The sequence below is a fragment of the Alexandromys fortis genome, unplaced genomic scaffold (genome assembly GCF_014885135.2).
Source record: "Alexandromys fortis isolate MF-2015 unplaced genomic scaffold, M_Fortis_MF-2015_v1.1 scaffold_8_9099976_23576923, whole genome shotgun sequence".
Lineage (NCBI taxonomy): Eukaryota > Metazoa > Chordata > Mammalia > Rodentia > Cricetidae > Alexandromys > Alexandromys fortis.
The window spans coordinates 2,704,075-2,774,492 of record NW_026067899.1 but is presented as its reverse complement, the minus strand read 5'-3'; the positions used below and the strand labels follow the sequence as shown (position 1 = coordinate 2,774,492).

Sequence of the window (70,418 nt, the reverse complement as noted above, 5' to 3'; positions counted from 1 at the left end):
GCCTCTGTGACCTCATGGCTCAACAACTGGGCTTTCAGTCCCCTTTCAATGACTGCCCCCACCAAACTTTAACAAAGAAGTCATCTGTCCATGTCACAGATCTGGAGAGCTCGTCTCCTCTCTGGCAGAGAAACAACTGTGTGTGTGTGTGTGTGTGTGTGTGTGTGTGTGTGTGTGTGTGTGTGTGTAAAACAAAAGAGGCCATGATTTTAAGAGGGAACAAGGCAGGTGTGGTAGTTTGAATGTTACTGGACCCCATGATCTCATAGGGGGTGGCACTACTAGGAGGCGTGGCTTTGTTGGAGTGGGTGTGGCCTTGTTGGAAGAAGTGTGTTGCTGTGGGGGTGGGTTTTGAGGCTTCCTATGCTCAGGATACCTCCAAAGGTCTCAGGTGAATTCCTGCTGCCTGCAAGATGTAGGACTCTCAGCTGCTCCCCCAGCACCACCTCTGCCTGCACGCCGCCATGCTCCCTGCCACGGTGATAATGGACTGAGCCTCTGAGATGTGATCAAACCACCCCAATTAGATTTGTTTTTCCTTCTTATGAGTTGCCATGGGTCATGGTGTCTTTCCACAGCAATAGCAACCCTAACGAAGGCAGCAGAGCACATGGGGGTGGGGATTGTAGGGAGGAATGGGAAGAGGGAAAGTGAGTTGGTGATTATATTTTAATTTTAAAATTGTTCTAAATTTAAAATATATTTTACATTTTTTAATGGAGGTTGGAGAGAGGGCTTAGTAATCAAGAGCCATGGATGCTCTTCCGGAGCTTACAATTATAGCTTCAGCCTCCTGTGATCTGTGCTGGCTACTCTGATGTCAACTTGACACAAGCTGTAGTCATCTAGAGGAATGAAACCTCAATTGGAAAGTTGCCTACTTAAGACCAAGCTGTAGGCAGGCTTTTAGGGCATTTTTTTCGTTAGTCATGTGGGATGGCCCTGGGCTTGTGGTCCCAGGCACTAGAGGCTGAGCAAGCCATAGCAAGCCAAGTAGCTGCATTTCTTGGTGGCCTCTGCATCAGCTCCTACCTCCAGCCGACTGTTCTTCGATTATGGACTGTGATATGGACATGTAAGCAAAATAAACCCTTTCCTCTCTAAGTTGCCTTTGGTTATGGTGTTTCATCACAATAGTAACCCTGACAAATATGGGATCTGACTTCTTCAGACACCAGGCACCATGTGGTAGGTGCATATATGCATAGATGCATGTATGCGGGCAAAATACTCATAAAATAAATATTTAAAGATTAAAAAAACTCACAGGGTATTAGCTGGCATTGCGGTACATACCCACAATCCCAGTTCTAAGGAGGTAAAGGCAGGAGGATGAGGAGTTTGAGGGCATGAGACCCTGTCAAAAAAATAAGACACTTTGAAATGAACATAGCTAAGGAAGTAAAAGACCTCCGCAATGAAAACTGAATAAATATACACACAGGCACGTATGTATACACACATATGCACACACACATCACACACTGACACCACACAAACATAAAAGTTAACTGTGTGTGAACGTGCGCGCGTGCCAAAGTTTCAGTCTGTAGCCCAGGCTGGTCTTGAACTTACATTAATCCTCCTCCTCCTGAGTACTGGACTTAAAGGCAGGAGCCACCACACCCAGCTGAAATACATATTTTAATTGCTAGCTCTCCTGTGCTCCTTACTGTGACCCCTTTAGCATTTCAGCTACTCTGTAACAAGGTTTTGGGCCTCAGGTCCCTCAGTGCCTCTTTGTAATAAAAATTATTCTAAGCCAGCCAGGTCTGCAAAGCCATAAACCACACAGGAACACAGATGAGGCTGGAGAGAGGGCTCAACTGGCTGCTCTTCCAGAAGCCCAGGTTCAGTTCCCAACACCCGCATGGTGGCTTATGACTGCCTGTAACTCCAGTTCCGAGAGATCAAATGCCTTCTGACCCCTGCGGGCATCAGGCATGCATTTGATACACATACATACATGTAGTCAAAATATTCATACAGATTAAAATAAATCTTTTTAAAACTAAAATAAACACATACAACTCTATAAGATCTATCACTTGGAATATATCACTGCTTTTTCTCTCAGTCATGCTGATAGAGAAAGAAAGATTGATGAACAGAGAGACAGAAACAGATCTCTAAATGCCCTCCTCTAAACACTCACCCCCATTAGACTAACGCTAAGCAGTCCTGGGACTCTTATTACCAATCAGCCGAGGGATCTTTTGCTCTGTTCTGATGGAAGGTACAAAGAGCAACTCTCCTTCCTTGTCATGTCTCTAAACTGCTGGTGTTGGGATCTAGAATTCTTTGGCTCTGGGCTTGAAATGCCCAAGGCTCAGCGCCACCCAGCGGCTGGTGTGACATCTCCGTATTGGGCCCCACTGTTCACAGTGCTGTGTAGCGCCTTACAGATAGTCTGGAACCCGGTCCTGTAGACTTGGCTCCTCCCAGCGTTTCGTCATCTGCAGCTGCCGCTCTCGCTTCTTTTCAACAGCGCGCGACCCTTTTGTCAGCTGCCGTCCTGACTTTTCCTGGTATCAGCCCTCCGCAGTCTCTGCTGTGGACCACCCTCTGGCTCCCGTCTGCTACACCGTGCCTGGAACTCTGCTGGGGGAGGGGATGTCCGAGAGCTGTTTGTTCAGTCCTCCAGTTACCAGCGCCAACCTGGTAGTTTGAGGGTAATTAGCCCCCATAAGTTCAGAGGAAATGGTACTATTAGGAGGTGTGGCCTTGTTGGAGGACAGGTGCTGCAGTGGAGGCAGGTGTTGAGGTCTCCTAGGCTCGAGCTACATCCAGTGACACAGATCACTTCCTGTTGCCTGCACAGACCAAGATGTAGGACCCTCGGCTCCTTCTCCAGCATCATGTCTACAAGCACGCCACCATGTCACACCAGGATGATGATGGACTAAACCTCTGGAAAATTATGCCAACCTAAATGTTTCCCCTTAAAAGAGTTGCCGTGGTCACCGTGTCTCTTCACAGCAATAGAAACCCTAGACTCTGACCCTCCTAAGATAAAGACTATAGACAGTAAAGAATACCAAGAAGGGGTGCAGTGTTTTGGGATCTAGGCTACACAAGGTGAATAATGAACCGCAATGAGGGCCTCACACCCTCCACCCACCCAGAGAAGGATGAGAAGAGAGCTACTTATACCATCCAGTCTGGAGCAGAGATTCACAACCCACCCCCACCAGGTGTCGCAGGTGGCGAGGTGTCCCTCCCTAACCAGACTGATGACCTCACGGGGATGCCCCATTGTAACTGTGGGCAGCATGGCCTGAGGATCATCAGAAGTTGCTGTACAAATGGAGGCTGCTGGAGCGGTTTCAGGGTACCCGAAACTGCTGCAGCCGGAGCAGAGACCCCCAAAGTTTAGCAGGATCCATGAAGTCTTTGGTCTCTCGGATTGTTTGCTGCTGCTTTGACAGCATTCCTCAGTCATTCAGAATCATCTGTGGGGCTGGGGGCTGGGCATCTGTTTCTCTGCTCAGGCTTGCGAGGCGTGAGCAGCGGTGGGGGCATCACCACGATAATTTGGAGACTCTCCCTAGTGGCTCCTCCCCCTACGTAAAAGCTGGCTAAGGCTAAGGTTGCTGTTCCCTGTCCTCCAAGGACAGCGGCTACAAAATCCTTCACAGCCCTGCTGGACTTGGGAACTACGGAGTCAACAGGAGGTTCCATCCAACCCCCTTAGACATGGCTTCTGCTCTAGCTGCCCTCTGATGGAGAGGGGCGGGTCCAACAGCTCTTGATGGGCAGCCTCACTGCTCCTGCCTGGCAGCTTCAGCCACTGTGATTAGTTTTAAAATTACACACGTGAATAGATTGCACTTTGATGAAGTCAGCCTGCCCATTCTCTTCCCTCCAACTCCCCCATCACCCTCAAGAATCCATTTTTCTTCCTGTCCTCCTGGACCCTTTTAAATCAACTGAACCCATTTAATGCACCCATAGGTGCCTGGGTGTAGGGCCATCCACTGGAACATGGATTTAGTTATTTTAAAATGCAAAAATGTTAAGATGTTTTGACAAAGATCTGTCAGGAAATTAACATTTTCTTCCAGGAATGTCAATCATGATTAACCTCTAGCTTACACTCTCAGGGTTGCTCGAGTCCCTTCCTGTCTCAACCAATGCCCAAAGTTCCTGACGTCCACCTTGGCTTCCCTTAACCTTCTTGGTGTAATAGACTATGGCAATCTGTGAGAGCCACAATACTGATGTACAGCACATCACCCCAAAACTCACGAGTTTGAAGAGCAGTTTCATACCAATGTTCAAACCAAACCACACGGCCAAACTCAGCACGGAGCAGAGGGCAGAGAGGTGAGCAACTCTGAAGAATCCTCCCACTCTGGGATTTGTCTATGGCTTGGTCCCTGGCTTTAGAGTTGAAATAAGTCTATGACTCCAGTAAAAAGATAACGATTCCCCATTTAATCCTTACATTTGCGCTGTGTTTCCGGGCCCTTCTCCTCAGGAATTGTAATCTATCGCCCCCTGCTGGTCACTGTGTTCGCGCTCGGGGTGGCCAGGACTGGGCGTCTCTAGATTCACACAAATACAAAGCACGCTTGCTTGCTCGATTTTTGCCGGAGGGAACAGCCATATGACAATTATCTGAAGACTCCGTCTCTCCACGAGAAATCATTGCGACTTCTAGAATCGCCCAGCTAGAGCTCTGCCTCCCCACTCCCCCGCCCCAAGCCACCCTTTTAACCCTTTCACGGTCTGCCAGCAACCAGTGCAGTTTTCTGTTAGGATGGGGTGTGCGTTAGGGTCCTCCAAAGAAAGTCCAAAAAGACTCAGGGATGTACCTTTAAAGTACGGACACACAGCGAAGGGACCTGCGGTCTGACTTAAAACCGCGTTCCTAGCTCTCCTGGGAGACACGTTTAAACGCGAGCACTGCCGTTTTTTCCTTTTTCATTCTTATTCTTTTTTTTAAAACCATAATGTAAATACTTTAAATTGACCTTTATGACCCAGCTAAAATGAACCAAAAATCACGACTCTGAATAACCGTTCCTGGAAGCTAATCACGCGAAGTGCGTCAAAACCGGTTGACGTTTCGCATCTACTCACCTTGACAGAAAATATTTTAAGCAAAAGGGGGGGGGATCTCCCCGGAAGCGGGTTGGGGAACCTCTTTTCTACCTAACGCTCCTCTCACCTGATTCTTCCCCCCCCCCACACACACACCCTTTTTGGGAAAAAAAGGGGGGGGCTCCAAACGCCTTCTGAGTATCTTTAACTGTCCCGGGGAAAGGGCACTGTGGGAGGGGAATGCCAGTGTCTGTCACTGTTGACCTAGGGGAGGAACGTTGTCCTTGAAAGACAGAGAAGGTGAGCAGTCGGCCGGCCACCCCCACAGCCCAGCGGAGGGAGAAAGAACGCAGGGGAAGGTTCCCAGCCCTTTTGTGCCTTAGAGTGTTGCTTTCCCATTTCTTCAAAGCGCCAATTCTTAGATTAAAAATACGAACGAAACAGCTGGCCCGACACCACACCCTTCCTGGCCACCCCTCACCACCGGTTCAAGTCCCTGGAGAGGAAGTCTTTTTTTTTCCCACTCCCATTCTTCTAAGCATCACCCCCTGGGAGTTTGAAGATAAAAAGAGTGAAAACCACAAACAAAAATAGTTCAAATACTGTTTCTGAAAAGCCAAATGACAAGGACAGTTACCGGCCGTCCGAATTCTTGGGCAAAAAGCTCCAGGGCACAATTCCCCCCCCCCCCCACACACACACAGGCAAAATAAACGATAACTGGGTAACAAAGAAGAAGGTGGGGCCCCGCCTGGGGCAGAGGCTGGGGGGGTTGGCCCAGCACTAGCGGTGAATACCCAGGAAAGCCCTTAACGACGGACGCTGTCCTCGGTGCTGAAGCCTGTTTCTTGACTCAAAACTCGATGGGCCAGTACTGAGCGGATTTCCAGGCCTTCTGTTTTTAATATCCTGCTGAGCCCAAGAGTCTTGAGTTGGAGTAGGAGAAAAATCAGAGGTTAATTCAATCGGGAGCCCCTCAGTCTGCCTTTCTCTTGGGCTCACCGGACTACCATCCTCGGGAGTGCAAAGATAACATAAATCAAAAGGTCACTAACACTACCATTCATAAAGACAAGCAGGAGCCTTCATTTTCCTCCCCACCACTAAGGAGAGAGTAGAGAAAGGGGAAGACACCTTAAGGATGGACGCAGCCTGGGTTAACTTGTGATATCTGCTGCTGTAAAAAGAAAATAAAATCTTTTCTTTCCTACACGGCTGTTTTTGCTAACACACTAGTAATGAGCCCTTTGAAGTCTGTGGTCAAAGACATTTGTGGTTGAACATTTCTCCGTCTAGTGTGCAGGTGAAGCCAAGGCACATTCACAGGCAGTCTTGGAGGAAGGCTGAGACAGAGGAAGGCAGCAGAATTGTGGGTATTTAGGAGCAGGAAGCTTTGTTGCTTCCTCCCTTAGGGCCAGTGGGTCTTGAGTGTTTGATCAGTGGCACCCAGCTTCGTTTGAGGGGACATTTCCTTCATGAAACACACACACGCACACGCGCGCGCACGCGCACACACACACACACACACACACACACCTACCCAGGAACTGTGGCGCGATAGGACTCCAGTTATGGCTCAAACCACCCTTCGGGTGCTTTTTGTCTTTAAAAAGTGCGGGGGCTTTTTTTTGTGAGGCGGAGAGAAATCAGCAGTGTCTTCTTTGGTAGCAGGAGAAGCGCTATTATTTCAACCTCTTTTGTTGAACACAGGTTATCTTCCAGCCCTGACTCTTGGAGCTCCCTCACGGAAATTTCAGTGATTCGTGCAATTTTTTGATGTTTCCGTTGCGTGGTGACGAAAATCGATAAGATAGTCACAGAAAAGGGATAGGCCTGGGGTAAACCATCTAGGACCCAGACGTGTGCATCAATAAACCCCGTCTGCTGCACCGCAATATGAGGGGAATCACCATGAAAACGAGTAAAACGATCACGGAGTACTCCCCGTCACCCAGACAGACCCAAAGATCAAGTCTGCTTTGCCCCCAAAGAATAAGACACGGAGGGCGAGAAAAAGTGGAGTCAGGAGGTAGCTGCGGGAAGGCTTGAAAAGGCCAGCAAGTTACCGAGCTTGGCGGGCTTCTCCAGGTGTCGTCTGGGGCGCACCAGGAAAAAACGCTGTCAGCACAGGGTCTCTGGGTGTTTGGCGCCCTCTGGTGGAAAATTTCAGCTACCGACTTTTATGCTGGGGTACTTCACCCGGCTCAGTAAGGTGCTTGAATGTTGCTAAGAGAGAATCTGTAAACGCCGTGAAATTGAAAAGAAGCAAGGAGAGTGGGCCAAGACAAAGAGTGGCTGTCCTGTCTTCCCGGAGCCACCTCCACGCTCGAGTTCCCCAGGCGTGTGGAGAGGCACTCGTGCGTGTTATTAACCTTCAGACATGATCAATCACGAAGATTTCTTTTCCCATCCTCAAGGGAGGGGGCTCTGAGAAAGAGGGATGGGACTCCTTTTCTCTGATGGTACCAGGTAGCTGTGCTCGAACGAGGTGGTTTGGGGGTGCCTCTAATGATGAAGAAGCTGAGTGAGGAAACTCCACCGTCTGGGTGGTCCCTTCGTCTCTGTTTTGCCTTTACAGCAACCCTGACTCAGTAGAGCGCCCCCCACTCACCCAGAATACCACCCATAGAAAACCCTGTGGGGAGTCACGGATCCAATCACGAGAAAGGGGTTAAGGTAATGCTGGTCTCTTAATCATCGCTAATTTCTTAGTTCCAGCTGGCCAGCATCAGCACAGATGATTCTCGTCTTCTCCGAGAAACGGGAAGGGGGCACAGAAGAGAAGAAGCGCCCAGGGAGAGAGACTCCTACGTAGGAATTATCTTTCCCTGCCCTCACCCAATGTTGCCTATCTCAAAAAACCAGAGCGTGCTGAGTACGTTCTGGATTACTCATAGGACTTTGTTTTCCCCCTTCTGATCGAAAACGCGTGAGCTGGATTTATGATCGCCCTATAAAGCTCCAGAGGCGGTCAGACACCTGCAAAGGAGCCCCACCGCTCCGCGGACGAGCTGCCCCCGCGAGCAGCGGCCTCGTGATTCCCTCCGCCGAGCGGGTCCCCGCCTCCCCACTCCGCCCCCGCCTCCCCCAAGCCCAGAGGCCGCCTCTCCGGATCTCTGTCTTCTCCAGCCTCTCGCGTGCCGGACCAGGGATCAGCAAGCAAGAAACCAGCCTGGGGTGATACCCCGCACGTACGCCTGTGGCTGAGCAGAGACAAGCCGGGGACGCTTCGCAGAGGAGAGGCGGGAGGGTCCAGCTCGCGATCGCTGAACCAAGGTGGGTAAATACGAGATCGCCGGGACTTGCCAGTGCCCAGCCTTGGTTGTTCAATCCAGTCCTCTCAGCCTGCCGCTTCTTGTCAAGCCCTACCGCACCCCATCCCACCCCGCGCGCGCTCCTGTCGCCCACCTTCCACAGCCTAGTGCTTCCCGCCAGTCCAGTCGCAGCTGTCTTTTGGCGCCCTCCGCCCCCGCCCCTCCTCACTCTTGCGATCCTTGTCCAAGGTTTCTTTCCGGGGGCACATTGGAGCTGAAGTGATACCAGAGCCATTTTCCCTTGCGCTTCGGGGATCGGAGCGTGGGGCTTTCGGATACGCGCCTGGGTAGCAGCGGCAGAAGGTGCGAGGAGCGATAACCTGTTACTTCCCCAGCACCCGCGTTCCACCGCCGCCCGCCGAGCTTCGAGAGCGCGCGCGCGGGGACAGAAAACCAGCCCGAGGGACGACGCGCAAGAGGCGGCTGGTGGGCTGCGCTCTGCGGGGTCTTAGATTTACCCAGATTAGCGCGCTCTTCTCTCTCTCTCTCTCTCCCTCTCTCTCTCTCTCTCTCTCTCTCTCTCTCTCTCTCTCTCTCTCTCTCTCTCTCTCTCTCTCTCTCTCTCTCTCTCCCTCTCTCCCTCTCTCCCTCTCTCCCTCTCTCCTCTCTTTCCCCCTCTCTGTCAGCGAGCAAGCACCAAGTAGGGCTACCGAGCATTCAGCCCTAGGTCTCTAACGCGGTGGGCGCCAGTTCGCCTCCCAGGTGACGATCTCCTTTCTACCCTCCACTGCCTTCTCTGGCTCAGTGAGACGAACTCTGGGGAGTAGGTAGAGTAGAAACAGCGAATCTGGGACGCAGCCTTGCCCTAGGCTTCGGATAGCTAGAAACGAGGTGGGACAAGAAGCCGACCAACAAGCAAGGTTCCGACTCGCTGCCTTTTGGCTGTCTGGAGTGCAAGGTGACTGGTTCTTAGCGGGTCAAGTCCTAGGGAAAAAATAAAACATATATATTTTCACATATATATGAATCCCTTTCCCCTCTCATCTTGTCTCACCAAAGTCCCTGTCCCCAGCGCTGTGAGCCTTCTTCATTCCAAGGAATTAGCCAGACACAACAACGGGAACCAGACACCGAACCAGACGTACCCGCCCCGCGCGCCCTCCCCTTGTCTGCGGGTCTGCCAGGCTGCTGGGAGCCCAATGGGGCTTGTCTCGGCTTGGCTGGAATTCACTCGAAGAGTGCTCCTAACCCTGTCCCCACCCCCATCCCCCGCATCCTGAACCCGCCTCGGAAGCCCCTTAGCTCTGAGCCTCATCGGGGTCACCCGGTTGAGCCTCCAGACTTGAGAGTCGCTCTGGGCTACTGTGCCTGCGCCCCAGTCTCGGAGCGAGCGAGCGCCTCCCCACCCCCTCCCACCCACAGCGCACCGGGACCCAGCCAGCTCGCTGCCCTTGGTCTCTCTTCTGTCTCCGAGACTTCTGTGACCCGGGCCGCAGGACCCAGAAGCTCGCCCCAGCGTAGCTCTCCCTTCTGTTTGCAGCCTGTTCCTGCCCCCAACCCGCAGGGGACCCTTGAACAGTAGAGACCCCGGGACCACCGAGCTGATGGCATCTTCCACTCCTCCGTCTGCAACCTCCTCGAACGCGGGAGCAGATCCTAATACTACCAACCTGCGCCCTACAAGTAGGTCCTGCCCCAGTTTCCTATTAAATGGACTGCAGCGAGGGTGGGGGCGCTGGGACCGCGTGAGGCTGCGCTGTCGGAACGCTAAAGGAGCGAGTGGAAATGATGGAGGCTGGGAAACAAATGGGGCCCTATCCCAGGTTCCAGCTTAGAGGTCATTTGGCTGCCAGGGACACGAGGTGATTCCCAGGGCACCGAAGAGCGACGACTTCACAAGGGCCCAAGGCATAGATTCCTAGGGTCTTAGCGACGGAATGAGGCGCGCAAGGCAGGCGTTACGTTGTTTTTTGTCTGATGGGACAACAAGGGTCAGAACAGGGAAGGCGGTGTGAGGAACCCGGAGTCCCAACGAGAATAGTTATTTTGCTCTAGCTTTGAGCTCAGACCTGACCTCCTCCTCTCCTCTCCCTTCCTCTACCCCCAGCGCTGTACTCATAGTCCATAATCAGGGGAAATTTCGACGTTAATTGCAGCTTTTAGAAAACTCAGGGTCCCTAATTGCTCCAAATTTGTGTCTAGCTATTGACGAGTGAGGGCGAAGCCAGGGGCGTGAAAGGTGCACAGAACTGCATGAGATTCAATTAATTACATCTTAGAGACAAAAAGGGCGGGGTGGGGGGATATTAGGCATCTTCCGGAGTGGCACGGTGTGGGGGGCTAACGAGGAGAAGAAATGGCTTGCCAAGCCGGGAGGCAAAAGCACCCCTATGCTTTTGCCTGGTCCAGAGACCTGTCAGCAGGTGACAAGTCTCGAGAGAACAGGGAAACCAGATAAAGGGAGCATTTATGCTTCCCCACCCGATGTGTCTCTAATTCCGACTGACTTTCTGACTCCTTGAAGAGGAGCGGAGACACGGGATTTGTTTGTCTTTTTTTCCCTTTTGGGGGTGAAGTCTTTCCCCACCCCTCTCCCACAAATCTATCAGCTCCAGACAGCTATGGCCCCAGAATCTCTCCAAGGGAGGAGCTGAGGTGGATCGGTGTGGTCGAGAGTGCTCCTTGCTGCTGCGTTTTTTACGGCACCACTTATTCTAAGCTTGTGAAAACAATTGTGCTCTCCTTCGCAAGTGTCAAGAAGAAGGCAGGAAAGCCCCGTTCAATCTCTGGGACAGACTCTGGAGCTGGAGGCCCTAATTCCTCAGGCCACTTTGCAGTTCCCTTAGCAGCCCCCTCTTTCTGTAGGCAGGCAGGCTACAATTATACACACAACAAAGCGAGGCTCCGGTGGATCGGCCAGTGCTGGTGGCACGTGAGCCAGGCGCTGGCGGCGGAGGCGGCGGTGGGAGCTGGCCTGGCAGAACTCGAGGCCTGCGCCCCTTTTGTCTGTTGATTGCATAGATTTCTTTCCCAGGCCTCCTCAATCTTACTCCAGTCTTCATTCCCACAACGCACACTTTTCTCCCTCTCCTGCAGGGGTGGGTGCAACCCTTCACACTAGGCACCCCTGCATCCTACATCCAGATCGCCCCAGTCCTCAAATGTCTGGCCTCAGCAAAGGCGAGGCGATGGTCTGAGTTCACGTGTAGCGTGGTGCCCCTGGAAACCACCAAAATGGAGGGCAGAGTTCTAAGTACCCCTGCCGGGAGAATGGCCTTTTCCTAGGAACACCTACCCTTAACTGAAGAGCCCTGGAGCTCGGGCTTGGTTCACTTTCCGCCCTCCCCGAAAGACACACCCCCACCTGCCCAGTTTGCTCTGCTGGATCCGCTGGAAGGCGTTGGTTCTGCTCACGCGCGCGCACACACACACACACACACACACACACCTTATTCCAGCAGCCCGCTGGCAGGCAGGCGCTCTCCCGCAGATAGGAAAAGGTATTCTCAACTCCGGCCACAACAAAGGGGCTCTCGCCCATCTTCCTTCCTAGTCTTCCTGTTTTTATCAACGCCTAACTTGAAGGAAGAAAATAAACAAATTGAACTGTTTCTGATCGCCAATCTCAGGCTAAGTGACCTTGGGAAACTCTTAACCTCTGGGAGCTGAAATGTTTTTGTCACCTGAGTCTTAACCCACACTCCTGAGTGTTTCGGGGGCTGTTTTGTTGATTGGGTGAGACGGCGTTTAAAGAGAAAGCACAGATATTGGGAGGAAGTAGAGCTCTGTGCTCCAGGTACTATTATTAGGGTTTTGCTGTTGCAACGATTTCCTTTTTGTCAGTGGAATTCCATCTGCGACATACTGTCTCCCGACGTCAGGCCGTTTCTTCTCCCCTCTGGGGCTCTGTTGTGCCTGGGGTTTAATGGATGTCACTCTGCTTATCGCTGCCAACACTCGTGCGTCGCTGGAGGAGCGGGCCCGGGTGGGGTGGGGGGATGGGAGGCGCCTTGCTGGGAGGGATGGGGAGGGGATTTCTCTTTGGACCCACCCTACCCCTACACGAAGGAAGGCTTCTCGGGAGCGGTAGGCTGCCTCTTCGCATTCTTTGCTGGGAGTTAACACCTGAGTGCCTCCAACATGGTCTGGTTAAAAAAGGAAAGTCCTGCAGCCGGCGGTTCAGACCCGGAAGAGAGGTGTCCGCATCCGCCTGCTCCAGACCTTAGGAGTCCAACGGAAGGGTTAATGAGGGGCAGGTTGCGAAGGGGGTTAGGGGTGGGCTGAGGACGGGAAGACTGGCTCACCATTGTCTTCTCTGCTCCCCAGTCTGACTGGAGCAGTCATGCGAGTCCGATCATCTAGTCAAATACTATTTTTCACCCAATTAATTCCTGAACTCTTCCGCGACCCCATTTCATGCCAGTTTATTTTAAGCTGCCACTCGGCTGGAGACCCGCCAAGAAATTATGAGACGTTTGGGTCCCAGATGCCTCTGTGTTCCCTATATGAGCTGTTGTGTTGTCCTCTTCAAGCCCGAAGACTGAGACCCGGGGCTGGGCCCAGCGGGTAGGGTAGCTGAGCCACGCAAGCACCAAGGCCATCTTTGCGTGTGTGGTTAGCTTTTGCCCTGGTGGAGACGCTTGTGGGTGGGGTCCATAGCTGTGAGCATCCCTTCTTCAAAACACGGTTCAGTACCTGAAGTCAGCAGCAGGCAGGAAGCTTTCTGAGAGCTGGGAGCTCTGTCTGTGAACCAAAGGTGTAGGTAGTTCCTTGTTCCTTCCAGACCAGAGCTTTTCTGGAGGTGTGCGCTGGGAAGGACCTCTACAGCCCTCTCCAAAACCTTTGTGCCCTACACAGTTTCTCACCGGCCTGAACCTTGCTATTTTCTTTTTCCTGTCTTTGCCCCTAGCATATGATACTTGGTGTGGCGTCGCCCATGGATGCACCAGAAAACTGGGCCTGAAGATCTGTGGTAAGTGAACAGGTCCTCAGGGGTGGGTCTCTTCAGAGGGAAGCGATGGTTGTGCCGATGGGTTTATAGGCGTGTTAGGCATCTGGAGGAGGACCCTGGCCCTTGTACCTGGTGTTCTAACTCCTTTACAGTTCCCGCATCCAGTGGAAGCGGTCCCTATCAGGCCCTGGCTCTCCTCATTCAGCAGGAGAGGTCTTTTCCTTTGGAGACCCAGTAACCAGAAAACGCTTAGATCCGGGGGGGACTCATTTCGCCCAGTAATGCTTCGGAAGTGGGGATACAGCACCCCCAAGCGGCAGCCAAGCTGTTCTCGCCGGCGCCGGGCTGCTTGGCTAACTAGTGCTTTCTGCCCTCGAGTCTGTAAAAATCTATTAAAAATTGCGAAGTGGTCTGATTTTCGGAGCAAGCAGGCCTAAGGCGCAATATTTATCAAGGCTGCTACTGACCCTTTGTGGTTACTCACTCCATCCTCCATCCTCGATTGAAAGTGGCTTCCCCAACTTAAGGGTTTTGCACCGAATTGTCACCCTGATTCAAATTTCGTTCTTGGGGCTTCAGGGGCCCAAGAAAGGAAAAGGGTTGCCCGCAGCCCTAGGTGGCCTTTCTAGGGGAAGAGTGGGCAGCATGGACCGGACGGTTTGCCCTGCGGGTCTTCGACGGCAGCAGAAAAGAAGGAGGGGGGGCAGGTGCGGGAGGGGAACTGCAGGGAAGGAGAGAATGTTGGGGGTGGGAGGCGGTTGTCTGGAACGATTTGCCAGCAGGGAAGGAAAACAGATCGGGGAGGGGGAGGAAAAGGAACGAAGGGTCTGAAGTGAAAACGCCCCAGGGTTGTAATTTTTTTTTTTATTATTAAAAAAAAAGGAGATTTGTTCGAAGGGACACAGCTGAATGGCTCTGGCTGAACAATGAGGAGCTGCTTTCCCGACTACATTTCTAAAATTCTCTAGCCTTATCGGGCCAGAAAATACGGGTTTCCCTGGGCAGGGGATGGAGAGGCGGGGGAAGATTAACGAGGGACTTATTAAAGACCCATCCGTCAGCTGCTGGGCACGAGATAGCGGCGGAGCCCGTGCCGGCGCTTGAGCTCCGCCCCCCAGCCTAGGGAGCGCAGGGACCCGGAGGGGAGTGGGTGCTGAGGAGGCTTGACCTGCCCGCCTCTCCAACTCCCCCTCCCTCCGGTGCCCAGGTTGTAGCCGTTGAGAATCGGTGGGAAGAGTGGTTCTTTAGGGCCTTTGGAAATCGGCGTCCTTACGTGTTTGGCAGCGCACGATCCTCTTCGCATCTCTGGGACCCTGGATCCCGGAATCCACTATTAACCGGGCGCGAGACCTAGCGCGTATTCAGGAAAGCCTAGCCCTGCGGCCGTAGAACCCAGGGGTTTAGAGAGTCCCCAGCAGGCAAAACTGGTGGACCACACCAGAAGCGATCTCTACGCAGGGGCAGTCAAGAGCCCAGAGCTTTGTTCTATTAATAGCCCCTTCCCACTCCCACCCAGCCATTCCTGGCTTAATGGCCCGTTTCCCGCCTGGTCCCTCTTGGCGCTGTGGCTCCCGCCTTCTGCTGTTGTCATTGTGGTGCAACCCGGCGGCAAACAGAACAGAAAGAGCCGTAGAGTCTGCCTGGGCGACGCAAGGGGTAGGGACAGGTTCCAGGTGAAGGCCACTTTTCTTCTGCCACCTGTCTGTAGGAGCTAGGACTTGAAGGCACAGTCTCTATCCTGCCTCCTCCTGCTCTTGCAACTGGGCCTTGGAAGATGAGATTCAAATACTCCTGTTGGAGACAGACCCGATGTCTGGGGGCATGGGGGCGTGGACTGTCATCCGTAAAGAGATTCCTGTCTGTTCTCTCTCTCTCTCTCTCTCTCTCTCTCTCACACACACACACACACACACACACACTCACACACACACTTTGGGAGAAGTTGCAACCTGAGTGAGATGAAGGAAACAGAGGACAGTACTGTGGGAAAATTACACTAGCCAGAATGCTATGCCTTTGAAGGCTTGGGCTGGAGGAAGGCAAAAGCAGAGTAAGGGTTTGTTTCCCATACTTCCAGTCAGTTTTCCATTTTAAGCGAGTGGAAGTAGCGTGCACTAGTCGGCTACTGTTGCCGCTGAATCCACAGCCCACTCCAGCCCATTCCCAGACTCCTCTCATCCCAGACCTATTTGCACCTGGCGGTTTGCGCTGCCTGGACCTAACACCAACAAGACTGACTTGACGGCCAAGGATCTAATAGTCTCTTTCTTCAAATCCATCGCCCTGGATGGTCCCCTAAGCATCTGCATGCTTTGCTGAGATTCAGCTCTCACCCATTCCCTACCCCCTCCTCCTTACTCCAGGGAATGAAGCTGCAAGAATGGCCACAGAGTCCCTAGTCATTCCCTCTGCTCTAGAGGCAGAACCCCCTGGGAGAGTAATCAGATGGAAGAAACCCAAGGCTCTGCCAAGAGCTGGAGAGTGGCTGCAGGCATGGTGGCATGACCCAGATAGAGTGAGTGGCAAGCATGCCTAAGCTTCTGGCTCTGCCAGCTCTCCAGCGTGTCCTTGGTCTTCCATCACTTACCTCTGCAGAGGTCCAAAACTTGCTGCCCAGACAGACCCTCCACACATGTGTTCTAAGTTTGTAATCAATTGCCTATTCTAAAGATGGAGATACCTCAAATGCCGCTCGGTATTGCTGGTGTCTTGTGAAAAAGTGCAGATCTGTTAATATGTCCTGTGCCCACAAAAACTAAAAAAGAGCTCATGTCCCAAAGCTGCATGGTGCTGGGTTTCAGCATCCCCTGTGTCCGGTGACCCTGCGTCTTTATGCCACACCTTGCTTGGAGTTTCATTTGGAAACAACTGTGCGGAGCATGGTGCTCTGTTTCTACACAGCTCCTAGGGCCCAGGCCTTTGCTATGGGGGATGAGAATGGAGAACACCCACCGACCCAGAGGGGGAAGTCCCCTCGGGCTGCCGCTCATCCTTATTTGAGGCTGGGTGGATGACCGTCTATGACTTGAATCTACACAAGCTGCAGGCTCTCTCCTCTATGCCAGTTACTCACAGGCCAGCACTAAATCCTGGTGGCTGGGGTACAAAGCAAGAGAGAATACAGGGTGCTTCTGGGAAGTTTGAGGGACCCCCTAGTCAAACCATTGTTAAAGCATTCACCTCAATAGCATCCTCCACTTAATTTCATCCTTCATCCCCTATAATCCTCCACCTCACCATTCCTGGAGAACAAATAGCTCCTTCAGGGCCTCTCTGAGCCAAGAGTAGCTTTGATCAGATGATAGAGACTGCAGGGTAGGTCTCAGATAGACAGGATCACCCTTCATTGAGCCAAAAGGATTTGGTTTCTCCAGTCAGATCCACTCTATAGCCATTGTTCTTGACAAAGGAAAACAGTGCCGGGGCCAGGACCCTACAACCCTCTGATGGAATGGGTGCTGCCTTCTGGCTTTGGACTCTTGATTATGTCTTAAGGATCTTGGTTTCTACATAGACAGGTTTGAGAGTGGGGTACAGTGCTTGATGGGGGTGGGGGAACATGCTCCAAGCTGGCAGGCCCTCCAGCCTGTTGGGTTCAACCCTGCTTCCTGGAGTGCTGCTGTGAGGGTATTTGTACTACATGCCATGAGCAAGCGAGATTTCTTCTCCTTCTTAGGGGAAGTGATGTGGTGCTGTGAATCCCAACCTGAACTCAGAGTTCATTTCAGTATGCTTCTTGCATAGCTTCCTGTCATTACTGTGACAGAGGTGGCCAGCTGCCAGACTGAAGCTTCTAGAGGGGGAGAGATTGGTCTCACTGCCTCTGTATCATTCTCACTACATGACAAGCTGCTCTTCTTCAGGTGCTCCATGAGTACCTATAGCTGGCTAAGCCTATGTCAGGTGCTCCATAAGTACCTATAATTGGCTAAGTCTATGTCAAGGCTGGAAGATGTTGAAGCTTTCTTGCCTTTTCTCTAACACTGTATCAGTGGAGACAGGTGACTCAGGAAAAGCTGCACTGCACTGCGTTTTTGAGTCAAAAGTATTAGACCTGTGATATTTACCTGGTGCCAGAAAAAGACATCTTCCTTAACTTCCAGGACCTTATCTTTCCTCCCTCTGTTGCCCTCACCCTCCTCCCTCTGCTGTCCTGCCCTCCATGCTACTGTCCTTTCCCTTCCTCCTTCCATTGGTCTTCACCCTCCTCCCTCTGCTGTCCTCATCCCACTGGTTCCACAGCCCCAACGTTTGTCAGCATCCTCTCTGGGTCCCCTCCTTCCAGACCCCATCCTGGGGCGGGTTACTGGAGTGGAAGCTGTCCAGTCAACTTAATTCAGTTTGTTGTCACGTCGAGAGAAGATGGGGCTCACTTGCTGCTTTTCTCTCTTGCATGACTGGGTCTGTGCCACTGATGACACTGGACACAGCCCCTCCCCGCCTGAAGGCAAGCAGTTCAGAGTCACTGGAGATAAACCCGTGACACTGGGTGGCTTCTCTTCTCAGCAAAAGGAGAGCCCTGCCTGGAGGGTCAGCCTTTGGTAGCTTGGCAGTTCCCAGTCTCTCTGACCTACCTTCTTGTGCTTTAGGCTTCTTGCAAAGGACCAATAGCCTGGAAGAGAAGAGTCGCCTTGTGAGTGCCTTCAGGGAGAGGCAGTCCTCCAAGAACCTGCTTTCCTGCGAAAACAGCGGTGGCGCGGGTGCCCGCTTCCGGCGCACAGAGACCGACTTCTCCAATCTCTTTGCTCAAGGTGGCCCCTCCCCAGACCCCACCATGCCTAGCCAGTTGGTGCCTCATTTGAGGGTCTTGATTTCCCCCTGAAATTTTACTTCTTTCACTAAGAAATATCATTACTCTGTGAACCCTCATGAAACTGCTTTTCTGACCTTGGTATGGACCAGTCTCCCTCCTTCCCTACTGCCCAGGTCCCTGCTGTTTTGAAAGGTAGATGAAGGAAGTCTGTAAGTCATTCGGTTCTAAAGACACTCCTAGAGACAAATAGGGACACTTACCTTCCAAGATTACCAACCTCCAAACCCCCAACCCACTCTGTGGGAAGCTGTGTATCTGGGCCTCATGACCAAAAATCACAGATTCACTTTTCTTTTGAAGATCCTTTGCTAGCTCCTGTGGGCTCTGCAATGCAGGCTTTGGGAGGTGCCTTCCCAGGCCCTCCTCAGCAACTCAGGGGACTCTCCCCTCCCTTACCTCTGGCAGAACCACAGAAGCCACAGCTTTATTAAACCTCCGAGACAGACATGCCCTGGATGGCCACACAACCCGCACTTGGTCTATCCTGGAAACGTCACTCAGGACCCCAACAGCTCTTTTCCTGCTCACGGCTCTAAGTCTGCTCTACAGAGATGAGAGCTCAAGTCACCTTCAGATATCTAAAAAATAAGTCTAGGCCCCAAAGGATGAAGTCAACAGAAAGATAGTGGTCCCCTCTGTCACCTTCTAGAGCCCATTCCCACAGCAGCCCCACCTTCTGCTGTCCACAGATCAAACAGATCATTAACACCAAACCAGATGCACGGGGACACCTGGTCTCCGGGAGGCCAACAGAAGTACTTCACAGCGTGTCCATTCAGCAAATGGACAGCTGCCAGGGTCAGCTGCTCAAGGTTCCTCTAAGGGCTCACTCCTCCCCCATAGCCTGACTCTCTGGAAGTGTGGAAAGCCCTAGGAATGCATCCAATGTCTTTGTGTGGGCAGAAGTGCATCCTTCTGGGGATGGGGGCATCCAAATAGCAGTATAGATCCGTATCCTGGAAAGCAACGGGGCCCCTCTGAAGGCTGACCCAGGGAAATGAGGCAGGTGCTAATCACTCTTCTGCTTCCCTTCTCTGGTTAGATCTCCTTCCGGCTAAGAACGGGGAGGAGCAAACCGTGCAGTTCCTGCTGGAGGTGGTAGACATACTCCTCAACTATGTCCGCAAGACGTTTGATCGCTCCACCAAGGTGCTGGACTTCCACCACCCACACCAGTTGCTGGAGGGCATGGAGGGCTTTAATTTGGAGCTGTCTGACCACCCCGAGTCTCTGGAGCAGATCCTGGTTGACTGCAGAGACACCCTAAAGTATGGGGTTCGTACAGGTAAGCGTGAGGAGGGGTTGACCATTCATCTCACCTAGCTGATCAGGAGCATGGCCAAATCGTGTTGAAGTGGCCCTGTCCTAGTGAGGGAGGACACCAGGTCCTCAGTGACCACAAGGTCACTCTGGGCCACAGTGACTAGAGCAAAAGCTCATCATTTCTTTTAAAACTAAAAAAGGTACAGATATATGTCAATAAGTCATTTTATTGCTTGCTTGTTTGTTTTTGTTTTAGGCTATTCATAACCTAAAGAGAGCAGAGAGACCATTCCTTTGGTCTTTTCTCAGATCCACCTCCCTCGCCCTCACCTGCCATTTGCACTGGGGAACTGGCCCGTTTCTCTCTCTTCTGGGGCCCCTTTCTAAGGGTTGTCATTACAAACTCTCACAAACAATGGGGATTCGTTCTTTCACAGTTTTGGAAGCTGAGCCTTCAAAATCGAGGTGTCAGCAGGCCCAGGCTTTCTTTGAAGGTGCTCAGAAAAGATCCAACCTTGATTTTGTGGTTTTTGGTCTTCCTGGGCGTTCTCCTTGGCATTCCTCAGTTTTTAGATGCCGCACGGTGGCCTCGGCCTTCCCTCCACATGGCCTCTTCCCTGTGAATGTTTGCCATATCTTCTCTTCACATAAGGACACCCCCTTCTTTGGATTAATGGCCTTGTCTAGATTGTTTGTACCTCAAAAACCCTATTGCCAAGTAGATTCACTGTCACAGGAACAAAGGATTGGGCTTTGAATTTATCTTTTGGGGGAATACAATTCAATCCAGAACACCCAAGAGAGCCTCCCTTTCTGTCCTCCCCTTCTTCTCTTTCTCCCTCCCTCCCTCCTTCCCTCCCCTTTTCTCCCCCACTTACATCGTATTCCAAATGAGTCACCAAGTTCTATTTCCTACTCAAAGATTGTCTTTCGCCCCCTCTTCACCTTTCCCAAGTCCTCTCTAATCAGCAATCCTGGCTCAAGTGATTACTTTAAAAATCACCCCAAGTTCAAAGACATTTTAAACCTCTGTGGGAACTGTTTCTTAGCACTGAAATAAAGAAGAGTTTCTCTGCCTGGCAACTCTCTTTCCCTCCAAGCCTGGCTTTACTGGGCCCTCAGGCAAACAGATCTTCGGGAACTGGGGGTCCTGGTCACAGTTGCCATCACAGGGGGAAGCCTTGAGGTGAGGGATGGCATGGTGTTGCTTCTTTCTTTCCCTCTTTGCCTTTACGTCCCCTCATCTAAACCCCTAGAAGATAGACTGGCGATCAGGATGGGGGGGAGGGGGGCTGGTGGCAGGAAAGCTGAGTAAGACGGCTTGGGCGTCGGAAACAAACTGTCCTCATGAACTAATGAGGCTGACCAAAGACGCTGTTTAAATAGGGAATTCCGAGTAGCTTTTGAGGTCAGCCACCACCACTGGTCTGAGAATAGTCTCATTTTATAGTTACTGAATAGGCCAGACTCAGTCACATGCATGAAGTCTGCGCTGTTTGTTGAAGGAAAGCACTCAACAATCCAGCTCCACTACCATCCCCTTGGTTCTCATCCTGGGGAGGAGAAGTGCTGCCTTGCTGGCTTAGAAGAGAGTCAGGATTCCCTGTGTCAGCTTGACTTGCTTTGGCATTCTTTTTGCTTTACATACTTTCTCCATGGTAGGGTAAGACTATTTATCTGTCTGTCTGTCTGTCTGTCTGCCTGTTTATCTATTTATCTGTCCATCCATCCATTCATTCATTTACAAACTCCCAAAGAAAACACAGAATCATGCCATGACAGCATCTCACGCCTGAGGTCAGAGAAAGCCTATCCTTGGTCACTGCATATCATCTCATGTATGAATCCACTGAGATGTTTAAGTCTGTGCACTTCTGATGGGCACAGCAGCTTCCGGAGGCAGACGTTCGCATTTACAGAGTACGTAACCTTCCACACCACGTGGAGCTTCCTGCTGCCCTTCACAGGGTTGGCACCGGTTAAAGGACACCATTGCTGCTGTATCAAAAGCCAGTTCCTGATTGCTGGTCTATAATTCTGAGTATGCATTCAAACCCCTGAAGGATATTAGTGCCCAAATAATGAGTTGGGTTCTAATAATGGAGCATACTCCTCTAGGTACAGTCTAAGAGGGGATATGGTGGCATTTGACATTGCTCTATGAATTAACCAAGGCCAGCACATGATTTTCCGTGAACTGGCGCAGAGATGAGGCAGCCTTCAATCAGAGCAGCCACTTAGGGGATTGCTGGCTTGTTCTTTTTTTAACTTCTCATTACGGAAATTTTGAATTTATACTCAAGTAGAATTGTATAACGAACCCATGCGCCCAACACCTAGCTTTAACTATTAACAACTCCTGCCCACATCACTTCACCCTGACCCCTTCTCTGTACTGTGTGGAAGCAAGTCCCCAAAAAAATACTATTGCATCGACACCTATCTGCACGTTCAAGAATTTCTTTTAAAAAATCACATCAATCTTCCAACTGTAAAAAAACAATTTTCTTAATACTATGAAATATTCAGTCGCCTCATAAATATATAAGAGCTTTTGCTGAATGTTGTCTCAATTCTCTCGAATCGGGAATCCAGTTCCATTCATGCACACTGCAGTTGGCTTATACACATCCTGTTCAATTGATTTCTTCCTTCGTCTCTTTCTTCTTTGCAGTTTGTTTGTTGGGAAACCTTACTTTAAAATACTTTCTCCCCTTACTTGAAATTAAACCATGCATTATTCAGTGTCCTGTCATAATTGAAGTTAAAATCTGGGGTTGGACCTGGAGGTGTGTGGCTATAAAGCCAATACTGAGAAGGTGACGTTAAGAAGGCCCCAGTTTGAGAACAGTCTGGGCTACATGAGGAGACCTATCTACAAAATCACAGAAAAGAGAGCAAAAGATGAGACGGGAGGAGGTGAGGGGAGAAGGAATGGAATGTAAACTAGGTTGCTGCTCAGTAGAAACTGTTAGAGGATTCTGGAGGCAGACGCTGTAGCCATCTGATAACGGGTGTTGGGGAACCTTTGCATCTTATCTCAATGGACAGACTGTTTCACTTCATATCTGTCTTTGTAGTGTGTTCTTCTGCCATTCTGTGTGGCCTTGGTGCGTATCAAAAAAGTGTGATTGAGCTTATTTATAATCCAGTACTAGCTTAGGATGAAGGAACTGTTTTAAGAACTGTATATGCTTTAATGAGTATCAACAGAAGTGTTTCTTTAGAATATTTTTATTACTTAACAATTTCATAATGTATACAATGTATCTTGCTTACAACCATCCCAACTCCCCCCTCCCAGTCTCCCTGGCTCCCTTAAAAGTCCCACGCCTACCTTCATGTTGCCTTTTGATTTATTTTGTTTTATTATTATTTTTTTTTGTTTGTTTGTTTTCAAGACAGGGTTTCTCTGTGTAGTCTTGACTGGCCTGGAACTCACTCTGTAGACCAGGCTGGTCTCAAACTCATAGAAATCTGCCTGCCTCTGCCTCCCAGAGTGCTAGGATTAAAGGCGTGCACCACCACTGTCCAGCATCTTTTTGTTTTGTTTTGTTTTTGTTAATCTGCTGAGTCCAGTTAATGTGCCTGGGGTGGGTCGTCCACCTGACTGCAGACACCTACCAGCCGCCATGTTCCTGAAGAAAGATGACCCCTCCTCTCGCAGGACATTGAGGGGAGAGGGGATTCTCAGGGAGGAGACTTAGACCCGGAAACATTCAACCACTAGCTCTCTGACAGTTACTGGCAGACAAAGGCAGTTTCTGCTGGGAACAGAGTAGCCAGCAAATCTCCCCAGCACTGTCCTCTGTCACATTCTCCCTGGCTAATCTATTGCAGTGACTCTTTCATGGCAGGGATTTGAGTTTTTAATAAACATCAAGTTAGCAAAACCTTCGAACTGAGTGCAGAGCCAGTTGAGGCTGCATGGGGCTTTTGAGCCGCAGAACCTAAGTGTTTCTGTGTTCAGCAACTGATCGAGGACTGATCTGCCTACTTGTAGAGGAGATGCTGGGTCAGCTCGGCTCTTAATCTGGTTAGCTCCATTACTTTATGGGCACCTAACTCTCGATGGACAAAAAACACTGTTGCTTGACATCACATTTGTCCCAGAGACCCAGAGAGTGGTGGGTGGTCTCTGCATCAGGTCTGCCTTGAAACTGCCCAGGCTTGTTTTGATCTACAGCACTCTGAAGCCTACAGCCTCCTCTCCATTAGCCAATCTCAACCTGGCACTTAAAATCCTTGGGATAGTGAAGCAAAGGTTGCAATCGATAGGAAGAGAATAAGGACTACGGCAGCTTCAGTAGGCGGTTAAGAAAGGATCTTAGTTTGCAATCCAAGCTGGCCTTGAACTCACTATCCTCGTGCCCCGGCCCCTAAATACCAAGATCACAGGTGTGCACCACCCACCACTCAGGACATTCCCACTTTCTTTCTCGTAATTGAAGAAATAAGGGCGACAAAAGGGCTCAGCTGAAAGTCAACAACTAAGATAATGGAGGACATAGTTCATTTCATGAGTCTCAGTTCTGGGGTTTATGCTTCTTCTCTTACTAATTTGTGTATGTGTATTCTGCTCTGCACATGGTACACTGTGTGGATACCTGTGTACCAAGTGCATGCAGTGGTCACACAGGCCAGAAGAGGGCATCAGATCACCTGGGATTGGAGTTACAGATGGCTATAAACCACCATGTGGGTGCAAGGGATTGAACCCGGGTCCTCTGGAAGAGCAGCCAATGTTCTTAACCACTGAGGCATCGTCCCAAATCCAATTTTCAAATTTTTTGAGTTAAAAGCATGCTGCCTTTGAAACAGACATCCGAGGGTATCATTGGTGCCAATTCCTCCTTCTCCAGGACCCTTGGAGAACTCTGTCAGACCACAGGTTGGAGATACAACTGTATGGTCCAGCCCTTTGGCTCTGAAGATCGACTGAGAAACCTGGCTTTGCCTTAATACTTGCCTGTTGCCATTCTAGGTCATCCTCGATTTTTCAACCAGCTCTCCACGGGTTTGGATATCATTGGCTTAGCTGGCGAATGGCTGACATCAACCGCCAATACCAACATGTAAGTCTCATGTATTCTTTTCCTATAAGCATACATGATGCATATGGCTTGTTGTTAAGACGTCCAACTCCGATGGTTCTGTTCTCTTAGAGTTCTTTTTTTTCCCATAAAAACTTTTAGATTTTCACAAAGTGACAAGCTATTCTTGAATAATGTAATAAGAGTGTGCTTGTGGGAAATGATAGCTAGTGTTGAAATTTCTATGTGAACTTGCATAACAGGCTGTTTCTCTGTATGCACTTCTTCAAAGGTCATGCTTCGGGCTATGATTTCGGTTTCCTTTCCCGCCGATGCACATTGGTGCTTGCCACTTAGGCAGTATTTCCTCCATAATTAAGCTTTTATCCCCACAAATCAGTTTGATCAACCTATTAACTGAACACTCTGCAGCAGCATTCATCTACTGCAGATATAGCGTGTATTCCTTTCAAAATAACTTGGTAGGCTGTGCTGCGTCTACCGCTTCGGAAACCTCCACTTGCTCGTGCAGACAGCACTTTCATTTAGTTCTGCGATCTTTTAAAGGCATATGAAATAATAAATAAATGTATACGAAACTGCTTTCAAGATTTTAAAGGTGCAAGTACAACCTGGGTAGCCTCGGCAATCACCCCGAGATTTCCTGTGTACATGTGTGTCATCTTTGGGGATCGGAATTCAGTACAAGATATGGGGGTCGCCGCAGCTTAAGGACGACTACCTTTGCCCTCAGCACGAGTGACAGTGTTTACCCACTCTCAATGCATCCAGGCGGCGGCATAGATTCAATTAAAGTATCCAAAGGGAATTAATGAAGCAAGTTTACTGCAATAACTTAATGATAACCGCATAAGAGCAGTGTCTGCCACTGCTGCAGGGTTGAGAGGCCGTTTGTTTGTTATTTGCTAGTTATTCTATGCCACTGGGACTCAGACCCAGGCCCGTGGCACGCTAAGCCTGCGCTCTGCTGTCCTGCTCAACAATGTCAGCCCCCAACTCACTTCTTAAGTTGGTTGCAAAGTAGATTCTAAAAAAATGTGAAGTTAGGAGAATGAGTGGGGTCGCCAGCAGTGCCTCTGGACAGCGGGCAGAAGTACTCTGTTTTCCTTAAGCCATGGCCGGGCCCCAGAGCCAGCTGGGCTTCCTTAAACTACCAATTGCGCATGCGCATCCCAGGGCTACCTAAGGCTGTGACTCAAAATACTAAAAAGGGCGTTCGGAAATTCAGACAAAATTTTAAAAGTAAATAGGGCAAATGGAGCCATTTATGCTAAAAGGCATAAAAATTCAGCTGATTAGAAAAATGAAAGCGGCTTCACACTTCCTGCCCACGAGTCAGGACATCTTCACGGTGTGAACGCGGGTCAGAGATGCGATTGGCCTCCCTGTCCTCCCCAAACAGAAAAAAAGCCTCCCTTCGCCATCTTTGCTCTGCTATGGTTTGTAGAATAAAATATTTATCATCAAGTGCAAACATCATAACATACTAATTATAACCTGAAGCAAATACACAAATGCTTAATTGTAGCATTTAACGGGAGGGAACAACTTAGATTAGAGAATGCAGTCTGTTTGAACCCAGCAATTTAGCAAACAAGTGAGGAAACACAGAGGAAAGGGTAGGTGTACGTCTGGGCGGGGGTGTGGCTCAGTGGGAGATCACTTCCTAAGCATCTTCAAGGCCCTAGATTTGATCTCCCTGACCCCCACCCTCAAAAAGTTTGTGTTCAGCAAGACCCAAATATCCACAGTGACCCAGACAGTGCATTCCTCAGGCTTTACATATGTGTTCTGTAGGCCTCTGGCTGCAGCTTCTAATAGGTACAGTCAATATCAAGGTAAATAAAAGGAGCTTACCCATCGAACCATTTATAATTAAACCTTCTCTTAAAAGCTTTTTTTGAACCAGAAAACTCTCATGGATTCTTTCTTTCCCCTTTTTTCGGTCTATGTTCATAAAATCAAAACCCTTGACTCTTTCCTTAGCACACCTCAGCCATAAAACACTAAAATATGTCCCAGCCATCTGAGGTCAAGGCCAAGCCAGCTAAATGACACATAGTAATTGCTTCTCCCCTGAACAGGAGGTGTTTGTAAAATATGATTCGAATCCAACAGATCGATAGAGAAGCTTATTTAAAACAGTGACAGGGTTGCTGTCAGCTCCAGGGACAGGCATTGTGTGAGGAAGTGATAACTGTTCTCCAGACAGTCTCCTCAGCCGGGTGTCCTGGAAGGGCATGACATGCGGCTGCATCACAGGGACATGCGCGGGGACATTTGCTCCCGTGTGACAGTTCCTTCCACAGCCAGGAATGCTGTCCCAAACAAGCCTGGGAGAGACAGGCAGGAGAGCTTCATTCCGGCCATTTGTGATTTGATTACTGCTATGCTCACACCTCCCCTCCCGCCCCGCATCCGTTGAGCGTGCATAGCCCTGGTGAAAGAGCACGGTTGCTGTCTTCTGGAAAGTCCTTTCAGAGAATGCTCCGATACCCTCATTGAGAATGAAGCGTAGGGCATCTGACCGGTTAGCAAAGAAAGAACGCGCGTGTCCGTGCTGTTCTATCCTCCCCAGGCAAGGATCGATGAGCATACAACAAACACTCTGCAGGTGTGTAGCTGTTCTTGGCATGTACCGCTCTTCTCTGCCAAAGCAAGTCCACCTAGAACAGCTGGGCAGGTTGCACCCGCCACAGCACCCGGTGTGATAATGTAAGTGCGACATTTGCCGTGAGCTTGAGGGTCTGGCTTATCTGTTGCTTTATTCTCGCGGGAGTTGACACTGGAGAAACGTCTCGGGGAGTTTTCAGTTATCGTACTCTGAGGGGCGAGCTGTCAGAGCAGAGCCTGCTACAAGCAGGTCCTATTTGTCATGAAGAAAGCGCTACAGCCTAAAGGACTGGGATTTCAGACCCTGAAACCGACAGCTGCAATCTCACACAAATCCAAGTGTTCCTCTGAGTTTCTGGCTTTGCAAGCAGGGCAATGATGTCTTCCCTTACATAGTGGTTCTGAAGACTTAACACTGGCTCCACCCTAAGTGCCTACGGTATATAAGACACCCATACCCCCCATGTTACACGCACAGCCTCCTGTCTCTCGTTCCTAACTCTTGCCATCTCTGAACGAAGAAGACTCTCCCTAAGATCCCCTTAAGTAGCTTACTTATGGCACCTGTCACTTCTGTAGAGAGAGGAGGGTAAGAGGATTGCAACAACAGCCACTATGGAAGGGTCTTCCAGGAAAGTCCTCAGCCTGGAAGTCACCAAAAGTCCAGGGTCCTTTTTACCTTTCTGGGTCGTAGTATACCGGAAAGCTCTCAATTACAAAGTTACTTGGCGCTGCATGCTGATTACCGGAGTTCCAGCTCTTACTGTCTGTTTCAGAACTCAGGGAAGCAGGAGGGTGTTGATGGCCTGTGGGACTGAGAAAGAAAGGAAGGGAAGGAAGCAGGGCTAGGAGGCATAGCAGAGGCAGGCAAAGCAGGATGCAAAAAAAAAAAAATCTCAGAAGTCACACAAAACACTCCACATAGCCATTGTCCGGCCATGCTGATGTTGCGCAAGGAAGCTAGTAAAGACAGCACAGCTCGTAACAGACTGTAGCAGAGGAAGAGACAGTTGGTGTGGTTAGTGACTGGCCAAATGCAGCATCTTGACCATCAGTTTACTTTAAGTTACTTTAATTTAATTCTGAGTGCATCTCACCGACCCACCTCCCTACTGAGAATCATCTTGCTGTTTTAAATCCTTGCTTCCAATCCACGCACTCTTAGGCTGTATGTAGCCCGAGCCCTTTACGGACCTACCGAACTGATCTTGGATCCTGAAATGAACCATGTCCTGTGACTTCAGCATCCCACCATCTTCTTCTGGATCTGCATTGACCTTTGATCTCTTGACATCATCTTTCTCCTGTCACTTAGGGAAGGGTTTTTTAAGCTAGGGTCTAAGTTGTAAGGGGAAGAATTTCTTACAGTTGTACATAAAATAATGGTATATTCACACCTTTTACCTGGAGATAGGGTTATGGTTTTCCTAGAATTCCTAAAGGTGTTGCTAATCCAATTACAACGAGCAAGATCTACTGATCTAGGGTAAACTTCAAAGCCTTTTATAAGATACAGATGCAGGAAGACCCCTCTCAGTATAACTACAAATATGACCCAAAATAGAAGGCAGGGTCAGAAGGCAGAGGAACAAGACATCTCATTGGTCCATTTCTCAAATCAACATCCATGACCAATAAGTATCCAGAGAAAACTTTGCAAACGTATAGTCGTCTTAGGCACACAAAAATCTTGTCCTTCAAAAGGTCCCCCCCACCCCAGTTTCCAAGAAAGGAAAGACATAAGCACTAAGTTCCAGAGTCAGTATAGTAATAACTGAGATAACTGGTCTGCCAGGCCAAGATAGAGACCCTCAAACAAGATGCAGCTCAGGACAAGAACCAAATGCTTGATTCACCGTAGTAAGTGTCCATCTCAGACTTGGAAATGGTGTCTCGTATCATCTTTGTCTCCTCCAAACATAGGGACTGTGATGCACAGAACAGCCACTCTGTATCTGGTCAAGAGAATTTAATGAAGGCTTAGGAACCACGTACCCAACATAGATAAGGACTTGAAATCCATGAGACCAGATGGCCTCCCGGTGGAGCTCTAGACTCTTCTTGCCTGTCCTGGTAGGAATGGCCATGGTCGGCTTCCTTAGGAAGACAGATTTGTATGAATGTAAGGGCTAAGTTGCTTCTATCCTGAAACGCACATCAAATCAAACTCCTTGGTTTTCAGTCCCACACATCTCTCTCCCCAACATGGTCTCTGCCTGACCATCTAATACTGATTCGCCTCTACCTCAACTCTCATCCAGTCCTTGAGATGGTTTTGATGCTGTAGTGTGTGACTCCACCATTCCTTTCCATGACCTTGGGAGATTTCTTGTTGGTATGCAATATTATGAGATCCGAGCACGCAAACTGCCACCAGTACCTCTTCACCATGCAAACATTTTGGTCATTCCAACCTTTCCAAAAGTCACGGGAACTGCAGATAATACATTTGTTCAACAGTGTGGAGGTACAACCCATGAGTTTGCCTCTTGCTACCCTCGGCATCCCAGGCTAAACCAGGCACCCTTCTCTTCTTCTTCCTTCATCAGGCCATCAGACATGAGGGAGTGTTGGTTGCTACGGTGATGGGGCTCAGAGCAGAACCAAAGCATGAGTGTGACCTCCAGAGGTGATGGTAACTGAACACATGTTTTCCAAGAGTCTTCCTCCCAAATTTTCAGGGGACCCCCCCACAAGGAAAATGAACATACTCCTTTTGAAACAAAGTCCCTCTCGTCTTCCCACCAGCCACGTCCCCTGAGGATCCTCTTGGATCTTTTGTGTCCTCTTGTATTGCCACATGATTAATGTGACTGCTTTTCTCGCTCCTGATTAAAGCTAGGGGCTTCACCTGTGTTTTACGTAGAGCAATAGTTATCTCATTCTTGCAAATTAGCTTTTCTAAATCATTAAGCAAGATTCCCATTAGTCTTTGGCATTGGCATTCAGCCGCACGCCTCTAAGTGATGACAATGCCTCCTGTATCACTTGGCTGGATTGGTCCAAGCATCTCTTTTCAGCTAGGATGGTCTTGGCTCAGCCAACAGACACCAGAGCTTAAGAAGTTCGAGCCAAAACAAGAGAAAAGGAGCCTCAGAGTCTAGTAACTATATTCTGTCTTCAGGCTCAATTTTCTGTGGATGGTCTTCCTTGACGTCTCTTGGACCCTGTTTAGTATCTTGATCTTGCTGCGATGACTGTCCTACCAGACAGAGCCACTGCTTTGAACTTCTTTTAAAAAGAACATGGCTTGCTTCATTTACATCTCTCTGTTGGGAGACAAATGCAACCTGTCAGGCGACCTGACTCTCACAGTCAGATACGTATGCAAGTTGACCGTCTTCTTGTTATTTGTTATTTGTAATTAGAAAATCATCACTTCTAATTATTTTTGACAGATATTGACTCCAGGGAGTTATAGATACATAGTTGTCCTTAGGGATTATTAGAAGAAAACATGTAGATAATTACATTGAGATCTTTAAAACACGGGTCAATATTCCCAATTATCTTCACAGTCAGCTTTCAGAGGTTTACATTGTTTCTGAAACATAGACGTTAGCCCTGCCTATGAGCGTGAAACGGGCAGTCCTTTAATAGAAATAAAATGGCTCTACCAATTGTAAGTAGACACTGAAATGCATTTTCTCAAGTTAACGTTTGCCCTACAAACAGTAACGGCGAATCCTCTCCTCTGGGTGAACCACACCTGAGACAGGTGAAACTCTTCTTTGGCTGGTGAAATATCTCACAGCAGACTGCCCACCACCTCTCTTGGTAAGCAGGCTGGGTTTTGACCCTTCTGGACTAGCAACATGTGATTTCAGGAGACATCATTTTAGCGGTTTTGAGCATTCATTTTCAGTGCCCACTACAACTGCTGTACCAACGGTCTGTGTTCATCAAATCAGTAGGTTTATGTTCCCTTTCTCCTTCCTTTCATCGCCACTCCAGGTTTACGTATGAGATTGCACCTGTGTTCGTTCTCATGGAACAGATAACACTTAAGAAGATGAGAGAGATCATCGGATGGTCAAGTAAAGACGGTGACGGGATATTTTCTCCCGGTAGGTTTCTTCTCTGTAACTGATTGCCCTGCCAATATGGATCCTTTGATTCTTTTTTATTTATTAAAATTGCTAACACAGGTCAATTCTAGACACTATGGGTTTCGTTGTAACGTTTGTACCTATGCATGTGTTACAGTCGATGATCATAACTCTCTGCCTTCTTGTCTTTGTCAGAATGAAGGCTAGCAAGCATGCTCTCACCCCTGTGAACCAGCTGACCAAGGCTGTGTCTGGGGCGTGCTAAATGGTGCCCTTCTGACAACAGCAAATCTAGGGATCAGTGAATCCGATGATCAGTTAACTGACTTCAGCCCAACTAGTGGATCTACTGTAGTCTCTAACTCAATGTAGATACAATAAAAAAAAAAAAACCTTTAAAGGCAGCTGTTCTTGGTGGTAAGAAGCAGGTACAGGTGGTGGTAGAGGCAATGTAACTGCATACGGGGGAGAAAATAAGAATACAATTGTCCAGGCAATTCGAGCAGACCACTGATTTGCCTATTTCATTCTCAGGGAACTGAGGGAATGCCAGAGTGACTAGTTTGTGTTGGTTAGGCTTGGGCAGTTATCTCCTTTCTGCTTGGATCTTTATTTGGAGAGACATGAGTGAGGTTTTGTCTGTGTGAATAGACTTAGACTTCTCCTGGATTCACTAACTCAGCCGGTAACCAAGAGATGCTCTATTTCTGTCTGCAAGCGCCATTCCTCTCTTTCTCTGTCTTCTGAGGTCAGGGAGCAGATCCAGCTTTGTTCAATAAACAGCTTACACAGAAGATGGAAGCTGGGAGGCTGTAACTTACTGTGTCTTTGCCGCTGCCACCGCTGTCTCTTACATTCTATATAGGCTTTGAATAGGCACTGAAATACACGAGTCATCGCCAGCAAAACTGCCTGCGTAGCTTTGGAGATGAGTGTAGCCCCTTCCAGTTCAGAGCAAAGGGTCCAGAGGGAAGTCCTTAAGAGTAAGGAAGCCAGTAAGACTTTCAGGATACTGTCCTTCCCTTTCTTCATGTCTTGAAGCAGCAGCTCAACCTTCGCGTTAAAAAAAAACGCAACAGAGCCCTGCAACCTCCTGCTATGTCTGCTTGTTGATAGGGGGCGCCATATCCAACATGTACAGCATCATGGCTGCTCGCTACAAGTACTTCCCGGAAGTCAAGACGAAGGGCATGGCCGCTGTGCCCAAGCTTGTCCTCTTCACCTCAGAGCACGTGAGTCGGAGACTCTGCCTTGTTGGACTCCAGTGCGTGTTAAGGGACTAACTTTTAACCTCAAGCCTCTGTCTGTTGCAGAGTCACTATTCCATAAAGAAAGCCGGGGCTGCGCTTGGCTTTGGAACCGACAATGTGACTTTGATAAAGTGCAATGAAAGGTAGGCGGGGGAAGCGAGCATTAGTCCCTGATGTATTAAATGTGTTCATCTGTTAAATTTGTTTTATTGTGCTTAAGGACTGACGCGGTACAGTGTGCCAAGCTGCTAATGGTCTGTTGAAAATATCCAATTAAATTACTTTTTCCTGCTGGTGATAAAGGGTTTTTTTTTCCTTGTATAATCTTGTTGGTTCTTTATTTTAATTTCTTTCTTTTTATAACAATTACAGGGGGAAGATAATCCCAGCTGATTTAGAGGCAAAAATTCTTGAAGCCAAGCAGAAGGTATGTGTGATATGGCTCATCTGAAACTTCACTGAGTACTTTCCCAAAAAATGACTGATCTCTGACCTACACAGTCAAAATTTTTGATAATAGGATAATTCCATTTCTAAGGTTCCTGTCTAGATATTCACTGATTTCCAACTTCTTTCCAGCTTTTAGCCTCAAAGCTAAGTCTACAAGACAGACAGACAGAGAGAGAGAGAGAGAGAGAGAGAGAGAGAGAGAGAGAGAGAGTGTGTGTGAGAGAAAGAGATGGGTAGAGTCTACTGACCAAGAGCTGAGCTCCTGTCCGTCTCCTCCACCTGTCCTAGCACTTTTCATTCGTTCCTTTGCTTTCCTCTTTTCCCCGTTGGCATCTTACCGTGAGCCAGCATGCAGACCTGCCACTGTTACTATGTGGGAGCATGTGCATGTTCATGTTCATGTGTCAGAAGTTTTGTGCGCATGTGTGTGGAAGCCGGAGGACATACGTCTTCAGATGTCTTTCTTAGGCACACATTTATCGGAGACAAGGTCTCTCCTCGGCCTGAAACTCACAAGGTGCGCTAGGTGGGTGGAGCAGCGAGCCTCAGGAGCCACCTGCCTCCACTTAACCAATTCTCCCATTGCAAGCATGCACCAACATGCTGGCTTTTTCAGTGGGGACTCCGAGGCTTGAACTCAGGTCCTCATGCTCCGGAGACAGGCTCTTTACCAACTGAGCTAATTCTCCAGTCCTTGTATCCACCTCTTTTTAAAAACGCCAATGTTTGAGTTTAATTGTCTTGTCAAACCACTTAGAACAGAGTGGCTCCCGCAGAGAAGAGTATCCAGAGAATGTTCAGAAGTGAAATGCTTAGATAAAAGCCTGCCCATCACTCCAAATACTTACTAACCTTTTCTTTGTTTTGTTTTTTTTTTGTCATATAATTTTTTACTGTGATCTATTTTCTATATTTTGCTTGTTTAATTCAAGTCCATCTTGTTAGAATTCTTTATCTACTTGCTCTCTGTTTTGTTCCCAGCATCAAAAGGCCTGGCACATAAAAGTCACACAAAAGAAGCAAAACAAAATCACTCCGTTGAATGAACGGATGAACAAGAACACTTTTAGCTGTGGTCTCTGATCCACACCAGTTTGGCTCACAGTTCGAAATGAATATTGTTGTCTTCCACTTTTCTTAGAAATGAGCAGACGAGGAAGGTTAAAAAAGCCCATATAAGAGGACTGGGAAGACGGCTCCACAGTTAGGAAGGCATACCATACCATACCATTCCATACCATACCATACCATACCATACCATTTCTATTCCATACCATACCATTCCATTCCATACCATACCATACCATACCATTTCTATTCCATACCATACCAATTCCATACCATTCCTCCTCTGAATCAGAGTTTCCTTCCCAGCATCCATACTAGGGTTACAGCCGCCTGTAACTCCAGCTCTAGGAATCTCTGAAATCCTTTTCCATGCTCAGGGCAGTGGCGTATGCATGCGCACTCACACATGCACACACACACACACACACACACACACAAATAAAAACATTTTTGAAGAAAACCACTCATCGACCATCTCTTTTGCCTCGCAGGGATACGTTCCCCTCTATGTCAACGCAACTGCCGGCACAACTGTTTATGGAGCTTTCGACCCAATACAGGAGATCGCGGACATTTGTGAGAAATACAATCTGTGGCTCCACGTCGACGTAAGTGCCCTCGTTCACACGCAGCCCGGTCCTGGCAAGGGGCAGAAATAACACTGCTTTCTGCTTTGCCTCCAGCTTACCCGAACACCCTCCCCGTCTCTCTCTCTCTACACACTTCAGCTCCTGCTCTTCCCTACTCCTCAGCACGCCATTCATGACCAGTACCGACCACAGACCCTGGCCACCCTCTGGGGTTCATCCCCTGTCCTGACTGCCAGTAGTTGTCTGGTGTGGCTCCTTCTCTAGTCGACTGTAATGAGCGGTGCCTCCCCTGGTTGCTTTATTTGGGTGAATGGGTGCACAGTAAAATATAGCTGATTTCAGAGAGAGAAAAATAAGAAGACATAACATACAGGAAGCGGCCGTGAGTGTGAACACTCCATTGCCTGCCTACATCCCCCCTCTGTAACACTTCTAAGAGGGCCTGTCTGCTGCATTCAGGAAAATCAGGAAGCACGCGGAAGACATGAGCAGCTCGGAGAGTTAGTTCCAGAATGTCCCAGCAATAGCAAATGTGCACTCCTACATATGTGATCAGAGCCTTTGGTTTTCTTCTTTCTTTCTCTCTTTCTTTCTTTCTTTCTTTCTTTCTTTCTTTCTTCCTTCCTTTCTTTCGTTCTTTTTTCTTCCTGCCTTCCTTTCTCCCTGTCCATTCTCTTACTGGATGTAATTTCTTGGAAATACACAATAGGACAATCTGTCCCACTGTTGAACAAATGACTACCAAAGAAAGGCTGGGCTGTGTCCCATGCGATGCCAGGCTATCCAGGCACCATGGTACCCACAAGAGTGTCTTGCTGTGACTGGAGCTCTGTGGGGTTCTCCAAACCCAGCAGACGTTGGTGCTTTCTGAGTTTCTCAGAATTAGTTTAGAAGAAGCAGTTAGCTGCGCCTGCCTTTTAAACAGTCTGCAATGCCCTCCTGGCAGTACCTGGCTGAGAGAATGCCTGGCTGCCCAGCACTTTGAGCCCTTGGCCTTGGCCCACAGCCACCACAAGCTCCACCCACTTTTCCTAGCTCGCTGAGACATTCTCTGGAGGAAGTTTATATAAAGAAATGGGAAGTGATGAAGAGCCTGGTTTCTGTGCAGCTTGAACTCAGTGTGGACTTATTCCATAGGTTATCCTTTGTGTAATTTTCCTGGCCTGGAACTTGCTGTATAGACAAGGATCTCAGACTCAGAGATCTGCCTGTTTCCGCTTCCTTAGAGCCATGCCCAGCTTGGTTTTCGATTCTTCAGCATCACGGCTTCCTCTTGTCTCTTTTTTGTCCTTGCAGGCTGCCTGGGGTGGTGGGCTGCTCATGTCCCGGAAGCACCGCCACAAACTCAGCGGCATAGAAAGGTACAGTGGGGCTTGGTAGCCTTTCCTCATCTCCTGCATCAGATACCCTAGATACCTTGGTCCAGCCCGTCCTCCTCCAACCTTGATGTCAACCTTAATTCCCCAAGCCTTGATGTTTTCCAGTGGTGAAACTCAATCTGATGGGGCAAACTTTAGCTTGCCTGGTGTTTTTTGAGTGTGTGCTGCATGGTTTATTTCCTAGTCAAATGAGTTTTTCAGTTCACCAATGACAGGTGCCTACAGAGAAAAAAGTAACAGTGGAGGGACAGGCAGGTCTCTAACCCCTTCATCTCTTCTTCCTCAGTGAGGTAGCTGATGACTGATACACCTAGCTTCCCGACTTACCGCAGTAGCTGTGGCAAAAGCGATATGGGAAGCAAAGGTGTAGAAAAGACTATCCCAGGCAGTGGGCAGGATCAATCCCAGGGCCCCGAGACATAATCTTGACAATCTTGAGGACGGTGGGCATGGAGCGAACTGGGAGAGTGGAAGAACAGGCCAGTAGGAAAGCTGGGCCAGGCAAGCTCATCAGAGCACTCTCTCAGCAACAGCTCCGGCTTCATAGCCGCTCCTGTGCCTGCTCCCTTCTGTCTCTGTTGCACCGCCATTGTCCACATGAGACTGCCTTGAGAAAGATGAAATATAGGACCCTATAATTCGGAGGAAAATACACTAAGTATAGATGAGCCAGCCCAGCTGCGCTTTAGACTTCTCAGAGGGTTTTCATTGTCCGTCCTTAGATTCGGNCTAAGGAAGCAGAAAGAGAGAGAGAGGTCCCAAGATGGCGATGGGCGGGTCAGAGGTTATGGGAGTGGGCGTGGCTAGGGCAGGGACCCAAGAATATCACAGCCCAGCTGCGCTTTAGACTTCTCAGAGGGTTTTCATTGTCCGTCCTTAGATTCGGGAACAGGCAAAAGGATTGATGCTCGACTTGTTCTTTGTTTACGTTGAAGCACGCATGTCTTCTGAAGGGAGCCAACCCCCCTCTATTTCCTGTTTCCTTCCACTTGGAGCAGCGGGGAATCATTTACTTCCCACCTTTGGGACCTTCAGAAAATTACTTTTAAAGACATTTTATGAGATCTAAGTATAATGTTTAATGACTTGATATGTGTCAGTGACGACGAAATTGTTTAAGTTCGTGCCTTCTAAATCTGGCTTGACAGGGATTCTTCTCCATGATATCAGCGCTTGGTTAACCTTCCTCGGGATTCCTTCCGGGTCTCTATCACGTGGTTGAAGGGAAAAGTTCTTCAACCTCTGCCCCTTCTTGAAACTCAGTACACATACACACTGACACACAGACACACACACACACACACACACACACACACCATGAAGGACCTAAGGAAGAGGCTAGAAACCCACAGCAATAGCTTAGTATTGTGAGAGCATCAGTGGTGTAATTCCAAGGCAATTGATATATCAAAGGAAACACCCTTCTCGGGTATTCAAAGGCAGAGTCCAACTGCGGCCCAGGCCGTCAGAAACGGTTCTGTAGCCTACTGAAGCAAATTTCTCAAGTTTGAATCATTCTGCATTACACTCCACTTGTTTCTGCAATGTCCTAGCGAGTGTGCTCCTTAGTCATCTAATTGCATCTGACAGAGTGATGCAGTTGCTAGGAGACCATGCTTGTTAAGTGAGCATTGCAGCCCAGACTGGCAAAAAAAAAAAAAAAAAAAAAAAAAATTCTCGTTTCGATTCTCACTTAATCACCGCTGCTAGCTAGTCTGAGTGTCTGGCAGTAAAGCTGATCATTGCACTTAGGTGTGCCTTCCATCAGCAGGTAGGGCCTCGTCACCAGCCCTTCTTTAAACAAAAACAGTAAAGGCAGGAAGATGTCCATGGCTGTTGGCTATAAGGAGGCCTACTAGTGTATGGGTTGTGAGTGCTGACTCTGTAAAAAGAATCCTGGGCTTGACTTAAATCAACACCTCCCAGCGGTGTGACTTTTGGTAATATGGTTAACCCATCTGTGCATCAGCTTCTCTACCTAAACTAGAAGTAATAGGAATGTCTATGTCATAGTATTGCTGTGAGAATTACGTAGGCCTGGCCCTGTGATAAGCATTGCATATTTTATGAACGTGTTTTATCTTTTACTCCATTCTGATGAGATAGATGTGAACTCTTGAAGCACAGATGAGTTGTGTCACACAAGCTAGGACATGTCAGGACTAGGATCCCGATTTGCACAGTACACCTGCAAAGCCTGAGTCCTTAGCCACTTTCCAGTCGATATGCCTAGAGTTCTGAGAACAGTCGGACACATAAGTAAGTGGCAGCAGCTGTTGTCAGTCACAGGCCTATGGAATTCAGCGGTGCAACACCTTGAGAGACTGCTTGCAGCTTGCATTTCTGCTTGAGGGTCAATTTAGGAGACTGGGCAAGGAAAGCACCTGGGACCTCAGTGGGGCTGGGTGGGGTTTTTCTCAAGACAACAGGCTCTTCTCTCCCTTGCTGCAATCTTCTCAGAGGTTCCTATGTGTCTTCCAGGGCCAATTCAGTCACCTGGAACCCTCACAAGATGATGGGCGTGTTGCTACAGTGCTCCGCCATTTTGGTCAAGGAAAAGGTTTGTACTCCCTGCAGAGATGCTTCGGTAGCAAGCACATCCCAGTGCTTGAGAGAGAAATGGTTGGGAGTCCCGTTGTGAGGCTGCAGACTCTCCTTGCCCACCCTCCCAGCAATCTATATTCTCCTTTGGATTCTTGCTGTTGGCTGACCTTTGTCTTTGTTCAGTCTTGGTACCCTGTTGGTGACAGACCCTTCAGTGAAATTCTTTTGAGTATTTCTTCATGTCTGCACAGACCTGAGAGTGATTGCTGAGTCACCCAATCAATCAGAACAAACTGTGCTCACTGAAACATACTTTGATTTCTTAGAGAATATTTGTAGTCTCATTAGCTTAAAAAAAAATTAGATGGAGCAGTAAACACAAATACTGACTTAGGGCAGCAGGGACTGCTAGCCAGAACGCTTCTGGAAGGTCAACCAGATGCCTCAGTCAGTAAAGGTACTTGCTGACAAGCACAAGGCTCTGAGTTCGATCCCTGAGATCTACATGGTAGAAGGAGAGAACCAACTCCCTCAAGTGTCTTCTGATCTCCACATATATGCCATGGTGTACACGTGTGCACACACAGTCATACATGTGTGTGTGTGTGCACATGCAAAATAAATAAATGTAATTTTTAAAGAAAGCTTCTGTAAATGAGTTGGAGACAGATTTCCCTCCTCCCCCACACCCAGCGTCCTGATGCTTCGTAAGCCCAGCTGCAGGAGAGGTGCCCACTCCAGCCGGTCTCTTGTGGGAGTCAGAACCCACACAGGCTCCCTCCTCTACTTACCTGAACTTCCTAAGAGATCGTCAATAAATTGGAAGAGTTGGGGGGGTAGCATTTGGGGGGATAAGTTCTTCATACTCCAAGCCCTGCCCAAAGAATGACAAAGCAATTCCTCCTTGAATCTGACAAACCTCAGAGCACCCACTCACATTTCCAGATGTCCCTTAGAGGAACAGTGCGGCCCTTGTAGGCATCCAACACAAGAGAACATTTTCTAACTTGAGTCCTCCAGGAGTGACTTTAAAGGAATCTATGAAAGACCTCAGAAGAAAGGAGGTGTGGTCCCCAAATCCATCCTTGCAGCCGAATCTCTGGCCGGCGAATACAGTTGCTCGTGTCTTGATTTCCATGACAGGGTATACTCCAAGGATGCAACCAGATGTGTGCAGGCTACCTCTTCCAGCCGGACAAGCAGTATGATGTCTCCTATGATACCGGGGACAAGGCGATTCAGTGTGGCCGCCACGTGGACATCTTCAAGTTCTGGCTGATGTGGAAAGCCAAGGTATGAAGTGGGAAAATGCGGGAAGCAGAGAGATGTGGCTAGCACAGGTCGAGTGAGGGCAGCGGTGTATCACAGCTAATCCACTGCACACGTGACTGTATCTAGATAACCGAGTTAACTATGTTTTCTTTGTGAATGGAGTAACCATGGCAACAGTGACCTACATCAGCCCTCCCTCCCTCAGCTCATTCTCCCTTGAATTCATATGGAAGTTTCTTATTCTTACAATCCTCTTCTTACTAAAAAGTTTACCAAGATAATGACTTCCACAATAATTCTCTTTAAATTAAAAAAATTTTTTTTTCTATTTTGGGTATGTGTGTTTATGAGTGTAAGTGTGCATGTGCCATGGTGTGCAGGTGGGGGTTAGAGGGAAATTTGCAGAAGCTGGCTCCCTCTCTTATGGATTCCCAGACCGGACTCAGACAGCAAGGCCTGGCAGCAAGCGCCGTTTCCCACTGCGTCGTCTTGCCTGTCCTCCACAATAATTCTTAAGAATTCTAAAATTATTCAGTGCGGATGTAGGAAAAGATATAAAACTACCATGTTATTCTGAAAATAAATCAGAATTCCTTTATGAAGGACCTCATCAAGAAATGTATATGTGTGTGTGTGTGTGTGTATACAGATATTGAAGTTTAAGTTTCTACTTAAAAAAAATGGCTATCACATTGCTTACACTTTATACTCTACTCTGCATGGTGTGTGCATTGGGTGTGGTGCCTGTGTGGGTGTGTGTGGTGTTCTAGATGGGTACGTGTGTATGATGCTGTGTGTACGTGGTATTGTATTTGTGGAACTCTGTGAGTGTGGGACTGCTGGGATTAGAACTTGACACTTGATTCTGGGGACTCATGCCGCTGCATTGACGTACACTGCGTGTGCAACCATCACCCTCTTGACTTGCATTTCTGTACCTGTGATAAAGCTACAAGAAGGGAGAGAGATCACCACACAACTGTTTCTAAAGTGTTTCTATACAGCCAGCTTAAGGTCAGTTTGGATTTCACAGCCTTGCTCCACATCTGTTGTTTCTGCTTGTTAGTTTTAATAATTTCCACAGTACAGATCTGGGCTACCTTTCCCTCCAAACAATAAGGCTTTCCAGCAATATCTAGTCAGATATTTATCTCTTCTATAGGAAAAACTGTCGGGTGATTAGTGTTCTTCCTTATTCAGCCATCTTGCCTTAATGTCGAGTCTGGATTTGATTTCTCCTACAAAGTAATTGCAGGCATTTTGAGCATGTAACTGCCTTCACCGCCATAAGAGAAAGAGCCCTATCATTTTGCACTGCCATAATGACCACATGGTCTGTCTCCATAATTGCAGCTTCATTTTGGCTAACAGTAACCTCTTGAACTGTTCCTAGGAGGTTTAGCCCCTGGGTTGCAGAGGGAAGATCCCGGGGTGTGGAGGGAAGATCCCAGTGTGGAATTCCTCTGCGAGGAAGCGCTCCCCCTTAGAGAGCTTCCTGCCTTTCCAGCTCTGGATTCTGCCCAGGCTCACCAGCATCTCCAGGCCAGCCTCATGCATCTGGTCTCACCATCACCAGCCCACACAGCAGCCTGTGTGCTGCTCTGCCAATCAGCCATGCTGAACTCAAGCTCAGCCAGTTTATCAATAGTTAGAGCTAGTGCAGTCTTGGAGCGGGCTCTGAGAGCCATGGCTTTCAAACCTGTCTGCTGGCCTGTTGCTGGAAGGAAACAGTCATTGTTCTAGGAAACGTGGATTGCCTGTGTGGACTGGGGACTGGTTTGGCCAGAATATGGGGCTGGGGAAGATGCATTCTATGAGAGTGTCTTTCAAAGTGTCTGTGATGAAGAACCAGTCGGTGGTTCCTTTGACCTATCATGGACCTATTAGAAACTGTTAGAAAAATTAAAACACAAACCCAGAGTCATTGCTTGTGACTGCTATCAACAGTTATATGTAATTGTTTTTTGTTTTTAAAGTTTCTTATTGGAACCAGGGGGTGACTCAGCAGGCAGAAGTGTTTACCACCATGTGCCTGAGCCCCAGGAGGATCATGCCAAAAGAAAACCTGACTAGCTGTCCTCTAACCTTCACACATAGGCACACACCAAGACATTCCTGTGTGCAAGTACGCTTACACACAAACACACACACACATACAGGGTGGGTGGAGGGAACAGACAGAATAAATAAATGTTTTTTTTTTTTAAAAAAAAGTTCTTAATTTCAGCTTCTCTACTCATTTCATCCCAGACATGCTGCAGTTTGTGTTCTGGCCTCAGTCCGGATATGCCGCTTTGAGTGGCCCTGTGCTTAAACAGCTAGCTTGTGACTAACTCGGAGGGAGCTAAAACCCCACTGAGAACAACTTCCAAGAGGACCAAACAAAAGTCTTAGGGGAAAAAAAAAGCATTTTCTTGCGTGCAGGGCTTTGAAGAAGCTGTGCACTTTGATTAGATAGATGGTTCCTCCTACCAGCACCTTTGATTAGATGGTCTTCCTATCCATCGCCGAGACTATACTTCTTTATATGGCCCATAGCCAAGGACAGCATAGCCTTCCCAAATGACCCTCATAGGGAAATGCAACTTGATATCAACACAGTTTTCTTCTTTGAAACAGGGTACTGTGGGATTTGAAAATCAGATCAACAGATGCCTGGAGCTGGCTGAATACCTCTATACCAAGATTAAAAACAGAGAAGAATTTGAGATGGTTTTCGATGGTGAGGTAGGTTGTTGTCAATGGACCACACGTGTGCTCCCAGACAAACCCTGGGGGGGGTTCAGAAGCTCAGATGATAGACGTCTGTCATCTCACCCAAAACAGAACTTAAATGTCTCCCATGCGTGGCCCCTTTTACCCAAGATGTCTTTACTCAATCCAGGTATAAAAATATAAAATATAGACAAAGTGAGGATGAATAGTAAAGATAATTATTTGAAAGCAATTCCCTGGTAAACAGTCTTGCTATTTATTAAAGACTAAAGCAAATTTTCATACTAATGAGATGGGTGCACTTCCTTATTTGACACAAAGAATAAAATTTTGGTTGAATATATGATATTGCAAGATGTAGAGGATCCTTAACATTTTTTAGAGTTGAATTTTAGATTTTGATTTTATAATCTTCAATGCAGAGAATTCTTCTTTGCATTCATATATAGCATGTATAGAACAAAATGGCAGAATGTGTCAATAGGAAAATATTAAAAGTCTTTGCTTTCTGCAATTGGGCCATTTTCTATGGGCACAGAACACTTTTTTTATATACGGTGAAAACTCTGCTGTTCGTAGCTTGCAGCAGTGTGGATTCTGAGGGGAGCTGTTCCAGGTAGCCCCCCCCCGACATTGTGGGGCACTGTACGGCATGTGCAGTACAGGTGTGACTGTTTTGTGCTCAAAACCAAGTCTGTAGCAAGGCGACAAGGTGCAGCACAGGCAAGTGCTGCCAGCAAGCCCCAAATTCGTTACATGTTTAATTTAGAGGTAAGTTTTGGTCATTCTATAACCATAAGTCTTTTTCCATTCCCCCACACCCAGTCATTCAGCCCCATTTGAAGCAACAGAGCACAGTTAAAGGTGCTGAGCCCCAAAGCACAAAGCTCTCAGCCAGCCCTGCACACCTAGATTGCTTTCTGTGGTCCTAACCTTTCATTGTTCTTGAGTTGAACTCTATCCATAAGTATCTCCCAAAGCCTAAGAAGCTTAGAGGCCAGGCGTATCCTCATCATCCAAGATTGGCTCTAAATGAGGGTTTGCTGTCCCTGGAGTCACTGCGAAGAGAACCAGCTAAGCTGCCTCTGCCCAGGTTCACACACTCCCCTGGTTATACACAGTAAAGTACCTATTAGCCCAATGTTTCCTGAATGCCAGCTGTGCGCCGGACACAGGGTTATATATTAGCCAGAATAAATACTGGGTCTGCCTTGGTCAAGTTCACAGTTGAATAAAGAAGTGTGTGATTACTGCCAGTCCCGGTAAAAGAAAGCCCGTTCTTAACCGGCTGTAACCGAGCACCACCACAACGAGCAGGTGTCTATTTACCCTTCTCAAGACTTCATCCGAGACTCACCAAAATCCGCCGGAGTCCCATGCACACACAGTCAGCATGCTCCTGCTTATCGGCCGGGTGCGAGTTTACTCTTTCCAGTAGAGGATGGAATTGAGTCCTGAGGTCCTGGGTTCGGTTCCCAGCGACCACATGGTGACTCACAGTCATCTGGCGAGATCTGGTGCCCTCTTCTGGCCTGCAGGGTAACATGCAGACAGAACACTATGCATAAACACTGTGTGTATAATAGATATATAAGTCTATTAAAAAAAAAAACATTGCACTCGGGAGGCAGAGGCAGGCGGCCTACAAGAGCTAGTTCCATAGTTCCAGGACAGGCTCCAAAGCTACAGAAAAACCCAGTCTTTAAAAAAAAAAAAAAGATTGAAATGAGAACTATGATGGCTCCAGCCTCCAACCACCCAGAAGCAGGCACCGTCCTGGTGGACATTAAAGGAGAAAACTGCAAGCCTCTCTCACCAACAAACACATACTGCATTAATAAAGTAGGCTGAGCAGCTTCCCTCTGCACCAAGATCAAAGGAATGCCCTTTTCTGAATGGCTCAAATGCCATTGTTTTTGTCATTTCAAGGTACAAAGACACTAGGTTGGGGCTCTATAAAGTTGGGGGAGGGTTGGGGAGTCAACACTCTTGACAGGTGAGACCGGATAAGCTCTGCTTCCTGCCTGGTGTATTTATGCTCCCAGTTGCTTTGCAGATGCCATTCAGACCACTTTCTTTTGGACCATGGGGAAAGGAGAAAAAAAAAAAAAAAAACAAAAAAAAAACCTTTCTCCAGAACTGCTTCTGGCTTTTGGTCAAGTTGTAATCATCTTATTTTTGTTTGCTTGGTTGTCTCTTGAAATTTCCGCAGCCCGAGCACACAAACGTCTGCTTCTGGTACATTCCACAAAGCCTCCGAGGGGTTCCAGATAGCCCTGAGCGACGAGAAAAGCTACACAGGGTAAGGACTGGCAACTGCCCCACCCCCTGCTGTTTGTCTCCCTGGTCAGGCCATCCTCCTGCCTCTGTGCTGTTCTCAAAGGGGAGGGGTAAACAAACAAAACCTCATGGTGGCCTTCTGGGTAGTGGGGTGGTACATCTTGATTTATACTTCTGGGGTCTGCATTGCCCCCTTGCCACAGTTCAGATAAGGTAGGAGCCTCTGAAAGATGGAGGCCCACCTCGGAAGGGTGCTTCATTACAGAGGCTCTGTACACAGCAGGTGAACAATAAGCATCTTCTTTGGGACGTTCCACATTCTGCTGTGTCTTTTGTTTTGCCAAGTCCAAGCCTACTCGAGTGCTGGCTCATCTTCTCTGTTGAGTCGTACGTCAAGTTTTACCCATTCAGAATCATTGGCGTATATGTGTAACACGTTAGGCATGCAGTCATTGAGCGGATATTTAAGCTCAGTCTGTGTGCCAGGCAGTATCCTGGACTCTAGGCCGTACCTTGTAGTGTTGTCTGCCTTTATCTCTTTTTCCATTTAATTATCTTTGTTCCAAGATTGACGTTCCAGATTCAACTGCCCAGTGCTTTCTAAGTGAACTCATAGTTGGGTGGGTTTAGATATTGGCTGTGAAAAATACGTAGTTCTAAAAGTGCTTCTGTTGTTCTAGACAAATACCACAAAGTAAACCAAGTTGGTCTGTTAAAAATAATAATAATAATAAAAGAGGGTTGTCACCATCGGTGCTGAGTTTGACTTTCTGTTCTCTATCACAAGGTGGCTCCCAAGATCAAAGCCCTGATGATGGAGTCAGGGACAACCATGGTCGGCTACCAGCCACAGGGGGACAAAGCCAACTTCTTCCGGATGGTCATCTCCAACCCAGCCGCCACTCAGTCTGACATCGACTTCCTCATTGAGGAAATAGAAAGGCTGGGCCAGGACCTGTAAGTCCCCTCCGCTGAACCAGAGTCCCCGGCCACGCTTTTTCCCTCTGGCACCCTTCAGTAGCTAACTCACCCGGGGCCATTCACTGAAGGGAATTATAATCTCTCGGAAAATATCTGTCACAACCTCACGTAAGCTTGTTTGTTAGCGTTAGCGGGAAATAATGTTCTTTAAAAAAAATAAATAACTGCACAATAGGAATACAATATATATGTACAGTTATATATACCTCTCTCTATGTACATGTATGTATAGTGAGTGTGACTTAGTCCTAGACCAAGCATGTCTCCCGTCCCCCAGAGAACTAGCCTCACCTCCCCAAGTTATTAAGAGTCTTAACTGCAGGGCAGATGGCGCCCCCACTGCTGCGTCCTTGGGACCCCGGGGAAAATGCTGCTGGTGGGAGCCTGTGTCCCTGTCAGAGCTGTTCCCACCTGAAGGGGCGATGGATGACAGACAGCCCCAGGAGATGACAAACATCACACCCTCCCTGTTAGCACCCTGCTAGGGGAAATAGTAGCTGAATCCGTCACAGTCATGCTGTTGCTGCGTTCTTAGAGGTTAGTTTGTGTAGACTGTGTATATTACCGTTGTCTGTCTGTGGGCGGGGGGCGAGGGGGGGAGCACATATAATGATTTAATTGTATGTCAGCGAAATATTTGCTTATTTATATTCAGATATATACCCTGTTAAAGAGGCATCTTGTATTTTCTTCCCATTTGTAATGTATTTTATTTATATATTAATGAAGTAAGTTCTGAATACTGTTTATGGTATTTTCGTGCATTTGTGAGCCAAAGAGAAAAAAAAATGAAAATTAGTGAGACTTGCATTTATATTAGAGTGCCCTTATAATGATTTCAGTATATGTGTACTGTCTGGAAAAGAATTCTGATACTGTACATAGAATCATATATATATGGAAATCCTGCTTCAGTAGCCTCTGCTTTTCTCTTTCCCCATCTGGCTGTATGTCAGGTGTTCTCGGAGCTTTTCTCATCACTGTTGAATAATAATAGCTAGATCTCCTGTAATTTTGTAGTAGTACATGACCAATCTCTGTGACTCGCTTAGCTGAAACCTAAGGCAATGTTTCTGAAGGTCTCTGACACACTGACCAGTCCCACAAGTGTTTTTGAGGAAATGAAACCCACACTGTGCGTTTTAGAGTATGCAAGAAGTAAATAAAGAAATAAATAATAAAGAAATAAATATTCTCCATGAATAAAAGAACTCGAACCATTGCTTTTTCTTCCAACCTGTGTTTCATATATAAGAAGGGCCCAGGAACCTTTACTTGGGATCATCTACGGCCCGTTCATTTCCCGTTAGCTGGCTTTGGGAGATGCTCCTGGTTAAGCTGAGCCTTAACCAACTGTTGCAGGTTCCTGTGCCCTTCATCGAGAAAGTCACCAGATCTGTCGATAAATTGTCTTTGCTCCTGGTGCCCGGAGAAGGAAGAGCAAGCTCTGTCCCTCACTCTGCTGTCTGTGTCTTGGAGTTGCATGCTTCATCAGTAAACGAATAGTTCCACCCTCTACCTCAGGGAGGGTTACGGGCCCCAAGGTCACGGTGGTGAGTGTAGTGGAAAATATCCCTTCTAGTCTGGACCTTAGATCGTCCGGCATCTTTGTCAGTCACAGAACCACAGCTGCTTGTGATCTCTGCTTGTGCAGTGGCTCCAGCCTACTTCCTTAAGAGATACAGCTAGCTGCTGGATCATAAGGAAAAAGGGCTCATTTCCTGCACTATTCTGCTGAGCCATCTCTCCAGTCCAATAACTAACTTTTTAAAGATGTGTTTGTTTTTAGTTTTATGTTTATGGGTGGTCTGCCTGTGTGGATGTCTATAAACCATGTGCAGCCTACCCACTGTGCTCAGGAACCAGATTCCCTGGAACTGGAGTTGCCGGTGTTTAGGAGTGTCCGTATGGGTACCATAAATCCAACTGGGTCCTCTGGAAAAGCAGCAAGGACTCTGAACTACTGAGCCGTCTCTCTGGCCCTGATAGTTCATTCTCCCGGCTCCACTGCTATCTGCATTATAGCGTATGCTTCAGGTGACTTGAGCATGCTTTCGGGAGTAAATGCCAGGCGTTTCCCCAGGGCTGGATCACTGTGCACTTGAACTCCACTGGTAAAGCAGTAGTCACGCTGGAGTGTCAAGTCCAGCCCCTGTGTGCCTCACTGCCTACCTAGCCTTACCATCACTTGGCCTGAAATTTTGCACTCTGGAGTCAGAGTATACATTAGATTGATCATTGAACATGACTCAGGCATGTTACTCGCACGCCCCCCCCCAATCCCCTGCCCTGGGGCAGTCTGGACCCCCAAGTCTAAGACAGAGGGGAAGGAAAGCAGCACACAGCTGAGGGTATGAAAAACATGGCATCCTTGAGAACACACCATTTCCAACAGAGGGGACCGCTGTTTATCCCGTAGTATGAAAAGGCTGCCATTGGGAACAAGGAGCTGGACACTCATCCGGAAGAGAAAGCTCTCTAACCGAGACTCAGTAACTCCAGCTGACTGCTTCAAGGGGGTGGGTCTTCCTCCGTTGATGCTGTGGGATGTTGCAAGTGCCCTTGATGTCATCAGCTGCTGCTTTCTTCCTGTCTTTCACTTTTACCTAACTAGTCTTAGTTGGGAGTCACGGTCTGCAGAGATGGCTCCACGGTTAAGAGCACTGCCTGCTCTTCCAGAGGCCCTGAGTTCAATTCCCAGCAACCACGTGGTGTCTCACAACCATCTGTCATGAGATCTGGCGCCCTCTTGAGGAAGATACCCGGTCAGTCATCCTCATCAACTTAGACCATGAAACCCAATATGGACAAGTTCAACAGAACCGCCATATATGGGCTGCCCATGTATGCTTCAGCATTGCCAGGGCTTAAATTCATTTCATTCTTAGTTGGGGGTCACTGTTGCTGTGAAGCAATACCAAGACCAGAGCAGCGGGGCGTGGACAGGTTTATAATCCACTGCAGGAAGTCAGGGTAGGATCTCAAACAGGGCAGGAACCTGGAGGGAGGAGCTGATGCAGAGGTCATGGAGGGGCGCTGCTTATTGGCTTGTTCCTCCTGGCTTGCTCAGACTGCTTTCTTATGGCTCCCAGGACAACAAGCCCAGGGATGGCATCACCCACAGTAGGCCTGCCGCGCACTCCCCCCCCCCCCCCCCCCCCCCCCCCCCCCCCCCCCCCCCCCCCCCCCCCCCCCCCCCCCCCCCCCCCCCCCCCCCCCCCCCCGTCGATCACTAATTAAGAAAATGCCCTACAGTCGGATCTCATGGAGGCATTTTCTGAACTGAGGCTTCCTCCTTCCCAGTGACTCTAACTTGTGTCACGTGTGTATCAACCTTCCAGCACACTGCTCTCTGCCCGCTCCACGTGTTTCTTCTGGATGTGGCGGGCGCCCGATTTGGTGGGCGCTTTGAGAGTTTCTCTTCACCCTTACTTGTGCCTGCCACACACTTAATAAACCCACTCCTCTGAAACCAAAATGTTTGCTGTTGTAGATAGATAATCCTCTGGACCATACAGCCGAGCCTGAGATGGTGTTTCATTGCGGATGTAAAGTCTCCCCTGGCTGCAGACACAGGTGGGCATCTTTCCCCATTATTATTATGAACCACCTGTGATCTAAAAGACTCCTTTGCCCAGTTTTCAGTTGAGATAGCTCCTCCCTTTCATTTTAGGTGGTTTTTACATCTTCCCAATGCTTGTTTGGTTTCTCTTTTTGTTTTGAGACCAGCTCTTGCTATGTAGCTCAAGCCAACCTCGATCTTGTGAATTTTCTGCCTCTGCGTCCCGAGGCATGCCTTGCTTCTAATCTTTTCTAAATTATATGTTTGGCAGCTGTTTTCTCCTGATCTGGGCTCTGCCTTTCACTCAGTTAATACTCTCTTGAAAAGCATGCATTCTTTCATTTAATGTAATAAAGCTCTCTATGCTTTTATTTGTGGTTTCTGTTTTTGCATATCATCTTTAAGTGCTTTCCTGTCCCAAAGTCATGAAGACATCCCCAGGTATTGACATCGAGGCTTTGAGAACTGATGCCTCTTAGTGTTTAAATCTTTAGTCTACCTTGATACCTTGAATTGGTCTTTGTACTCGATTCTTCTATGAGAGTGAAAGGTCTATGATTATCCCTTTAGTCTTTCATATAAATTTTAGGACCAATTCATCAGCTTGCACAAAAGGATTCCTGCTGGAATTTTTTACTAGACTCTCAATTCTGTGAATCAACTTAAAGAATACTAACACCTTTTTCAATATGGCATAAAGCAACAATTATATTAGGTCCTCTAAAGGGACAGAACACACACACACACACATACACACACTGATTGGCCAGTAGCCAGGCAGGAAGTATAAGTGGGGGTGACCAGGCAGGAAGTAGAGGTGGGGCAATGAGAATTCTGGGAAGAGGGAAGTTTCAATCTGCAGTCATCACCCAGACACAGAGCCAGCAAGATGTGACTGCCTCGCTAAAAAAGGTACCAAGCCACAAGGCTAGCACGGACAAGAATTATGGGCTAATATAAGTTATAAGAGTTGATAAGAAGCCTGATATACTAGGCCAATCAGTTTGTAATTAATGTAGACCTCTTTGTGATTTTTTTGGGACTTAACAACTGTGGGAACCAAGCTGGCCTCTGAATCTGCTTCCCAGTTTACAAGTGAGGCTTGAAACCGTCATCTTGGTGACTGGCCACCTGGCAGATGACAAAGATAACTACTGCTAGCTAAGGTAGACTGTTTTCAGCAGGGAACATTCTAGTCTCACCGAAAAGCTCTGCCTCTGGACGCTGAGGGATTCTATTTTCACACAGTAAGGAAACCACACACTCACACGCACACACATGCATCACACTTACATGCAGATTTTACACCTTTCTACACAGTAAGGGGTGCTTCATACAACAAGGGAATGCAGGGACCTCACTGTACTGAAGCAGACGAATGGGGCTTTATATGATCAGTTTAGCACATGAGACTTTTCCTTGTTCTAATAAAAAACCCTTCAAACCTTCTCTGGCCTCCCAGTTCCAAGTGGACTGGACATGTCTGAGTGAGGGCTGTGTTACACTGTTTCCACTTCGCATAAATGTCTATTCCTCGTTCTCCCCCAACGTAATTTGGAAAGGCAGCCCCACTCACTCTCCTCTTCCGCATGTGGTCAGTCAGTGCTCCCCACCCTAGGTTGCCTCACGAGATTCGGGACCTGTAGTCATAAAGCCGCAGGCCCAGTAGAGTCCAGGAAGAAAGCAACACTTGAACCTTTCATGATCTGAGCTTGACAAGAAAATTGGAGCTGTGCCCCACCCCCACCCCCCATCTTGCAAATCTACACCGTGATTCACGTAACAATGAAATCCATTCTCTAACAAGGACCGCATTTATCTGGAAGGCTCTTGCCGAAACTAATTGCCGCAGATTTGCTGGCTTAAAACAATACAAAAGTCCTTTCCTATGATTCTGTAAGGAAACCTAAAACCTGCCCCATGGACTGAAATCACCGCATTGAAAGATCTGTGTGCCTGCTGGAGGCGTGGGGCAGCATCTGTCGTCTCAGCCTCTGCAGCTTTCAGGGGCAGCCTGCATCCCTTAGCTCCGTGCCATCCCTGCGACCCCTGCCCTGTTCTTTTCATTAGAGGACCCAGGCAGTCACGTTAGGATCACCCAGAAAGTCAGGGGTAATCTCCTGCCTCTGAATCCTTAACCGCATCCGCACAGTGGTATTTGCTGGAAATCACAGCTTCCAAAGACAGCATCCAACATGAACACTGTGTGTGCGAGAGTCGAGGCCCTGTCGGGACAATGCAGTTACTCAGTTACTTGATGGTCCGGAGACCATGAGTCAGCACAAACAGGAGACTCTTTTAATCAACTGCAAACGCCCCTCCGAGATTTTTTTTTTTTAAGAGAAAGACAGATCGTTCCTAAGAATTACTGCCAGAAACCCGTGAAAGAGTGAATAGAGAGGAGAGGCATCATTTCCTATGACCTGAGAAACGTGGGGTACAGGCTGCCCTGGTTTTGGAGCCACAGGGGGATTCGAGTCCATACTGGGGTGGGGGGGGGGTCTGAGAGGGCAGAGTCCAGTGGTTCTATGGAAAGGAGCAGTTTTCTTGCTTAGAACATGCCCTATTGGCCTTTCCCTACCTGAATCAAGCAACTCTTGGAGCTTTTTTTTTTTTTTTTTTTTTTATTTTCGAGACAGGGTTTCTCCATAGCTTTTGGTTCCTGTCCTGGAACTAGCTCTTGTAGACCAGGCTGGCCTCCAACTCACAGAGATCCGCCTGCCTCTGCCTCCCGAGTGCTGGGATTAAAGGCGTGCGCCACCACCGGCTCTTGGAGACTTTAAACCCCAGAAGTGTGTTCTACCGTGTAAGGCTGGGAGCACCAACCAAAACTTAGTCTGCCGCAGCCTTGGTCAGAGGACCCACCCTGGCTGGAGGGAAAGTCTGAATCCTCTGCCTAAGGCTTTCTGGACTAACTAGAAAGAATCTAAATGGGCCTGGAGTTCCCTGGGTGACAGGCGCAGCCCCAGAGAAACAGGGCTCAGCTAACTGAGGTTGCGGCTCCTGCTCTGCTCCCAGGCGGATTTTGGCTGTGGAGATAATTGTATAAGACTCCCTTCAGGAACTCAAAGGCAAAATTCCAGGCGCCTGGCCCCTGCCCTCAACATTTAAAACTTTATTTAAAGTATAAACGTCTTTGAACTCCCTGGAAATGAATGGCTGCATCCTATACTGACACAGATTCTGTTTCTGTCCCGTAGGAGCAACGCAGCAAACTTCCCACTGGGGCCAGAGGGCCCCTTTGCCGGCTCGGCCACTCGTGCGCTGTGCTGTCCCTGCAGGGAAATCCTGCCTAACGGACAGTAGACATTCTCTTCTCCCACCGTTCCTCCTTCCAAAGCAAACTGGGAACGGGGAGACCTGAAAGGCAGAGGAGACGTAGAAGGAAGAGAAAGGGGATCTGTCCCTAAGCTTCTTAATCTCCCGGCCTTAGCTAAAGGCTGGAAGAAGGAGGTGAAAGGGAGGTGCCCTTGAGTTTCAATTACAGCCCCAAAGCAAAGGAAACTGGTTTTAGCCTGAGACACCACCCCAGCCTCTCGCTTTACTGAAGGCACGGGCATCCCCTGGGAAGGAGAATAGAAAGGTGCCTTGTTTCAATGCTACTTTTAGGACTGGGGGTGGGGATGGCGGTGATGTTGGACGGCGGAATGAATAGGGAAGCGCAAAGTAAAAGAACCCGTCCTTTGTGCCTTAATAGAAAAGCCCCATCTCCTACCCCACACCCCCATCCCCGTTTTCTTCCTCGGGCTCCCAGGGCGCCACCTAGTGGGCAAACGAGCCACCCACAGGGAGTCTAAACAAGCCTCCTGGAGTTGGCGGGGCACAGGCAGGAGTGGAGACACAGTTTAGCTCATTGAAGGCTGTCTGTCACATTGGGGAAGATGTGTTGGCTGCTCAGTCCTTTCTAAAAATTTGGTTCTGCCTAAAACATCTAGATGAAGGTGTGGCATGGGAGAAACACAATCACAATCCTTCCTCAGGAAGGAGAACCACAGGTCAATCTACAGGCAAGGAGGAGGGCCCTGGGATACACATTTGTACTCTATTAGGGAATGCTGGCTGCATTCAGGATCCCAGGCTCCTCCCATGTGATCTTTCCATCACCTCCTAAGGCCTTGCAGCCGGCTAACCAGGCAATGAAAGGCGGAAACACAAGAATAAAGCCTTCTTAAGGCATTTAGTTTGTAAACACACAGACATTTTTGCCTCTTTGTGAGGTAGACTAGGAAATAAGCTACCTTCCGAGTCTGATGGTGGTAACCAAGAAACATCTTCCTCTTGAGAACTTCAGCCAGAAACCACTAAAGGAATTTGCGGTCAAGCTACCCCTGAAGGGACATGTCCATTAGCATTGGGTTGAGGTGCGGGGGTGGAGAGCAATGGTGTGGGAACCAGCAGATGCAAAAAGGAGTGTGTTTCTTACATGTGTGAAAGGTTCAGAAACGAGCAGCCCAGTGTTGCTCTTTGTGGAGGTTTGAAAGGAAATGGCCCCCAAAGGGAGTGGCAAATTAGGAGGTGTGGCCCTGGTCGGAGTAGGTATGATCTTGTTGGAGGAAGTGTGTCACCGTGGAGGCAGGCTTTGAGGTCTCACATATGCTCAGAATAGGGCCCAGTGTCTCAGTTCACTTCCTGCTGCCTGCAAGATGTAGGACACCCAGCTACTTCTCCAGCAGCATGTCTGACTGTATGCTACCATGTCTCACCATGATGATAATGAACTAGACCTCTGAAAATGTAAGCCACCCCAATTAAACGTTTTTCCTTTATAAGAGTTGTCACGTTCGTGGTGTCTCTTCACAGCAATAGAAACCATAACTAAGACACTCTTCTGTGCAGTATCCCCAGAGATAGGCTTCTATTTTGTTACTAAAGGCATAACCTCCGTTCTCTGGAATGGTGTCAGTACCTGTCCATATTCTAGCCAGCAAATTATTAGTCTGTCTGAAAATAGGGAGGCTAGAGGCTGGGAGATGGTCTGGGGATAAAATGCTGGCTGTGCATATACATGAGGTCCTAGTTCAGGTCCCCCAGCATCCACATAAAAAGTGAGAGATGGTGACACATATCAGTGACCCTGGCATTGATCAGGCTGAGAATGATTAGATTGCCTGGAGCTTACCAGCCAACCAGTCTGGACCAGTCTGTGAGCTTCAGGTTCAGCGAGAAACCCTGTCTCAAAAAATACGGTGGAGAGCAATAGAAGACACCTGGTGTCAACCTCTGTCCCCATTGCATGCACACACACACACACACACACACACACACACAAAATAGTAAATATACAAAAATAAGGAGACTAGTTTGGATTATCCAGATGAACCTGCCCCAGTCCCCTGAGTCCTCAAAAGCAGAGGAATTTGGAGAGATTCAGGAGAGAGAGAATCGGCGCATAGTGGCTGTTTTGTCCATGGATGGGACTAGGCTAGAAGGTTGCTCATTGGCTCAGTAGCCCAAGACATCCCTAGACTGACAGCAGTGAGGAAGCAGAGGCCTTAGACTTAAGGCAGCAAGGGGGTGGAGTCTATCAACAGCCTGAGTAAGTAGAAAGTGAATCTCTGAAGCCAAGAGCATCCGATGGGAAGCTTGCCCAGATGTCCTCTCAAGTGTGAGACTGAACCTGAGCCCACCCCGACTTCTGGCCTGCAGAACTATCAGTGGGTGAAGGGGTTGGCTATAAGTGGTTATGAGAGTCTATTATGCAGCAACGGGAAGCTAAAATCAGCACCAACTGAGGTTACTGTCACAGAGAGTGCCCTAAAAGTCACACGGTATAACCATTTTCTGAAGAAGGTCCAAGTCAATTCACAGAACCCTGGAATGGTTCCTGTTTCCTCCAGCTGTTAAGAATTATCTCAAAAAAAAAAAAGAATTATCTCATTGCCCATGGGGTAATGGGTGTCCTAACAAAGTTGTGGGTAGCTTCTTCAGCTTTGTGGTCACATCTGTTTACTGAATCCGATAAAGTCTAATAAAGTTCCAGCATCATGCTGGGTTGAAAGCATCATTGGAGTAAAAGGCCTGCTCCTTTGCCGCTGCTCTCATCTCTCCTGGCATGGGCGGGGGGGGGGGGGGGGAGGCTGGAACACCGTCTACCCTCTGGTACCATCCTCCCGCTTTCCCTGTACCTAAGGGGATGCTGTGGGGGGCTTTCCCTCTGGTGACTGTAGAGCCTGACTACACGCTTGCTTCAAGGCAAGGACCACCTCCACTCCCCCCTGCCATGCACAGCTGCTCACGTGACTCAGCTTCGCTTATTCCTTTAGGGAGTCCTACCAGACTCCTCTCGTTCAGCCATATTTTACCCTCATCAGCGTGGATTTGGCCCGTTAGATCCCGGTCACATTATCTAGAGCGAGTGACTCCTCGGCAGTCACCCTCCTCTCCTGACCCTGCTGTCACCACCTCGCCACCCTCATCTCTCCTCTTAGAAGAGGACAAATCTGCACGCCTCGGCCCAAGCAGACGGCTCCCCTTGTTAAGCTTCCCCGGTGTCTGCGAGTGGACCTCCTAGACGTCTTCTCCATCATTTAGCTTAGAAGGAGGAGAATCCCCTCCACTCCCTGAGGCTAAATTTCAGTCATTAGGAAATTTGAATGATGGTTTAAATGGAGGACAAAGTACCGCAAGAGCCAGGCAACCACAGCTTCACTTCATACAGGATGCTCTAGCCCAATGACTGATGGATGAGAGGTAACCAATGCATCTTCGTCACCTGGACACCACAAGTTCCCTCAGCCAACATCCCATGTCAACAGTTTTTTTTTTTTTTAAGAAAAAAAAAGTTGGGGTGATGGCCCCTGCCTTTAACTCCAACACTTGGGAGGCAGAGGCATGTCTACATGGATGGTCTATTCTTGCCAGGGCTACAGAGTGAGACTCCGTCTCAAAAGAATACAACAAAACCATCAATACACAGATTCATTCACTCATTCCCTAATGAGATGGATGCTAATAGAACCGATGCTAGCAAGGCGTGTTGGAGTACATCGACTGGATTAACATTGAAGGAGGGGGAGACTTAAAGAAGGTTGAGCAAACTGAAAACCAAGTCACAGAGGACACAGTGACTGAACTTGACACTGTGGCGTGGCCGGCACCACACTCAGTGAGATCTCTGGCCAGATACATCAGAGTGCACTGTCCAGCACGGAATGATACTAGCCTCATTGTCCTCCGTCCTGTGGGAACCACATTTAGAGAAGCATGTGTGGTGGGCCTGGGAGCCACCTGGAGAGGACAGAATGGCCAGGCAATTGAAAGAGTTTGGCAATGAGCCCAGGTGGGAGGTAGCTTGCATAAGCCACCACGGGGCTGCAGCCTTTGAAGGGACCAGGGATGTTTTATTTGGATGCGGCTTGAGGAAGGGAAGAAGACAATGACCGCCCTTTGATGGTGTCGGTGGTTTCAGGAAGCCGGATAGAAGCCGTGAAAACAAGTACAGGAAGGAAGTGAGAAATCCATAAAAGAAAAAGCTTGATAGTTATGGCTGACCACTTACTTACTGGGGGCCTGGAGTTTGACTCGTGCGAGCTCATCCACTCTACAAACATCGTTTTACAGACGAGGAGCCTTTGTTTAATTTCTGCTTTGCCCACTCTCAGCCAAGCCCAGAAAGGGAGCGCCCTAGCGGACGTCCAGCTGCCGCTGGATGGAACACAGGCGGGTGGCTATTTAGGACTCCTTACTTCTGCTGGGGATAACTGTCCAGTTTCTCACAGGCTGCAGACTCCCAGCGGCCTCAAGCTCCAGTCACTTGCCAGTAGCCACACGTTTTAGTGACGCCCTCAACTCCTGGCCTCACTTCCTCGTTCCCTGTCTTTCCTGATGCTCCCGAGATCACCTCACCTATAAGCTACTTGTAGCCAAACTTAGTCTTGAGTTTGCTACTGGGCAATCTTAAATTCGGACAATGACCAAACATCCGCAAATTCAAACTGAAGTCTAAGCGCTGGCATGGTAGCAGGTGGGGGAGTGTGTGGACTCTTGTATCAATCATTGCCTGTCATTGTTGATAACCCTCTGCCCTAAAAACCATACAGCAGTGAGGATTCCTGCTCCGGGCGTTCAGTCTTGTGTCCCTTTCCTGGCCTCTGTGAAGGAAGGAGAACTTTAAAGGGACAGTTGCTGATTTTGCTCACTATTTCTTTTTTTTTTTTTTTTTCTCACTATTTCAAAGGGCTGAGTCCATCTTGGCGGGGGAGACAGAGCAGTTCCTGTCGGTGCAGTCGGGAAGCAGGGAATAGGGGACACAGAAGAAAGCGAGGTAAGAGTTAGCTGCCCGCCCCCCTCTCCGCCCCCGCAGGACAGCCCCTCACCAGTGACTTCCTCAACTAAGTCACACACCCTTTCTTTCATCACCTCCTGAAAACACCGTCCTGTCATGACCCCATCAAGGGGTTAATCTATCCACTACGTCAGAGCCCTCAGGATGCATTCTCTTCCCAGAAGCCCATCGGCTGGTATCCAAGACCTCAATGCTTGGAGTTATAGGGAACATTTCAGGTCAGACCTCAACAAGTTATTTTAAAACAACAAAATATTATTCTCTTGAAGTTCTGTTTCACTATATTCCCCATTAACACCTCAAAACAGATGGCGTTCATTCTGCTGAAGAAGAGTGCCTAAAAGTAATATTTATTTAGATCAGCATTTAGTATTGGGTTTGCCTTTCTGGGCGTACCACTGTGGTGGACTGAGTAAGAATGGCCCCAATAGGCTCATATATTTGATTGCTTAGTCAGGGAGTGGCGCTATTTGGAATATTCCTTTACACTGTATGAACATATGTCACTGTGATTGGTTTAATAAAGAGGTTGACTGGCCAAGAGCCAAACAGGATAAAGTTAAGTGGGAGAGCCAAACTGAGAATGCTGGGGGGAAGAAGGGCGGAGTCAGGAGTCCCAGGAGATGCAGAAAGAAGCAAGATGAATGCTGAAAGAAGGTGCCACCACCTGGCAGAGGGTATATAAGGATTATGAGTTAATTTAAAATGTAAGTGTTAGCTAGTAATTAGCCTGAGCTATTGGCCCCTCATTTATAATTAACATCAAGTCTCTATGTGGTTGCCTGGGCACAGGTTGTGGGACAGAAACTTCTGCCAACAGAGGTGTGGCCTTGTTGGAGGAGGTATGGCCTTTTTAGAGGAAGTATGTTACTAAGGGTAGACAAAGACCAAGCCAGGCCCAGCGGCTCTCTCTTCCTGCTGCCAGCACCTTATCTGTCTGCATGCTGCCATGCTCCCCACTGTGATGATAATGGACTAAACTTCTGAAATTGTAAGCAAGTCAGTAAGCAGTAAACTTCTATTGCCTTAGCATCAGCTCCTGCCTCCAGGTTCCTGCTCTGTTGGTTCCTGTCCTGGTTTCCTTTAATAATGAACTACAATTGGAAGTATAAGCCAAATAAACTCTTTCCTCTTGCACTTTGGTCATGGTTTCATGACAGCAATAGAAACCCCAAGACAACCACACATAACTGTGTGAGTTTCCTGTAAACAGTTTGTGCATGTACCGCGATTCATAGTTATTCCTGCTCTCCTAATTACATTGAAATTAAAACTGGAGTTACACAGACTCGTTGCTCTGTAATTTGCAGTTCTCTGGATTGGGAAACTCTTCAGCTGCTTCCAGTAACTAGCCAGTTGTTCCCAGAGAGGACAGTAATGACTGTCATTGCTGAGGAGCTGAATGAAGTTCCTTCTATGCCCTGAAGATTGCTTGATAATTACACTTGATGGTGTTATTAAAAGAAAAAGTAACCAACAGATAAATAGACAGCAAACTGAGTATATAACCGTCCGATAATGTGGGCCAATAGTGTTGGCTGTGAAAATTAACACACTCTTCCATTGATTTTTATTTCTCTAATGGGAACACCTGCCTGTACAAGTACACTTAATTAGATGGGTTGCCTTGGCTCCCGGGTGCTGTTAGAACAACAAGTGAAATTAAAGGGAAGATTTCTGAGATTCAGTTTATCCTGCAAAAATACAACCGTCTGCAAGGATGACTCTAAGTCAATGCCCGTCTTCTCCCTCGGAACACACCCAGCTCTGCCTGCCATCAAAGCCTCCTGAATCTTCCCCCGCTTGCTCTCAGCAGTCTGGTCCTGGAGCAGAAGTTGTTACTATAACCCGATTCCAAGAAAATCTTTATGTTTTGTAGATAAGGCGCACGAAAAGATTTCTTACATTAAGCAAAAGGAAGCAGGGATTATGGTATGGAACATTAACTTCCAGGGATAGTTTGGCGAATGCTCTCTGAATCCAAAGCAGCTGTGATTGCCTGATTGGACCCATCAATAGCCTATCTTGGAAAGGCAGAGGATCATGGGGCCCCATCCCTGCTTTAATATTTATATGCAGTTAACAGTTGATAGAGGGAGGAGAGAGCTTCTCTTCAGTGGTATAACCACTGGTAAGGCGCCACACTCCTGCAAGCAAATCCCTGCCCATAAGCAACCTAAATGAAACTCACTGGGTTTCCCCACACTGAAGAAGAAGTGGTGGAGGAAGAAGAAAGGAGGCGGGGGAGAAGGAAGGGGAGAGAAAGAGAGACAGAGACAGACAGACAGACAGACAGACAGACAGAAAGAAAGAAAGAAAGAAAAGAAGGAAGGGGGAGGGAGGGAGGGAGGAAGGAAGGAAGGAAGGAAGGAAGGAAGGAAGGAAGGAAGGAAAGAAAGAAAAAGGAAGAAAGGCAAACTTAGGAAGACGAAAGGGAATTAGTAAATGGGGAGAAGAGAAAGGAAGGAGTAAGGGGTTATTATATGAGCTAAATATATTATTGTATACACGTATGAAACTGTCATAATTATCATATAAGATTAGCATATACTTGTGTATAATAGCATAAGGTAGATGGCTTAGCAAGGAACAGCCCTTGTCACCAAGACTGGCAAGCTGAGTGTGCTCCCTGGGACCCACATAATGGAAAGAAAGAACAAACACCAGAAGTTGACCTCTGACCTCCATGCCCTATGGCATGTACCCCCACAAGCACATAATCAAACAGACACACAAATAAACGTCAGCAACTTTGCATTTTTCTAACATTTGAAAACTTGAAGGCGCTGTACGGAGGCGGTGCACGCCTTTAATCCACACACTCGGGAGGCAGAGGCATCTCTGTGAGTTTGAGGCCAGTCTGGTCCAAGGAGTGAGTTCCAGGACAGCCAGGGATACACTGAGAAACCCTGTCTTGAAAAGTCAGAACGAACAACAAAAAATTGAAGGCAATGTTGTCCTTCCGTTGTTTTTCTTTCCCAAGCTGGACCACTGTAGACTTTCTTCAGACATGTTTTGGGCTGAAGATATGCATATATCCTTGTTCAAAAACAGGTGTTCACAGATCACTCTGGTCCTGGGATCCTCCCTGCTTCTTCCTCCACTCACCTTTAGACTGCACACAAGTGAGAAAAGCCTGCTTTTGCTGTTGCATCTCAAGCCATATAAGAGACCCCGATGATATCTGCTTCTTGATCACCCCCACAGGAGGGGGGTGACTAGGGAGGACCAAGTGGCTTCACAGGACTGTCACAGCCATTCCCTTCTCAAGTTACCTCTCTACAGTTGTGGGGGATACTCAAACCACTCAGGGTCCTAGCTTTCCTGCCAGAAAAATCACAAGTCCCTTTCTGAAGGCAAACCCAGTCACAGCACCAGGATGTGGTCTTCCATGCCCTTGTTTTCTGTAACAGTTCCTCTAGAATAAAAGCCCCTACCTTTCAGAGGCAGGTTGCCCTGAGAAACTAGTACACTGTGTTCATTGAGCTCTTAGTCCGTGCTCTGTCTCACTGCTAGAATTGGGCTCCTATTTCCCATTTGAATAGGACTTACGCTCGCTGCCTCGCCTAAACAGCCCTCATATTTTTATTCCACTGATTAACTCCAACAGTTTTATAGCTAAACCGTTTTTATTTAACAGTCTCCAAAAGCACCCCAATAAAATGCATCATGAGTCCTTTCTTGGGGCTATTTTAATAAGCAAGACCTACTTCCCTCTCAAAATCCCCATGAGCAAAATTTCATTCATTCCAGTTGACAGAAAAGCCATCTACAGAAATACACTACCTGTGAGGGACAGAATGACAAACGGCAGATACCAATAGTTAAGTGGTTGAAACACACTAATTCTGCTCAGCACTTCCCTTGTTCGAGTAACTTCCTTCCTCACCCACTCCCACTCAGCAGGCAGTTGGTGGCCATGTTTACATACCAGCTCAATGCCCCTTCCAGGGTGTTCCTAGCTCTTCAGAGGGGTCAGAAAGATGCTCAGCTAATAAAGACAGCCTCTGAGCCCTGGTGGTTCCATTGTCATGAGCCACTTAGTTAAATAAAAAACCATGGACAGGCCACGGGGCTGGTGACTGAGGATGCCAGGGACCAGCTCTCCCGGGCAGTCTGGCTTACTTGCTGAAGCTCCAGGCAGGGAGAAAATGCTGTCATTAACAAACGGTAGAAGGCACCTGAGAAATGACACCCAAGACTGATTTATCTAACAATAGGAAAAAACGTACATACCCTCCCAGCACCCAGGCTTTTGGATCCATTGGCATCGTGTGGTCACCCCTCACTGACTAGGGAGGATCAGGACTTATACCAGCTCCGGGCAGACTCCTGCAGGTTGGCTCCTTTTGGCCTGGTAAATCATAACTTCCTACATAAGGCTGTTCCCCTAACCTCCAGATTCATTCACACACTCGCACACTCACCTGCAGACATATACCCACACATATCACACACACACACACACNCAGGCTTTCGGATCCATTGGCATCGTGTGGTCACCCCTCACTGACTAGGGAGGATCAGGACTTATAACAGCTCTGGGCAGACTCCTGCAGGTTGGCTCCTTTTGGCCTGGTAAATCATAACTTCCTACATAAGGCTGTTCCCCTAACCTCCAGATTCATTCACACACTCGCACACTCACCTGCAGACATATACCCACACATATCACACACACACACACACGCACAGAGAGAGAGAGAGAGAGAGAGAGAGAGAGAGAGAGAGAGAGATGAAAGGGGAGATGGGGAAATAGCGTCCTTTTACAAGTTAAAATGCATTCTGGAGACGGGCGGTGGTGGCGCACACCTTTAATCCCAGCACTTGGGAGGCAGAGGCAGGTGGATCTCTGTGAGTTCAAGACCAGCCTGGTCTACAAGAGCTAGCTCCAGGACAGGCTCCAAAACCACAGAAAGACCCTGTCTCGAAAAAAGAAAAAAAAAATGCATTCTGAATTAAAGTAGAAAAGGGTAAAGCTACCTAAAGAAGGTAAGTGCCTCTTAGGCCAAAGGTCTCCACTTTAGCCTGGTCCCATGTTGTTTCCTGCATCATCTAGGTAAGTCCTCCAGGCTTCTAATGACCAAGCCTGCTAGCCCAAGCCTCCCTTGAAAAGTAAAAAGAGAAAACTCTGAGTAACAACCCCCCAGTGTAAAGAAGCACATGCCAGATCGGCTTAAAAATGGAGGATGCCTCTCTAAACTGAAAATATGCCTTCACACAGCCCCCAAATGGCAAGGTGGTCCTTTGCCAGGCTAGAAGAAAATGATTTTAAATCTTCCTAGATTGGGGTCCAAGTCCCTGGAAGAAGCAGAGACTAGAACGGAAGTGAAAGCCGGTGGGGAAGTTGGACGGCAGGCTTTCTAAAGGGTTTTACTCAGCCTAACTGCCTCCTATAAAGATGTTAAGATACGGAATTCAATGCCAAATGTCACCCAGATCCCAAAGCTGAACCGGCAGGGCCTCTCCAAGGGCAGCACATAGCAACAAGACTCTCTAGTATTTTCCCTTTGTATCGATCCCAGCTGATCTATTAATTTAGCCCAACGCGCACAGTAAGAAGGCTGGTCCTGTGAGTCTCCTCAGACCTCCGGGGTCTGTTTAATTGCACATGGTGCCAAGTTGATCGCCTTTCTCATGAAAGATGTCGTCGACACCCTGCCACAGGGAGTTCTTTATAACAGCTTTCTCTAGAGCGGACTTCACCTGGCAAGTGGGGAAGCGCAGCTCACCAGGCGTCTTGGGGCGGAGCCAGGGCGGGGCCGGGGCGCAGGGTTGAGGGGATTTCTCACGCTCTGAGAGTTCTCTCCTCTGTTGAGCAGGCAGTGATCTGGGCATTTTTGAGACCTCCTGGCATCAGTAAATGACTGTGCCCCCACGCCAGGTTACACAAGTGCCCTGGTGCTTTAGGAAACATCTCTTTGGTCCCTTACCAGGAATTTAGAACCTGAACTTCTGCACTCAGACCAAAATCTGTCTCCTTCTCACTGCTATGGTGCTTTTTTTTTTTTTTAAATAAAATAAGAGGCTTAGGTGTTCTTTTTAAAATAAAATAATTATTGATTTTATTTTATGGGTTTGGGTATTTTGCCAGCATGCTCGTCTGCCTGGTACCCATAGATGCCAGAAGATGCCATCAGATCCTCTGGAACTGGGCTTAAAGATCATTGTTCGCTGTCATGTGGGTGCTGGGAATCAAATTTAGGTCCTCTGGAAGAACAGTCAGTGCTTTTAACCAATGACCCATCTCTCCAGGCCCAGGTATTCTTTAAGAAAGCTTTCAGCCTGAAAATATTATAAATAACCTCATAGAAATTTATAGAAATTCTGTGCTTTTATGTTCTGTACAATTATTTTTCCATCTTTTTATTGTCTTAATGCAGTGCTTTTTTATTATTGATTTTTATTGAGCTATAAATTTTTCTCTGCTCCCCTCCCTGCTTCTCCCCTCCCCTTCAACCCTCCCCCAAGGTCCCCATGCTCCCAATTTACTCAGGAGATCTTGTCTTTTTCTACTTCCCATGTAGATTAGATCCATGTATGACTCTCTTAGTGTCCTCATAGCTGTCTAAGTTCTCTGGGATTGTGATTTGTAGCCTGGTTTTCTTTGCTTTATGTTTAAAAACCACTTATGAGTGAGTTCATGTGATAATTGTCTTTCTGTGTCTGGGTTACCTCACTCAAAATGATGGTAGACTACAATTACCTTGATGCCCAAACCACAGAAAGACATTACTAAGAAAGAGAATTACACCAATCTCACTCATGAACATTGATGCAAAAAATACTAAATAAAATACTGGCAAATCGAATCCAAGAACACATCAGAGCCATCATCCGCCATGACCAAGTCGGCTTCATCCCAGGGATGGTTTAACATACGAAAATCTGTCAATGTAATCCACCATATAAACAAACTGAAAAATAAAAATCACATGATCATCTCATTAGATGTCGAAAAAGCTTTTGACAAAATACAACATCCCTTCATGATAAAGGTCTTGGAGAGAGCAGGGATACAAGGACCATTCCTAAACATAATAAAGGCAATATACAGCAAGCCAACAGCCAACATCAAACTAAATGGAGAGCAACTCCCAGCAATTCCACTGAAATCAGGAACAAGACACTCTCTCCATATCTATTCAATATTTTTCCATCTTTTGAAGCACATTGGCAAATAACATTGTATATTTGGAGGGTATCTAGAAGCAGAGTTTCTCTGTTCCCCCCAGTCTTACAGACACTTCCAAATAATCTCTCAGGCTTATATTAATTATAAATGTTTGGCTGATGACACAGGTTTATTATGAGATTGCTTTTGCATTTAAATTAATCCATTTTTTTCAATGCTTTGCCACGTGGTTCATGGCTTACTACCGCGTATCTTTATGTCTTGCCTCCTCAATGGCTGGCTGGTGTCTCCCAGATTCTGTCCTTCTCCTGTAGCTCTGCTTGGTTTTCTCGCCTGGCTCTATCCTGCCTTGCCATAGGGCAAAGCAGCTTTATTTATCAGTCAATGAGAGTGATACATATTCACAGCATACAGAAAGACCATCCCACTGCAGGTATCTACATGGTGGTGTTAAATGTGTTTCTCATGAAATGTTTGCTACAATCAAGTCAGCTGGTAAATCTCTCACCTCACATGGTTACATGAGTGTGTATGCAAGAACAGTTAAGATATACTATTTTTACTGGGCAGAAGTGGTGCACACCTTTAATCCCAGTGTTCAGAAGGTAAAGGCAGATGGATTTCTATGAGTTTGAGGCCAGCTTAGTTTACAGAATGAGTTCCAGAACAGCCAGGGCTATACAGAGAAACACGGTCCCAAAAAAGAAAAGAAAAGAAAAAGAAAAAAAATATATACTTTTCTGACCAAATTTTATTTATCCACTATCGTATTAAAATTTATAGCAATTATTTTATTAATCAAATAATCCATGTACTTCATTCAAAAACTACAAATGCATATTAGTAAAAAGATTAAAATGTAAGCTTCTATAATCTTGTCACTCTCAATATTTTTTAAGATTTATTTATTTTTATTTTATGTGTATGGGTGTTTTGCCTGCTTGTTTGTCTGTTTACCACATGCTTGCAGAATCCAAGGAGGAGGCCATAAGAAGGCGTCAAATTCCCTGGGAGTGGAGTTACAGGTGTTGTTAGCTGTTATGCAGGACTGACACCCAGGGAATCTAACCCAGGTTCTCTGGAAGAGCAACCCACTGCACTTGTTCTCTCTCTCTCTCTCTCTCTCTCTCTCCTTCCCTCCCTCTCTCTCTCTCTCTGTCACACACACACACACACACACACACACACACACACACACTATGTAGCCTTGGTTTGGTTGTTCTGGAACTCCCAATGTAAACCAGGCTGGCTTCCAGTTCACAGAGACCTGTCTGCCTCTGCCTCCCAAATGCTGGGATTAAAGGCGTGCTCCACCACACCCAGCTTGCAGCCTTCTCTCCAGCACCTTGTTGGTATTTTGCATGCATGGTATTTCTAGACATCGTTATTGTCATTACTATTACTGAGTGTCTTTTTGTTGTGTGTGCACACATGCTGTGTTGCCGTCAGGTGACCACTCTGAGAAACCACTTTCTCTCTTCCCACCTTTTTCTGGGTCCTGGGGATTGAACTCAGGTGTGGGCTGCAAGCACCTTTAACCACCGCCTCTCATCTCAGTGGCCCAGGCTTTCATCTGAGCATCATTATGTTAGAAACCCTCTTAGGAAACCAACTTACTCGTGTTAATTATTCCACAGTACTTTTCACTAAGCACGATACTCAAACCAAAAAAAAAGGAAAAAGAAAATTTCCCAATATTCAGAACTCTTTTCTTTGCTAAAGATATCTGCACATAGTCATTTCAAGCATAGTATTCTAAGAAAATACCAAGATTTATTTTACCAAAGTCTTGGCTTTTGCATTATAAATATTTCTCTGTTGATCACCCTATAAACCTGATTTCCGCAAAGAAGATTATTACTAAAATGTAAAAACCGTGAATGAGAGAAGCCAGTTCTCCCTGTTTTTTCCTACAGACTAAGGCAGCAAGGCTCCCTACCGCACTGACAATGCAGTGGGACATGAGGCCGTTTTCACAGTGATCTATGTGTATTACATTGTCACGCAAAAGCTCAGACTCTTGACTGGAGAGAACCGGAAACCAGAATGTAAACCCGCAGCTGCTGTTTGGTCACTCACTGCTGCTCACTGAGAGAAGGTCTCAGAACCACCCCAAACCGGCCCCCTCCCTTGTCTGCCCCGAACACCACTGCTGTAGAGTTAATTCAGTCCTGTGCCCCATCCTCAAGACGGGAGGAGGTCAGTAAACAAGGCTTGTTCGCTTTTATGACTCGCTTACTTCGAGGCCTGTATTAGTAGGCGCTTTTCATATTTCTTGTCCCTCACCCCGCCACTTTCTCCCTTTGGTGAGCTTCATTCCGTTAGACCTGAGGCTAAGTACCATGGCTCACAGTTCCCAGACCCAGGGAAAACAGTAGGGGATATTTCGCAGCATCTCCAGCAAATAAATAATAGCCACCCGGGACACAGACCTTTGTTTCAGCACTTCAGGAGAATTCATTCTCGGTAGAGAAAACTCATTTGCTGGTGGCAGCAGTTCAAACCGCTGGCTTCCCAGAGAAGATTGCCGGAGCCAAATCCTTGCTCAGCTACGGAGGTCAGAGGTGAAGTAACTGTGCTTACAGGGCAGAGCGGTTTTATAGATTCCCCTGGCTTTCTGCTCCCTTCTTTACAGCTGATTAACACTCAATGGCCACTTCTCTTAAAAAGAAAAAAATTCAATTCCTAGTTTTAATTAACTTCCCTATCACAGCTCGCTGGAAACCAGATCGTGACTTGAGACTTTAGACTCCTTTATTTCCGTCAAGGTAATTCACTAACGTGGCTCGAAGACTTCCAGATATGATGTCAGGGCTAGGTGGCTGTCATAAGGGTAGCTCTACGGGGACCCCCGAACACTGCGTTGGTGCAGCCATCTCGGGTGACTGACCTCCTCCCTGTTTTAGATTGACACTTTACCCGCCACCCCATAGCCAAGCTGAAATTAGTCTTCCCTTCCTCTCCTGACCCCAGGTTCACTGACAGCGGGACTTCCGTTGTTAGTTTGAACAAACTGTGGGGGCGTTTCTGTCCACCTCATCCTTTGACCAACTAGCAGAAAGTGTTTATGGGAGACTCACCGCGCAGCCTCCCCTCTGTTAAGTCGCTGTAAACTAAGACAATCGGATGCGTGTTTAGCCTCCATTCCAGCTCTCCAGTAGGGCAGCATTGCAGCAACACAGTGTAGTTGCCAAAAGCATAAAAGATTGAACCAAACTGCCTGCGTTCGTGTGAGCTACGTCTTTAAGCAGGGTAAGCTCTGTGCCTCGGTGGCTTCGTACACCGAGCAAGGCTATAATAACAGATAATGGTATCTACCTTGGGGTTATGCCCTTGATTAGTGGAAAATATAAAACAATTATGACAATGATTGGGTCCACAGTGGCCTTCATGGTGCATTTGTGGGAGGTCATTCTCACAGAAAGGCCATTTCACCGAGCATGAAGCTATAAATTATTGCTGTCAGCAGTTACCTGGGAAGCACGAAGGCAAGGCCTCACAGCCCACCCCTTGAGTCAAATGAGAACTGGGCACATTCGTCAGAGTCCCATAACAGGCTGCTGCCCGAGGAAATGACCCCACTGCCCGGGCCTGGCTGTCATGAGTGAGGCCTCGTACATCACAGGGTAACATAAAGTGGCCAAGTTCTGATTTCTGACACAATCCTCTCTTCAAGATTTGTTGAAAGCATCCATCTCACCTTTGTGATCTCTCCTGGAAAAAAAACCCAGGACGCGAGGAAGGAAGAAATTTTCGGGGGTCAGTCTGGGCGTGCACTGCAGTGAGCGTAAAGGCCTTTCTTTCATTCCTTTGAAATTGAATACAGCAAGAAAGCATCCGCCGTCGACATGCGAACCAGCTTGGTTACGAAGCCGTCGGTCCCTCAACTGAGTAATAGCATTGTCTGTAGCACAGGACTTGTAATTTATTGTTGATAGAATGCCCTGGGAAAAAAAAAACCATCGTGCTATGATTCAGAGCAAAAGGAAAAGTAACTGTGGTGGAGAAGGGCTCCGAGGAGCAGTGTGACACACGGGGAGAGGAACTTTGCCAGGCAGTTTGGCACAGTGCTTTTCCTAAACATAAAACCAACTCTAGATGCCGAAGAAGCTTCGGGTCATAGCTTGATGGGCAGAGCTCCCTTGTTTTTCTCGTGTATGTATGCACAATATTGATGACTTTTATAAATTAACTCTTCAGAAGCCAGGTGCAGGGGCTCATGCCTGAAATCCCAACATTTAGGAGACTGAGGCAGGAGGATTGCCTCAAGTTTAAGGTCAGCCTAGGATACAGAGTTGGGGGGAGCGAGTGTACTCATATGAGTGAGCATTCATAAACTAAGAATGGTCCTGTCAAGGACACAGATGCCTCAGACTAATGGGATGTGGGATCCCACAGTGACTCCACTCCATCTTGACCTTAGGTCAGAGAGTTCAAGCTTGCTCTTGCTCCTCAAGGCCAAATAGCAGGGTATTTGAGCAATGGTTACTAGATGTTTGAGAGGTAAGAAGGTGATTGTGCTTGTTTATTCCTTGAACCGTGGTAAGGAAGTCTTCTGCACCCTCCCTCCTTTGCTTTGGGTCTAAAAGGGCTATGAGAAATAAATCTGGGGCTGCTGCAGTCACTGAGAACCCTCCTGACAGTCTATCCTTCTGTCTACTGTCTCTTTCTTTAATCCTCTCTCCCCTTTTCAGGCGCTGTTCCATAGGTCGGCTGGTCAAGAACCAAAAGAAAGATAACGAGTTGAATAAGCAAAATAAAAATTAACCTCACTTTGATGGAGTCTGTTATACTCTAAAGAACTATTGACAGCTGGATTCCAAAATAGCAACCTGAAAGTTTTCTTTAGTATTTTCAATTAATGCAAAGTCAAGTTCTATCTGCATTAAGATAGTTTACCTTTACACTCATTTTATTTTAAGCCTATATACGTTAATTTTGAAAAACAGTATTTTGGTTATAAATGTGAACTGAGGTTTTGATGTATAATTGAATTATTTGAGTATAAATTAAAATAAATTCATTTCTGTTAAGACACAGAAAAGAAGGCCCAGTCGACCACCCCTATGTCTAATCATCTCCCAATAGAATGTAGAACCTAGAACACAGATGAGGTTCTGCCCAGACCCATGGCTTCCTCCCAGCTAAGGCAGATCCCAAACCTACAGTGTCAGACTCTCTGCAGTGGCTTTCAAGAAACTTCTCCTGAAACCATGCAGGCAAACTGAGCTCCCGGACAGCCGTTGTCCGTATAAGATGCAGCTTCTCCATCACCTTAATTCCAAAACTTATTTTTCTCATATAGAGGTAGAGAGTTAGGCAGACTGCTTTGGGGTTCATAGAGCTCAGAAGAGACTGTCGCAATTTCTTACCAACATTCTGACACAATGGTCTGGGGGGGAGGGATAAGGAAATAGATCTCCTATTTCAGCCGAGGGGAGACGTTTTCCAGATTAGTACTCTCCGCTTGTAAACCCAGCAACGCTCTTCTGAGTCAATGGAGCAAGGTGTTCCCATACGGGCAGGGTCCTCTGTCGAAATGCCTGGAAGAAGTTCCTTTTATCAGCAAGTGGCACCTCCGCACTTTGCACGTCTCACTAATTACGGTGGTTGAGTTTTCCGGACCCTATCAGAAGAGCAGCTCATTGACTTTAGTTATTTTTTCAAATTCATTGGCTCCATCTTAGTCTGAAGCGGGCAGGTGCCGGTAGGATTTTATTGCAGAAATTAATTAACAAGTGAGTGGAAGGCTTTGGGAGTTGATACTTACCCTTCGTCTCCCCATTTAGGCAGTTGAAAGTGGACCTAAGAACCCACATGCTAGAAGGGAGGACAGGTACAAGGTGAGTAGCCAAGACACAAGAA

The 70,418-nt window shown here is 47.8% G+C and overlaps 2 protein-coding genes and 1 long non-coding RNA gene across 11 annotated transcripts in view; 2 read left to right on the top strand and 1 right to left on the bottom strand.

The window, feature by feature from the left end:
• Erich2 (glutamate rich 2) overlaps nt 1-1,086 on the top strand; it is a 23,044-nt gene extending 21,958 nt beyond the window's left edge. For all 3 annotated transcript variants that reach the window (XM_050121798.1, XM_050121818.1, XM_050121808.1), the window contains one exon: nt 1-1,086. This exon is cut by the window's left edge and continues 485 nt beyond it. The gene's annotated coding sequence lies outside the window, so the exon portion shown is untranslated.
• Nucleotides 1,087-9,880: 8,794 nt separating this feature from the next.
• On the top strand, nt 9,881-46,052 carry Gad1 (glutamate decarboxylase 1). Of its 2 annotated transcripts, XM_050121832.1 has the most exons (16): nt 9,881-9,983; nt 13,210-13,272; nt 17,841-18,002; nt 19,107-19,349; nt 24,312-24,402; nt 30,949-31,061; nt 32,160-32,275; nt 32,357-32,436; nt 32,666-32,720; nt 34,303-34,419; nt 35,698-35,762; nt 38,262-38,340; nt 39,468-39,617; nt 42,216-42,323; nt 44,524-44,613; nt 45,379-46,052. In XM_050121832.1, exons 1-16 carry the CDS (start codon nt 9,905-9,907, stop codon nt 45,550-45,552), a joined length of 1,785 nt encoding a protein of 594 aa, XP_049977789.1. In that variant the 5' UTR covers nt 9,881-9,904; the 3' UTR covers nt 45,553-46,052. The 2 variants fall into 2 exon arrangements, with proteins under 2 accessions (XP_049977789.1, XP_049977796.1); XM_050121839.1 differs by lacking the exons at nt 30,949-31,061; nt 32,160-32,275; nt 32,357-32,436; ... (6 more) ...; nt 44,524-44,613; nt 45,379-46,052 and adding an exon at nt 29,544-29,580 and having other exon boundaries at nt 9,905-9,983.
• A 17,448-nt stretch (nt 46,053-63,500) lies between these two features.
• Nucleotides 63,501-70,418, bottom strand: part of LOC126488385 (uncharacterized) — a 9,865-nt gene continuing 2,947 nt past the window's right edge. For 2 of the 6 annotated variants that reach the window (XR_007588678.1, XR_007588674.1), the window contains 3 exons: nt 70,324-70,418; nt 69,926-70,096; nt 65,669-68,497 (listed from right to left, as the gene is read on the bottom strand). The exon at nt 70,324-70,418 is cut by the window's right edge. This is a non-coding gene — a long non-coding RNA (uncharacterized lncRNA). Of the gene's footprint in view, nt 64,336-65,668; nt 68,498-69,925; nt 70,097-70,323 lie in introns of those variants that run through there. The other 4 variants (XR_007588677.1, XR_007588676.1, XR_007588675.1 and 1 more) reach the window with 3 other exon arrangements.

Bases quoted from the DNA above. Each gene is read 5' to 3' on its own strand.
- Gad1 (XM_050121832.1), top strand. From the start codon at position 9,905: ATGGCATCTTCCACTCCTCCGTCTGCAACCTCCTCGAACGCGGGAGCA. The intron at 9,984-13,209 runs GTAGGTCCTGCC...CTTTGCCCCTAG, and splicing joins TACCAACCTGCGCCCTACAA to CATATGATACTTGGTGTGGC. The intron at 32,437-32,665 runs GTAGGCGGGGGA...TAACAATTACAG, and splicing joins TTGATAAAGTGCAATGAAAG to GGGGAAGATAATCCCAGCTG.